Source organism: Pyrus communis, chromosome 16 (assembly GCF_041283825.1).
Source record: "Pyrus communis isolate YQ-2024b chromosome 16, ASM4128382v1, whole genome shotgun sequence".
Lineage (NCBI taxonomy): Eukaryota > Viridiplantae > Streptophyta > Magnoliopsida > Rosales > Rosaceae > Pyrus > Pyrus communis.
In genome coordinates, this window is record NC_142580.1 from 15,660,941 (window position 1) to 15,728,966 (window position 68,026).

The 68,026-nt window shown below is 37.9% G+C and overlaps 11 protein-coding genes and 1 long non-coding RNA gene across 18 annotated transcripts in view; 6 read left to right on the forward strand and 6 right to left on the reverse strand.

Annotated features, from left to right (window-relative positions):
- Positions 1-2,028: 2,028 nt before the first annotated feature.
- LOC137730471 (uncharacterized) lies at positions 2,029-3,498 on the forward strand. Its single transcript, XM_068469461.2, has 3 exons — positions 2,029-2,230; positions 2,358-2,446; positions 2,547-3,498. The coding sequence occupies exons 1-3, from the start codon at positions 2,147-2,149 to the stop codon at positions 3,199-3,201; spliced, it is 828 nt and encodes a 275-aa protein (XP_068325562.2). The 5' UTR covers positions 2,029-2,146; the 3' UTR covers positions 3,202-3,498.
- Positions 3,499-3,911: 413 nt separating this feature from the next.
- LOC137732342 (uncharacterized) lies at positions 3,912-7,227 on the reverse strand. Its single transcript, XM_068471652.2, has 2 exons — positions 6,597-7,227; positions 3,912-4,395 (listed from the first exon to the last, which is right to left on the reverse strand). The coding sequence occupies exons 1-2, from the start codon at positions 6,836-6,838 to the stop codon at positions 4,338-4,340; spliced, it is 300 nt and encodes a 99-aa protein (XP_068327753.2). The 5' UTR covers positions 6,839-7,227; the 3' UTR covers positions 3,912-4,337.
- Positions 7,228-16,524: 9,297 nt separating this feature from the next.
- On the forward strand, positions 16,525-20,346 carry ARPC2B (actin-related protein C2B). Of its 2 annotated transcripts, none has more exons than XM_088687817.1 (10): positions 16,525-16,652; positions 17,433-17,499; positions 17,650-17,857; positions 18,273-18,439; positions 18,544-18,621; positions 18,821-18,953; positions 19,129-19,220; positions 19,342-19,398; positions 19,545-19,623; positions 19,923-20,346. In XM_088687817.1, exons 1-10 carry the CDS (start codon positions 16,564-16,566, stop codon positions 20,120-20,122), a joined length of 1,170 nt encoding a protein of 389 aa, XP_088543943.1. In that variant the 5' UTR covers positions 16,525-16,563; the 3' UTR covers positions 20,123-20,346. The 2 variants fall into 2 exon arrangements, with proteins under 2 accessions (XP_088543943.1, XP_068325538.2); XM_068469437.2 differs by having other exon boundaries at positions 19,932-20,346.
- LOC137730451 (uncharacterized) lies at positions 16,952-23,046 on the reverse strand. Of its 5 annotated transcripts, none has more exons than XM_088687821.1 (6): positions 21,420-23,046; positions 20,728-20,757; positions 20,550-20,620; positions 17,979-18,080; positions 17,583-17,794; positions 16,952-17,199 (listed from the first exon to the last, which is right to left on the reverse strand). In XM_088687821.1, exon 1 carries the CDS (start codon positions 22,911-22,913, stop codon positions 22,047-22,049), a length of 867 nt encoding a protein of 288 aa, XP_088543947.1. In that variant the 5' UTR covers positions 22,914-23,046; the 3' UTR covers positions 16,952-17,199; positions 17,583-17,794; positions 17,979-18,080; positions 20,550-20,620; positions 20,728-20,757; positions 21,420-22,046. The 5 variants fall into 5 exon arrangements, with proteins under 5 accessions (XP_088543947.1, XP_088543945.1, XP_088543948.1 ...); XM_088687819.1 differs by having other exon boundaries at positions 20,728-20,867; XM_088687822.1 differs by lacking the exon at positions 20,550-20,620 and having other exon boundaries at positions 20,728-20,867.
- Positions 23,047-24,164: 1,118 nt separating this feature from the next.
- On the forward strand, positions 24,165-27,241 carry LOC137732240 (Pentatricopeptide repeat (PPR) superfamily protein). Its single transcript, XM_088687057.1, has 2 exons — positions 24,165-26,337; positions 26,770-27,241. Exon 1 carries the CDS (start codon positions 24,325-24,327, stop codon positions 25,684-25,686), a length of 1,362 nt encoding a protein of 453 aa, XP_088543183.1. The 5' UTR covers positions 24,165-24,324; the 3' UTR covers positions 25,687-26,337; positions 26,770-27,241.
- Positions 27,242-28,551: 1,310 nt separating this feature from the next.
- On the forward strand, positions 28,552-29,887 carry LOC137731503 (protein PROTON GRADIENT REGULATION 5, chloroplastic). Its single transcript, XM_068470621.2, has 2 exons — positions 28,552-28,939; positions 29,590-29,887. Exons 1-2 carry the CDS (start codon positions 28,676-28,678, stop codon positions 29,692-29,694), a joined length of 369 nt encoding a protein of 122 aa, XP_068326722.1. The 5' UTR covers positions 28,552-28,675; the 3' UTR covers positions 29,695-29,887.
- A 490-nt stretch (positions 29,888-30,377) lies between these two features.
- Positions 30,378-32,810, reverse strand: LOC137731501 (eukaryotic translation initiation factor). The gene is made up of 5 exons (XM_068470620.2): positions 32,460-32,810; positions 31,746-31,914; positions 31,246-31,371; positions 30,794-30,859; positions 30,378-30,722 (listed from the first exon to the last, which is right to left on the reverse strand). The coding sequence occupies exons 1-5, from the start codon at positions 32,690-32,692 to the stop codon at positions 30,675-30,677; spliced, it is 642 nt and encodes a 213-aa protein (XP_068326721.1). The 5' UTR covers positions 32,693-32,810; the 3' UTR covers positions 30,378-30,674.
- A 14,481-nt stretch (positions 32,811-47,291) lies between these two features.
- Positions 47,292-49,589, forward strand: LOC137732407 (peroxygenase). The gene is made up of 6 exons (XM_068471715.2): positions 47,292-47,512; positions 48,017-48,166; positions 48,457-48,542; positions 48,884-48,978; positions 49,071-49,196; positions 49,289-49,589. Exons 1-6 carry the CDS (start codon positions 47,308-47,310, stop codon positions 49,440-49,442), a joined length of 816 nt encoding a protein of 271 aa, XP_068327816.2. The 5' UTR covers positions 47,292-47,307; the 3' UTR covers positions 49,443-49,589.
- LOC137732406 (acid phosphatase 1-like) lies at positions 49,568-50,868 on the reverse strand. The gene is made up of 3 exons (XM_068471714.2): positions 50,436-50,868; positions 50,138-50,347; positions 49,568-49,851 (listed from the first exon to the last, which is right to left on the reverse strand). The coding sequence occupies exons 1-3, from the start codon at positions 50,819-50,821 to the stop codon at positions 49,674-49,676; spliced, it is 774 nt and encodes a 257-aa protein (XP_068327815.2). The 5' UTR covers positions 50,822-50,868; the 3' UTR covers positions 49,568-49,673.
- Positions 50,869-51,509: 641 nt separating this feature from the next.
- Positions 51,510-54,127, reverse strand: LOC137730793 (large ribosomal subunit protein uL14x/uL14z/uL14y). Its single transcript, XM_068469752.2, has 4 exons — positions 53,988-54,127; positions 53,272-53,556; positions 51,909-51,950; positions 51,510-51,796 (listed from the first exon to the last, which is right to left on the reverse strand). Exons 1-4 carry the CDS (start codon positions 53,998-54,000, stop codon positions 51,714-51,716), a joined length of 423 nt encoding a protein of 140 aa, XP_068325853.1. The 5' UTR covers positions 54,001-54,127; the 3' UTR covers positions 51,510-51,713.
- A 9,166-nt stretch (positions 54,128-63,293) lies between these two features.
- On the forward strand, positions 63,294-67,045 carry LOC148690043 (uncharacterized). The gene is made up of 2 exons (XR_015957821.1): positions 63,294-65,013; positions 65,071-67,045. It is a non-coding gene; the product is annotated as an uncharacterized LOC148690043 (long non-coding RNA).
- Positions 64,314-68,026, reverse strand: part of LOC137731135 (uncharacterized) — a 4,008-nt gene continuing 295 nt past the window's right edge. The window contains exons 1-4 of one of the 2 annotated variants that reach the window (XM_088687799.1): positions 67,964-68,026; positions 67,760-67,805; positions 65,168-67,078; positions 64,314-64,754 (exon numbers count right to left, since the gene is read on the reverse strand). The exon at positions 67,964-68,026 is cut by the window's right edge and continues 223 nt beyond it. In XM_088687799.1, the coding sequence (XP_088543925.1) occupies positions 64,557-64,754; positions 65,168-66,901 (1,932 nt within the window). In that variant the 5' untranslated portion in view covers positions 66,902-67,078; positions 67,760-67,805; positions 67,964-68,026 and the 3' untranslated portion in view covers positions 64,314-64,556. Of the gene's footprint in view, positions 64,755-65,167; positions 67,079-67,759 lie in introns of both variants that reach the window. The other variant, XM_088687798.1, reaches the window with a different exon arrangement.

Below are 68,026 nucleotides of genomic sequence, written 5' to 3' on the forward strand. Positions count from 1 at the left end.
TCCACTCCCATCACAACGACATTTTCTCCCCTGTCGTCTTTGGCGCCACCATGTCAAATTTTAACAAAATCAGAGTCTGTGTCATTTGAGTATTCATGGATCTAATCTGGATCCGGTTCAAAGGGCTTGCAATTGCCAAAATCTCCAGTTACTTCACTTGGGTCTCGTGAATATTTGTGTTCTTCAACGTTAATTGCAACGGCGGAGCATTTTCGTTTGTTGCACTGTCTGGTTTGATGACGAAGATATTCTGGTGACTATTAACGCTCAAAACTGGTGAGGCTAACAAAGACCATAATGATCGTATGTCGGCCCTTGGTGGGCTCAAGATTTAGGATAGTAACAATTGAACAACAACAATAATGATTAAGTGGTTTACTCCTAAAAATTGGGCTATGTCCTCTGAGTCTCTGGAATATATTGAATACAAGGTTACAAATAGGCTCTCAATGAGCTCCTAGTTCCCGAGGTCAAACATTTTACCTCATTTCCATTTAATGAGAAAAATGCATAGATTTGACATGCTAGTTGTCAATTCACTCTTTGCCCAACACGTGGCAACGAAGTGACATTTATGTAGATCCACTTGCATGCTTTCTTAGGAGGACAACACATGCCGAGCGCCTTGCTCAACTTTGGAGTTGGTGGGAACCTGCACCCGAGCGCCCTATTGATCAACTGTTATGTCCCTTCATAAGCTTATGTTCTCTTAAATAGTTGCCGCACGACCTGGAATTGACGTCTGAGTAGGCATTGCCCTCTATTCCTAGGACTTCACGTTGTAAAGCTGTCAGTTCACCAATTTGTCATTCGAGGATTGGAAAGTACTTTGTTGGGAAGTGTTCGGCCTAATCACTGATAGGCAATTTGGATTGCCAAGCCATCTTCTGTAACACTCGGGTTTGTTCTCCCAATCTCATCGAGCCTTGGCCTTTCCTTCGACTTCCTCTTCAATGAAGACAATGAAGCCGCCTTATTCAACACATCATATAAAAATTTGAACGTGGCTAACGTCACCATAACACAGATCCACTAGGGTACACAGTCGGGCATGAATTGACTGGGTGGGTTGTGCGGCACAACTGGGCTCACCAATTACCTTAGTTTCAGGGCTGGGTTGGAGTATGATTTTTTCAATTTTTTGGGCAATGGGCTGGTGCTGCTCTTAAATCTCCCCCTGAATGGGCAAAGTTGAGAGGTCTTGGATCATAGCAATACTACCCCGTTTGATCATGAACATATTCTATAAATATACGCTTCGCGACACGTGAGTCCAAGTTTCTTTTTGGTGCTTGAGGATTAAGACGTGGTGAACTTCGAAGTGTTGGAGGAGAGTTGGATAGGAGTTCGAAGGTTTAAGATATTGGAGGGAATGTGGTTAATAAGGTAGAGACACGGCCTTAAAAGCTTTCCAATAACATCGATATCACACTTAAATCAACTCCACAAATATGAGAAAATAAGGACATAAGTAATTTCCTAAGGGATCCAAATTATGTTAGTGTCTTGTGCCATAACCAAATTTCACTTTTTTGCTTCTCCGTTTTATCACCACCAGCCTTGAAAGCTTGAACGAATTGTTTTGTCACTATTCACACCACCCACTATAAGAGTGAATGAATAATTTGTCATAGATCACATGTCATATGATTCGTTTGATCAGGACTCAATAATTCATATACTATTATGTGGTGGTATATAGACGAGCAGTCTCGAGAAGAAAAACATTTTAAGATGTCAAGTAAATTTAACATCTCTCAACGGTCAACTTCCAATAAAGTAGATTCGAATTTCGTATAAGGCAACGGATTCCATGTCCAAATTACCAAAGAAACATGACTCCTTCCATAAATTCCCATGAATCAAAAAGGCAGACAAATAATAAACCAAAAAGCTTTGTTTGTTGTCTCTGCCTCCCTGCTTTATTAAACCCGTGCACCCACCACATCCCTTTCATCATCATTCGACTCCCCAACGTTACTATTTTCAAAAACCCTTTGGACTTGGAGCCAAACGGATTTAAAAACTTCCCATGTCCACCGTCACCTCCTAACCCCCTTTTCCTTCTATTTGTCTGCCTATATCAAACCACATTCCTCACTGCTGCGAAAACTAATGAGGAGCTGGTAGCTAGGGGACTTCTACTATGGGGTGTTTTCTTGCCTGTTTCGGTTTCTCTAAGAAGAAAAAGCGGCGAAAACCCGCTACTAAAGCCGCCGGTGGTGACCATGTACGTTTCTTTATCTTAACCTCAATCCATGCTTTCAAGTTTCAGTTTTTGTGTTTTGATGTGTTGGTGTCACAATATTAACCCAAAGTCGGGAAGTTTGATTTTTTATTTTATGATGTTGCTGTAGAGACGTGTGAGTTATGTACCACTCGATTCATCTGTCACAATTATTGGTGTTGATGGTGCAAAAGAATGTTCGAAATCTGAACTATGCAGGTCAGTTCTTGCTTTTAATCTCCGACTTTGTATTGAGATTTGATCTTTGGAACGATTATTTTACCGGCATTCGTTTTCGTTGAATATTTTGTTGTTTCAGAGACAAGGCAAAGGAGCAGACAAGGTTGAAAACCCGAAAGAAAGTTAGCTTCAATCCGAATGTGCAGACCTATGAGCCTATTTCGACCGATTACCGTTCCTTGGAGAGCCATGAGGAGGAAGACTTGGAAGAAAAGAATGTCAAACGCCTTTCCACTTCAGCATCTAAAAGGGATTCAACTACTTTGAGATTGGGACTGTTTCCCTCATACTACAGGTACCAAAATGTACGGGACAGCTACGAAGAAGAGGAAGGCGATTCAGATGACAATGATGTCGACGTTGATGATGAGGATGACTACTATGATAACGATGAAGAGAGTGATATCGATGAACAACGAACAAGCCGAGAAGGGTTTCCGGAGGAACTGTGTTCTGCCTCTAGAAATGGAGAATCGGGGTATCCAAATGCTAGGGATTATAAGTATGTACATTCTGTACTGAGTCCAGTAGAGAATCTCATACAGTGGAAAGCAGCGAAAGCGAAAACAGCAGCACCACAAAAGCACCAAAAGGAGAATATTGCATTATTTCAACAACCCCAGATGCCTTATAGCAGCAGGTCGAATGTTAACCGGTCCACGAAACCTCTATTGCAACAAATCCCAGTTCATGCCAGTCTTTCGAGTTGGTTAAATTCGCAAAGTACTAATTAGTCGGAGGAGACCGGATTGAATCTTGATCGTCAATAGTTGCACAGTTTCTGTAACTGGAAATTAGTGCATTGGACAGATTCAATTTCATTCATGGCAAAAAAGAGAAGTTGATACAAAAGGTGTGATTTTTTGGGGGATTTGTTGGATGTGTTTGCGCATTTGTTTCTGAGTGTCTTGATTCTTGTAAAAGAGGATTTTTGATAGATTTGTGCTCGTATTGGGGGGCTTGGTTGTTTGTGTAAGAAATTGACTGTAATTCTGGCAGAGAAATATATGAGAACCCAGATTACTGAACAATGGTTTGCCGCAAAAGATTTGATGGGTATTTTGGTCTTGGCAAATCTTGGATTTGCGGAGTCAGGAATTTTCGAGGGGGTGGGCTACCTAATTTTTTACCTTACATTTGGAGTATCTTAGTAAAGTACGTGAGTTAGCGCTACCACACTAAACAAAACCTAAAATAAGCAGAATAGTACGGATAAACTTTTTCTCACCCCAAAAGATCCGGTTAACCCTGTGTATATCTCTCTCTATGTCATGCGGAGAGAGACATAAGAGAATATACAACCGGTTACAAGACTGAAGCTGAGTGGGCCAAGTTGGTGGGATGAGTTTTAAAATTCACTCTACCAAATAATGCAAGGATGCAGGATGGATGATGTCTTTTCTCCTTTCTGTCAAGTGCTGAAGGAATAGAGAAGAAAAGGAACAAACAGAATCGAAGCACGTTTATTTAACATGATATGGTTATCAAAGTATGCTGTAATTCTAATTACATACAAAGTACAAATTATGCATATCGTAAAACAAAATAATTCTCGACTGTGTTTGATATATTACATAATGTGGAAGCCAAATTGCCGTTATCTGTGTCTGCTTTCATCCCCGGAAGATGGTCCACTCAGTTTGCATCTGGTTATAACGGCAGTCATGGAAACTTAACCCAAAAATGGTACTATACTTGGATGCAAGACATGGGAGACTGGCTGTCTTGCTTTGGTCTCAGGACCTTTGGTCCATCCTTGACGCACTGTGTTATAATTGAGGCAGTAAAATTCATAACAATCAGCTTCGAGAAAATTCCTAATCGAATTACCCAGCAAACGTATCCTGATAAACGGTGTACCGAATGATATCTACATGATGGTACATATGCAAGAATCTGCATCCTCATCGTCAGAATCACTAACATCGCTGCAGATGAACAATGAGACAGGGTCAGAAACTAGTAAGTCGAAAATAAATGTTAACAGTTATTTCATACGGGTGCAAATACCATCATAAATAGTTACTACTCCATTAGTAATTTTGTTTTCCAACTTTAACCGGATTACAAGCACATAGGTACGCCATGAGAGATTTCTTACTTCAATCTATCAAAATGCAGCAAAGCAGAGTGTATATTTTCATTTGAGCAATCAATAAAAGATGTGCTAAAACAACACTTTGTGATAATTTTTTTTTCCAATTCCTTGAGTGCAGACGTGCACGCGCACACACTCATGTACTAAGACACAGGTGAGAAGTTACTTCCTATGTGAATTGCAGAGAGTCATTATGTTTATGCAGACAATTGAGCGCTAGATAAAAGGATATTTCAGTATCGATAGCACGAAAATGAAGGTTACCATGTTCATAACAGACCCCAGAGACATGAAGGTACCCATTCTCAGCAGTTCCATAACAGGGCAAAAAGTTGTGAAGTAACGATTAATTGACTTTATGATCATTTAGGGCAAAAGAAAAAAAGTAAATATATCACGATAAAGTCAAAAGAACTTGAAGTCAAGAGCACATTCAAGCGTTTAGTCACGCACATCTGCATATCCACACAAAAATGGATGTCATCTACTAAAGTATCACATTTCATAGTCAAGATTAGATAATGTACTAATAGTCATACTAGTCAACCCCACTCGTGATAAAGACCACTAAAATGCCTATAATTTATTAAATTTAGTAAGTCTAACTTAACAAAGGCAGAGACCAAATGCCTCCAACATACTTTCCCGTTATTTAACAAGCGCAAAACATTGCTCTAGAATCATGGACCAGAAAACATTGAAAAAAAATGACCCAGATCATCAGGAATTTGTAGCCCATGCAAACTTGGCTTAGGCATTTCATCTGCCTCGCCATGTTTGGCAATATTATTCATATACTATATATATACACACACATAAAAACAAAGAAAAATAATTCATCAAATGCCTTGTTTTGTATTAACTTAAGTTCACAACAAGAAATCTAGGCAGAGAGGATCAGAGCAGGTGCCTTACATTATTAAGGTAAGATTCTCGATGAGATGAAAGCAGATCTATTCATCTAACTGAATTGACACTAAAAGGGTGAATTACAAGGTTTTGATATTATATGGTATTCATGGGAGGTCTAATGGGGTACCTTTGGCATTGAAAACTATTTCTTAAAAGAAAAAGGGAATTTTATTAGCACTCCAAAATAGTAATCTTACAATCATTCCTCCCTTAACATTTCATATTGAGGAGTGCACGATGTCTATTTTGGAGTGCCAATAACAGCTCCCAAACAAAAACTGAACGAAGATTGTGACTTGACAAAGATGGATATAATGGAAACTTTTCCAGAGCTCATATACAGAAAATTAAACAAAACCTCAAATATTCAACTAACCAAACCTACTCTAACGATATAACAATAAACACTCGTTCACCGTAGTAGAATGGAACCTGAATTTTTCGACTCTTAAAGTCTCATGCCTCAAAATCAAATAGGTTACAAGGGTAGGAAGAGTTGATAATCACTTCAACTCACTTTTGTGGCAATAGAAGTCAAGTAATTAACTAATTAGTAGAATCACAAGCTAAATCCACTTCTGTAGTCCATCCAAAATGATGCCAAATATCTTTTTCGAAAAACCATGTAACCTATGCTGTCAGGCAACCAAGCTAAGAAGGACTACAACATTGTAAACAAAACGGGTGGCTGCAGGCTTGGTCGATGGCAGATGCCTATAGGGACAGCGGAGAAACCCAAACCGCAAAGAAGTGCAGCTGGCTGGTAACGGTAATTACAAAAAGTAAACTAGAAAGCCGGGCCCTGTAAATAGATAATGTGGGATAGCAGAATTGGAAAGTGTCATCACAGACGGAAGGGACAAATAAATAAGAGACGAAGACAGTAAATTCTAAAGCTAACCGCGGCATAAATGACGCCTGAATCAAAGTCAATACGTAGAGTATAACAGCAACATGAAATTAAGAGACAAAGATATTGGCCAACAGTCAATCAAAATTCCAACAACCAGATCACAACGACGACAACGATAAGTAAACAAAGCAAAAAAAAAAAAAAATTGCAACAATTTGATCAAAAGAATGCACATGTAAGGAGATAGAATTCAGGAAATGCATTACCTCGGTTCGAATTCCAGGACCTCAACAAGCTTATTCCCATTCCTATCATTCCACTGCACTTTTCGCCGAGTCTTATTCGTTTTCCTCGACATGCCCCCTCTCCGAGGAGGCAACAAAGAATTAGACTCACTGTCTTCATCTCCATTAACATTTTCCTCAACTTTCTGAGAGTCTCCGGCATCCGACGTCGTCTCAGTTTTACACCCATTAGCAGTACTAGCATCCTTAGCATCCGTATCCATCAACAAATTCACAGCCCGACCCAACAAAATCGCACCCCAAAAGAATCCAAATTCAACCAGAAACCCTTCCAATTTCTGAAATTTATCAAAAACCCAGTTGATCCAAATACCTGATTTGGATAAATTCGCAAAACTATCCCCTGAAGTTCAAATCTTGCAGGTCGTAGTGGACGTGAATCGCCATTTCCGCGAAAAGTCAACGCCCATCCTCGACGCACAGCTTCAAACAGCAATGGGATGAAATGGAAAAGACGACGAAATCGAAAGAGAGAAGAAGGAAAGCCTGGCAATTATTAAAAAGTAGGAAAATATTTCACTGGGAAAATCCTGACATTTTCCAGAGAAGGTGACGAAAAATGTACAGTTTCTTTTTCTTATTAGACCCCTTTGCAGGAATAGGAAAACGTGGTCTAATAAATGAATACTCTGAACCGAGAATCATCATGGTCACCGGACCAACGATCCGGATTTTTTAAATATCATCCAACGTTTCACTTGTTTTGATTTTAAAAATCATAATAATTTTTTTATTGTTGGATAAAATTTTAAAGACTTATATCATTTGATACAGTGACCTTAGTAGAAGAGATTCAGAGAAATATCTTTCCCTCTGAACCAACTACTGAAGAATAATACGATAGTTTTCTTTATTATTTATTTTTAAATTAACCAGCTGGTGGCTTTGTTAAAGTAATCTTTTTTTTTTAAAAGTTAGAAAGACTCACAAAAATAAAGGCGTTTCAATCTTTTTCAATCATTATTGTGTGATTCAGGAGCTCTATAAATTCAATTTAAAATATTTCGGTGTCAATTTATTTTACATTTTTATATTTTTTTAAAACGACCCTGACAATATTATTTTTTGTCACCTACGATAAAAATCTTATTTGCTTGATTTGAAAGGGCCGGATGAGATAAGAAAACGCGACGGTAAAAGTAAACAACTCATAATTTGCATGAGTTTAATTTCTTTATGGGCTAACACGTGGCAGGATATGAGGGTATGTGTGTGTGGTAGTTAATGTCGTTGTAACAGTGAGGGTTGGCGGCGTCAACACTCAACACTATGAAATACAGCCAAACGGTACAATTGTACAGCCGACATGTTTTATCTTCTTTTTCTCTATTTTGGAATTTAGTCCCCTTTTTTTTTAAATCAGATAATGACATTTTTTTTTTATTTGAGTAAATTGCTGATTTCTTTTGAACTTTTATTTAGTTTTCATTTTTTAAAATCAGGGATTCCAATTTTTTTTTTGGTTGATTTTCCTTGCAAGTTTTTCATTCATTCCATCCAAATTTCTGTTATATGAAAGTATGTGCACAACATGTGAGAGTAGTTCAGTCGCTTTGTTCTTTAAAATAATTGAAAACCCTAGGCTAAAATGTCGACCTATGCAAATCTGTGTGTGTGACATCACACATCGCCCAAGGGAGTGATCCTTAAATGTATATTCACATCCCTACCTAGCACGAGGCCTTTTGGTAGCTCATTGGTTTCGGGTTCCGTAGGAACTCCGAAGTTAAGCGAGAAGGGGGCTAGAGCAATCCCATGATGGGTGACCCACTGGGAAGTTACTTGTGAGTTCCCAAAAACAAAACCGTGAGGGCGTGGTCGGGGTCCAAAGCGGACAATATCGTGCTACGGTGGTGGAGCGGGGCCCGGGAAGTGGTCCCGCCCGGCCCAGGATGTGACAATTTGGTATCAGAACCTAACCCTGGCTGTGGTGTACCGACGAGGACGTCGGGCCCCTAAGGGGGGTGGATTGTGACATCCCACATCGCCCAGGGGAGTGATCCTTAAATGTATATTCTCATCCCTACCTAGCACGAGGCCTTTTGGGAGCTCATTGGCTTCGGGTTCCGTAGGAACTCCGAAGTTAAGCGAGAAAGGGGCTAGAGCAATCCCATGATGGGTGACCCACTGGGAAGTTGCTCGTGAGTTCCCAAAAACAAAACTGTGAGGGCTTGGTCGGGGCCCAAAGCGGACAATATCATGCTACGATGGTGGAGCGGGGCCCGGGAAATGGTCCCGCCCGGCCCGGGATGTGACAGTGTGATTCTATAACTTTTGTGTCTAAAGGTCTAATGAAGTGATGCTTTAGAGTTAGCGTTAATTTGGATGAAATCTATGGAAAACTCATGGTAAGGGGCAATTGGCCAAAAATTAGTTTTAAGTCCTTGATTTTCCAATTAAAAAGTTTAGGGGGTAAATCGAAAGTTAAGTAAGAGTTCAAGAAGAAATCAGCAGTTTACCTTTTTTTTTTCTTTTTTTTTTTGGATAGTGTTATTGACGCATTCTTGTTCATTTTTGTCAATTAATTTTCTTTAATTTGTTCGATCCAACAACTCAAAATTGAAAAGGGTGCGTGAGAAAGAAAAATAGGCGTATGGATAGCATTATCTTATTTTTTTTAGCTTTACTTTTTGAAATGTGTGATATTCATTTTTTGTATATGAAATATATTTATACTAAGAGATGGAAGGAATGAATTAGATCAAACTCGTCTTTAACAAAATTTATATTTAAGAATTTGACTTATAAATGAAAAAATATCATTAAACAACAAAACCAAGTATTCCTTGAAATGCTAAGAATACGTACAAGCATGATACACATTTTATTTATTTACAATCTTTAGGGGAAATGTGGACAATATTGAACTTTGATCAGGACAATATAAATTAATTGAGCGATATATATTGTGATATCCCACATCGCTCAGGGGAGTGATCCTTAAATGTATATTCCCATTCTTACTTAGCACGAGGCCTTTGGGAACTCACTGGCTTCGGGTTCCGTAGGAACTCCGAAGTTAAGCGAGAATGGGGCTAGAGCAATCCCATGATGGGTGACCCACTGGGAAGTTGCTCGTGAGTTCCCAAAAACAAAACCGTGAGGGAAATGGTAAGCCCAAAGCAGACAATATCGTGCTACGATAGTGGAGGTGGGCCCGGGAAGTGATCCGCCCCGGGCCAGGATGTGACAATTGGTATCAGAGCCTAACCCTGGTCGCAAGTGTGCCGACAAGGACGTCAGGCCCCTAAGGGGGGTGGATTGTAACATCCCACATCGCCCAGGGGAGTGATCCTTAAATGTATATTCTCATCTCTACCTAGCACGAGGCCTTTTGGGAGCTCACTGGCTTCGGGTTCCGTAGGAACTTCGAAGTTAAGCGAGAAGGGGGCTAGAGCAATCCTATGATGGGTGACCCACTGGGAAGTTGCTCGTGAGTTCCCAAAAACAAAACCGTGAGGGAATGGTAAGCCCAAAGCGGACAATATCGTGCTACGGTGGTGGAGCGGGCCCGTGAAGTGATCCGCCCCGGGCCGGGATGTGATATCCCACATCGCCCAGGGGAGTGATCCTTAAATGTATATTCCCATCCCTACCTAGCACGAGACCTTTTGGGAGCTCACTGGCTTCGGGTTCCGTAGGAACTCCGAAGTTAAGCGAGAGAGGGGCTAGAGCAATCCCATGATGGGTGACCCACTGGGAAATTGCTCGTGAGTTCCCAAAAACAAAACCGTGAGGGAATGGTAAGCCCAAAGCGGACAATATTGTGCTACGGTAGTGGAGCGGGCCCGGGAAGTGATCCGCCCCGGGCCGGGATGTGACAAATTGGTATCAGAGCCTAACCCTGATCGCAAGTGTGCCGACAAGGACGTCGGGCCCCTAAGGGGGGTGGATTGTAACATCCCACATCGCCCAGGGGAGTGATCCTTAAATGTATATTCTCATCTCTACCTAGCACGAGGCCTTTTGGGAGCTCACTGGCTTCGGGTTCCGTAGGAACTCCGAAGTTAAGCGAGAAGGGGGCTAAAGCAATCCCATGATGGGTGACCCACTGGGAAGTTGCTCGTGAGTTCCCAAAAACAAAACCGTGAGGGAATGGTAAGCCCAAAGCGGACAATATCGTGCTACGGTGATGGAGCGGGCCCGGGAAGTGATCCGCCCCGGGCCGGGATGTGATATCCCACATCGCCCAGGGGAGTGATCCTTAAATGTATATTCCCATCCCTACCTAGCACGAGACCTTTTGAGAGCTCACTGGCTTCGGGTTCCGTAGGAACTTCGAAGTTAAGCGAGAGGGGGGCTAGAGCAATCCCATGATGGGTGACCCACTGGGAAATTGCTCGTGAGTTCCCAAAAACAAAACCGTGAGGGAATGGTAAGCCCAAAGCGGACAATATTGTGCTACGGTAGTGGAGCGGGCCCGGGAAGTGATCCGCCCCGGGCCGGGATGTGACAAATTGGTATCAGAGCCTAACCCTGATCGCAAGTGTGCCGACAAGGACGTCGGGCCCCTAAGGGGGGTGGATTGTAACATCCCACATCGCCCAGGGGAGTGATCCTTAAATGTATATTCTCATCTCTACCTAGCACGAGGCCTTTTGGGAGCTCACTGGCTTCGGGTTCCGTAGGAACTCCGAAGCGAGAAGAGGACTAGAGCAATCCCATGATGGGTGACCCACTGGGAAATTGCTCGTGAGTTCCCAAAAACAAAACCGTGAGGGAATGGTAAGCCCAAAGCGGACAATATCGTGCTACGGTGGTGGAGCGGGCCTGGGAAGTGATCCGCCCCGGGCCGGGATGTGACAAATTGGTATCAGAGCCAATCCCTGGCCGTGGTGTGCCGACGAGGACGTCAGGCCCCTAAGGGGGTGGATTGTGACATCCCACATCGCCCAAGGGAGTGATCCTTATATGTATATTTCCATCCCTACCTAGCACGAGGCCTTTTGGGAGCTCACTGGCTTCGAGTTCCGTAGGAACTCCGAAGTTAAGCGAGAATGGGGCTAGAGCAATCCCATGATGGGTGACCCACTGGGAAGTTGCTCGTGAGTTCCCAAAAACAAAACCGTGAGGGAATGGTAAGTCCAAAGCGGACAATATCGTGCTACGGTAGTGGAGTCGGGCCCGGGAAGTGGTCTCGCCCGGGCTGGGATGTGATAATTGGTATCAGAGCCAATCCCTGGCCGGAAATGTGCCGACGAGGACGTCGGGCCCCTAAGGGGGGTGGATTGTGATATCCCACATCGCCCAAGGGAGTGATCCTTAAATGTATATTCCCATCCCTACCTAGCACGAGGCCTTTTGGGAGCTCACTGGCTTCGGGTTCCGTAGGAACTCCGAAGTTAAGCGAGAGGGGGGCTAGAGCAATCCCATGATGGGTGACCTACTGGGAAATTGCTCGTGATTTCCCAAAAACAAAACCGTGAGGGAATGGTAAGCCCAAAACGGACAATATTGTGCTACGGTAGTGGAGCGGGCCGGGGAAGTGATCTGTCCCGGGCCGGGATGTGACATATATCATCAAACTTTTTTTCTTTATAATTGGTGCCATTGTATAACAATACCATTCATAATGCCAAAAATGCTTTTTCTTCTTTCAGCTTTCAAAAATCAAAATAAAAAATGAATTAAATAAGTGCAAAGTCGAAAATAGTTTTTAAATAAAAAATTCAGAAGAAACAACCTCACCCACATAAAAAAGTTAGTGGCCTTTTTCATGAATTTGTCACAAATAAAAAATTGTAAAAAGTTTTTTCTTAAGAATTAAAAATCCAACAAAAAATAAATTAAATACCAAATAGTCAATTAGCTCGTGGCAAGAGGCTAGTGGAAAAGAAAATGGCTTGCCTTTCAATGCATGTCAACTTTTGAAATGGTTAGGCACACCAACTTAGCAATATTAATGTTGTCTTATTGTCCTACATAAGTTTGCTAATTCACTCCGAATTTTTTCATAATATGTATTGTTGCGTGGTTTGAAAGGTAACGGTTAAATCTTGTACATAGAGATCTAATGAATATTTACACTGGTTGAATTTGAATAAAACTCATACCATTAAATAAAACGTAATATGATATATATTATTGTGTGATTTGAAAAATAATAGTTAAATCTTGTATATAGAGATCAAATGAATATTTACACCGGCTGAATTTGAATAAAACTCATACCATTAAATAAGAGGTAACATGATAATTGACCTCATAGTACTGGAGCTAATTTCATGTGTCAGACTTTTTATTTTTAAAGGAATCTTGATGGGGACCATTCTACATGTTCTTCCAGAGGGAAGAGGAAGACACAAGAGCATAATTTTGCATTAAAAAAATGGATTAAATACTAGTTTGGTATCAAAGTGATTTTATAAAAAGTGGATATAAAAAAAAACTAAACTTAAAAAGATGTTTGGTAAACACTTAAAAACAGCTTATTTTCACAGTTTTGTGTGAAAAAAAAAAAAACTAAAAATGTGAAGCAATAAAAATGAGTTTATTCTCACAACACAGCAGGAACGGCTTATTCTCATGGCACAACAAACGGTTTTTTTCTTCTTCAACACATAGTAATACCAAACCAGCCCTAAGATTGTCTCTTCTCCTACTTTCTATCCTCTCCTACTTTATAGCCGTCCATTCCTTGCCAAGGTAATTTAAGGCTCCAGATTACGCCACGTCACCAACAACACTCAAGTTTCTTTAAGCCCAATTTTCCTAACTCTTACGCTGCCATTCCCGCCCCCTCCAATCTGCTATAGGCATAGCCTGTGTTTCTAAAACCTTTTATATAGAGTGATGTTATTTTTATCCCAATATCTTATCTTCCCACTCACCTTTTAATGAATTTTTTTAATTACAAATTTGTCCATTTGTAAAAAGATTGATAAGAACATTAGTTATCTTGTTTTGCTTAATTTAAAAAAAAAAAAAAAAAAAAGTTGCGCGTGGGAGGCGATTTGTCTACCTTAAACCCTAACTCATATTTTCATCTTCTTTCATTCAGAGAAAGTAAAAAAAATATATCAATGGACTTAGAAGATGACTTTTTCATTGAAGAGGTGGAAGATGACGCTTCTACAGAAGAGGTAGAAGATTATGTTTCCATTGAAAAGGTAGAAGAATAATTTGTTTGTGAATCATTTGAATTTGTCTATCGTATTTTTGAATTTTTCATCGAATTATTTTGGATTTGGATACCTCTTTCGTTTCCATTTGAATTTGTAGACCTTAGTGGTTTTCATTTACATATTATTTTTTGTTTATATTATTTTAAGGGACAATTTTATAATTTCATATGTATGTATATATTAAAGGTTATTTTGAGAATAATAGTGGGTGGGGAAATAACATTTTAATTTTTGAATTTTTTAAGGTGGGTGAGATTATAACGTGGATGAAAAAATAAGACAACGGAGTGGTCTAGTAGCTCTCTTTATATATTTGTTTTGTTATATACTATGTTTTTGTTGCTATAAGAGGGCTTTTGCTGGAAAACAAAATTTCATAAGCCTAGAATGCATATTCAAAACTAATAAGCCTGGATTGCAGCATCAAACTCTGCAGATTCAAAATTAAACACTTGGACTGTAGCACCAAAAACGGCAGATTCAGAATTTCACGAAAAATATTTGTTTTGCAGAAACCAACAGTATGAGTGCTTTGAATCTTTCTTCCTCCTCATATGCCGTTCCATAAAAGCACCATAAGGTGCAAAATTGTGAACACAACATCCTCACCATCATCAATGGTACTTTTTATTCTTAAATCAAGGGATTCCCTATATTGTTCTTGAAAATCCTCAAATATTGTTGCTAAGACAAAAGTAAGAGTGGTTTTATGGTAGGAAAATTGGAGTGGGAGGGAAAGGCAGCAGAAAAGCCAGAAAAATTGGGTTTTAAAGAAACTTGAGTGTTATTGGTGACGTGGCTAAATTTGGAGTCTTAAACTAACTTGTCATGGAATGAACAGCTGATAAGGTAGGAGGGGATGGAAAAGGATAAAAAGTAGGAGGGGAGACAATCTTGGTCCACAAATATGATATGGTGACTTGGATAGCAGCAGTGGTCGAGATTATATCGAGAATAGCCACATAATTATCAAAAGGGAAATGATGAGATAAATTCCAAGAGGCATGATAGAATCGAAATACATCATACAACCTATCATCGAAGGTATCTGATCCTATAAGTACAACACGACAGTCAATTTGAAGGGACTTTCAAATCAATACATAAATTTGCCCTGCGTAATTTCTCGCTCTATGAGAACGCTCTTGCTTTTGAGAATACAATTGAACTCCCTAACTTCGTCAAGCATACCTCTCAATTTGTGTTAAATAGCTTTATGACTGACAACCGCCAACATCTCTAGTTTATGTTAAACAGCTCTAGAGCCGTTGAGTCAGGTGACCGAGGAGCATCTCATAGTTTGTGTAAACAACTCTACTCCAAGTTCGATTGACTACCTATCCAAGTCTTTGTCAACAATGGTTATTTGAGTCCTTGTTGGAAGATGTCACTTCATTAGCTTTCTCGGTGGAGTGAGGTGTTACCGGGTTACATTGTTCGGCACAATGAAAGCCGAACCCATTTTACGATTAGATACTCATAAGTACACTTCAGAGTTCGGCATTCCGACGGCTGAACCACATTTACAATCAAGACACTTATATCTTTCTAGTATTTATGTCCATACAATCTAGTATCGATTTGGCGCACTTATATTTGCACAAATATAATTGAAGCAATCGAGCCTGGTGCAAATAATTCGTGAACTTCGCAGTGACTAGCAGCCTTGTCTTCAGGCTCTAGGACCCAAAGGTTGAGACGAGTTCCTTTCTCGTAAGCACTCAGATAAGAAGTCAGCAACACGTTTGACACCACCACCACCACATCATTTACTCACCGACCAAGCTCGGTTGTCGAGTTGGCACGCCCTGCATTCAACCAAAAGTAGTGTTCTAAAAATTGACTTAAGCAGCTGTTTACGGCGACCCACCATTGCGATTATATCAAAAGCGTTCAATTAGTCGGCGCCTAGATGGCCAACTGGGAGGGCTAGGCGGCCTCTGGCCGGTTATGTAACTTAAAAAAAAAAAAAAAGTTATGGCTGCAAAAGTTGTGCATCTCCGCTTCTTGCTGCGTTTTCATCGTGTCTTGCATCGTGTCCCCTCCTGCGTGCGTAGAAGAGGAGTCGGCATAAAACATTTAATGCGAGAGACCTCTATAAAATTGAAATTGCAGAGAAGAAAAAGTGAGATGGCGCAAAGGTTGTGTTGACTAGGGTTAGAGTTAGGGATTTTAAATTAGCTGATATGTCTTTTAAAATTAGGGAATAAATTATATTATTTATTTGATGTGAAAACGAGGCTCAATCCTTTTTTGAATGAAAAACAAGGCCCATCAATTATTAAAATATATAGGCTTAGAAAAAATGTTACAAAACCAAGAGAAAGCATCCTAAAATTTTACATATATACTCATATTTTATAATATATGTAGTAAATTAATTTATATATCATTTTATTTTACAATTTATGTATCTTGATACAATTATGTATTTTTTTAAATGTAAACAAACGCTTATTTTTACCCACAACAAAGTTTGTATGAGACAATGAGGATTGCATCGAGGATTTAACATAGAAGATATTACTTTCTTCAGTGACTTGGATTGCATGCAAAGGTACAACTTAAATAAATCCACCAAGAAATGAGCACAGTGACAGAAAAGTGCTTTTGCTTTGTATTTTATTCACTGACAAGTTAGCAGCAAAGAAGAGTGAGTAGGGAAGTTGCTTCAGAAGTTGATAAACTTGATTGCAACATTGAACTTAATTTTTACTCCAATTTCAACTTGTCCAAAAGCAGTTGTTGGCTGTGACATTGTATATATTTACATCCCACCCACCCATTTGAAATTAGGAGGAGATATGAGGGGTAGAAAATTTCCGGGAGTCAGGATGGCATGCTTAGAGAGGGCATCCCCAGCTTTGAAGGGAATTCTGCTCAAACGGTACCGGTAAGTACATTCGAGTTTTCGTGCTTACAATACTTGATTCGAGATACGTATTGTAGCAAATTTGTTACGTTATGTTCTTCACAGATTAGAAAGAGCTGCTTAGCAATAATCATATAGAAATTTAGATGTCTGCATTCCTGAAACGAGTTGAAACAGTAAACTGTTACTGCTGTTAATCAGTTATAATCAGTGTGCATGTAAGGCAGCATTATCTTCATCCATCAGTGTCAAGCAAGCCATCATCCGGCGACGTTTTACAAAGCGTAAAAGCTAAAAGAGCGAAAACTAAGACCGAGAAATACAGGAAGAAAATTTGACATTGTAAACTTCTTCAGTAAAAAAATAGAGCAAATACAAGAGATTTAACAAGATTATTGACAATGGAACAGAAAAATGTCGTAGACAGAAATTATTACAAAAAATGTATAAATGGTAGGAATTTCGTGACAGGGAGCTGTGGTTTCCAGGTAGATAAGCATTATGTGTCCAGCAATGAGTTGTGGGTAGCACAAACCTGTATTTATGGTTCTCCCACTAAAACCAGTACCTGCGACATATTTCACCAAATTGAAGAGAAATGTCACGTTCACCATCTTATCGTCTAAACTCGAAGCTGGTTGAATAGAAGAATTCCTAAACAGCGCTGTTTCTGCGGTGTTTAATTAATAATGGAATGATAAATTGCTAAAAGCTTTTTCCCAGCTCGAAGATGGTTGAAGCTGTCAGTATTTTACAAACGAAAACACATTCTGATAATTAGTATTGTTGCTTTCATAACAGTGACAGCAATTTCATGGAGATTGATCATCACTTATACGAATTCGGTTCTGTTGAATACCATATCCAGGTGAGTCCTCAGTGTGTACAGATTGAATTTAAAACATTGTAGCCAAGATGTGAAGCTAGTAATAATGTGTGGGTGGACAATACCTCATCATATGGTTTTTCAAGCAGGTAATTTGATATCTCTTCTGATGATTTTCGTGTAATAAAACAGTCTTCAGCATCAGATACACATTATATCTACTTGTCAGTGTCAACCCCGCTCCTTTCCCAGGGAGTCATGCGTCCGTATGGGATTTCACAATATACTAAACAGATGGTAAAGGGAATTCGTCCTGACGTTGTGGAGATTGTTGAACCTGCAAAAGAAGGATACCAGCTTACTTTAAGACTTGATTTTTCTGAGATTCCAAATGGAAAAGGTTCGATATTCTTTCACACATCATCCCAATAATATACAAAAATTTAGTCATATCATATATGTCAAACATAGCTTGTTACCAAGATGCTTGCAAATTTCATTTTGTTTAGATGACTGCTCACCTTGATAGCCAAAAGAACAAAAAGAAACAAAATAATGAAACTCTGTAACCAATTACACTAACAATGCTTTCTTGAATTCCAAGCTTCTTTTTCCTCCCATCCCTATAAATAAAGATGACATAACTTGTCAATATGGCAACACACCACGAGCTGCAGTGAACGTCTCAAAACAAGTCTGAATAGTATGGAAAGCAGCTACGTCCTGCATATTTAATCAGTATGATAGTAAAACCATTTTCGTACGGTACTGTCGATGCTAACATTGTAATTATGCATGCATTTTTCTCTCTCTAGATTCTGTGAAGGTAATTGCAGACATTGCTGCTGTGCAAGCAGTAATCTTAAGTTCTCAGCTGAAAGAAATGTTGATGAATGTTAACCCTCAAGATACATCGCAAGGAATGTATAAGCCACTCAAACTCGAATATCACCCAAGAGAGCCTTTCTTTATTATTAGACAGGTAAATCATTAGCAAAATTAAGAAGAGTGCTGATTCAACTGAACTTATTCTAATTAATTTACTCTATAGTTCTAATGTACAATGAAGATATTCATGTTTAACAGCCACAGAAAATCATAGCAGTATTCCCGATACGTTTCAAAGACAAAACAGATGTCATTATTGCAACAGCATTCTTTCAGGTTTGTGACTGACGACTGATACAGTGAAGTAAAGATTTTCTTATTAGTAGTCAATGAAATCATACTATTCCTGCTAATGTAAAGATTCTTATTAGTACAGTCAATGATTTCACCCTTCCTGCTATTCCTTGCAATAACTGGTTTACATTTTATTTTTCTTGATTTTCTATTTTGATCTCCTTCTGGGGAATGGAGACAGGAGCTTATGGATGTCGGAAGTTCTGAAAAATGGAGGAAAGCGCCTCCTTGTTGCTGGTCACCCATTCCACCTCCAGAGTTAAGAGGAGAAACTTTTGAAGATTTGAGTACGAATGGAGGATTTGTCTCTTTTGGTATCGTCTTAGACTCCAATCTAAGTACTCCAAGTATAAACTTTCCTCTTAATCACTATAGATTTTAAAATTTCCAGTAACGAAGCTGCTTACTTAGCTTATGGTTGGTTTTCCACATATGAGATGAACATCAGCTAGACTCAGTCTAACACATTTGGTATTGACTTATATACAGAGATTTCTTCACGTCATGTCGAAGGTAAAAGACTAGACAAGACAGTATGGAGTTTACTGAATTTCTATGCCTATGTTAAATACCATGTAAAGGTAAAAACTCTACTATTTTATCGGGTTTCTACTTTTCCTTGTTGAGAAAATTCTCGCCTTATTCTAGAAGTTTTCAACCAATGCATGGTTACATATTTAGTTAACAAGTTTGTTCAAGCAGAGCACCAGAAGTTTTATTCAGAGAAGGATGAGAAAGCGTCTTGAAGGACTAGTTGAGGTAAAAGTAAACCCTGAAATACCAAATCAACTCAAGAATAATTTTTACCAGTAAACAATCTATTTCCCTTCCCTCATATGCAAAAGTCATTTTGGAGGAATACCCCCAACAAGATGAGAAAACTAATATTCTTTACATGCTTGCAGGTCCTGGGTAAGCGAAGAAACACAGAAGAAAAAGAAAAAGACGAGGAAGAAGAAAAAGAGGGAAACCACAAGGTTCCAGGTGTGCTTTAAGCCTGTATACTTTGACAAACTCACCAACTACTATAAGTATATAAAAAGAACTTAGCTAATTTCATTACCACTCACTAATTTCACAAACTCACAAATTCATAGGACAGATTCCATGCAATCCATGGAATGGAGTATTTTAGAAAGTTCTCAAAATAGAAGCTTTACAATGATAAAGTGACTGGTCATTACATTATTCTTATTAACTTCTGTAAGCAAACTATTTCAGACCAACAACAATTCATATTTTCTTGATTCCTGGTTATAACTCTCTCATTGCTTGCTTTCAAGCAAATGCAGGATGCATGAACATGAGAAAACTGATCAAGATATCAAAACCTAAAGTCCTACAGCGAAGGTATGATGACTTGAGCACGAAAATCAAGAGAATCCGTTGGCGGATTAAAATCCATGGATTTGGGCGTTTTCGTCGTCGATGGTTGAAAATGCCAAAGTTTTCTTCTTCAATGGGATATATCAGATTAGAATAAGTTATTTCCCTACCTTATATGTTAGCTATTTATGACAGCAGTTAGAATAATGAACAATGCCCCCTATACTGCTACTTATGCAGAAACAATACAAAGACTGTAGATACCAAGTGAGTACTGTTTATAAACCTTCATGTGTTTTAAACTGGAACTATATCGTAGCTTAATTTGTATGTCTTAATATGTAATTCTGTGAAAGTCAGATAAACAGACCAGATTGATAACATGTTGTCCAAAACAATCAAATGATTCAGTTTGTTTTAAAATTTAAGAAAATAAGACAGTACTCACAGACATTTGCTGTACAAAGTTATGGCAACATCCATGAAAGGAAAAATAAGCAACGAGCACCAAGACAGCAGTTATGTATAAATTCAAAACTTGAAACATTAATAGTATAGTCATAAATTTGAAAATTAGAATCAACCAGTGAGATGATAGCTAGAGAAGTTTGGTGTAGCTGGTTTACTTGCTGCGGAAATAAGTAATTTGTGTGTTCTGAACATTTAAACAGAAAGATGTGAAAATAAATAGCAAAAAAATAGTAATACCTTATTTTGTGCTGGATTACTGAGATACTATTAAGAGGTTGAGGACTGACTTACCAGGGAATTTACCAGCTTCCACAATGAATCCTGATCATAGGAGGCCCTTAAACTGTCAGTTGTTAATAGCATTTCCAACTTCTAAGGAATCCTTTCAAATTTCAACTTTCATTCTCCTCCCTTAAAATGCATGTGGTTCACTGTACATTTTGAAGGAGGGAAAGAACATTGTATGTGGATAGTAAATTATTGATAAACTATGGAAACAGCTGATTTCTGTACCAAGGCACATATGTAGCCAAGATGCAACAGTACAGATTCTAAAAGTTTAAACATTAGGCAACCAGTCCACCAAATGCATTGCCAATACTTATTTCGTACTAAAACATGTCTTGGTAAGCTACCTTATAAAGAGAAGCAAACAAAATTGAAGCCACAAGGTGAACAGTATCAACAAAGACAGATTACAGTGCTTGTTATGTTTCTGAAAAGCTGCTGTTTTAAATCCATTTGACGCCATTGTCATTGAGCTCTCCAATTGTTAACTTTCAGAAGATAACCATTAGAGTCTTACTTTTTTCTGTTTTTAGCCTTCACCTATCCTTTTCTTCTAGATCCTAATTCCTAAAGCTTGAAGATCAACCAAAACATGGTATGTTGAACAGATAAATAGATGATGCAACCAGAATCGAGGAAATCTCATTTTTTATGGATGTGGAAAAATACAACATAGACTGATACTATTCCCTTACCATTGAACAAATGTGAGATCTTCACTTTTATCTGGTCCTCAGTTGACAAAATATTTCTGTTTGGTTCTCTGTTACTTAAAAATTGCAGCCTGAGTGTGAATATCCAAACACTGCAAAAGCTTGATATGTTGTTTTGAAAAACCAATTCAAATTTGATAAATGGAACAAGAGGTAGCTGTCATCAATGAATTCACTTAGATCATGCTCTTAAATTGAAGCAGTTTTATTTCCAATCATCAAAGAGAAAAACCAATTTGTACACTGCAATTGGCACTTGCAGAAAGGAAGATCTTGAAGGTGGTTCCAAATGATGAAGATAAAAGGGATATCGAAAGTAAGTGAACCATAGAGTTGTAGCTACACAACTAGCGCTAATTTGTGAAAATGCACACAAACACAGGTCGTAAACTCTTTATGAGGATTACTGATACATCGAAAAAAACCAAGTTATCCATATAATAATTAATCTAAACTGGAGACAATCTAAAAACCAAATGACGGCATGCCATTAAAAAAAAGAGGAAAGCACTACAAACTGAAGTGAAAGAATGAACAAAAGAATAAAATCTCCATTATATCTGAAACTTTGTACCAAAATTGACAGTTAACGAAAACAGAACAAGCATTTCATTCAAGCTCAATCTCACCGCCAGGAGGCATCAACACATGCTCCGAATCTAGCTGTGCTAGAAACGGACCACTGCCCTCGCCACCCTGCAAGTTCCAGTTACTTGCCAGCAAAGCAAACAACACAAAACTCAATACCAAGACCGCAATCGCATGCCCGATGAACAAGAGCATCATCACAGCAACACCCCTTAAGCCGTCCTCCTCAAGGTCACATTTCCACTCAGCATTGTCCTGGTTAGGCCACACTGACATTTTCTTACACCCGTTTAACCCAAATGCATCAGTGTACAAGGACAACCCCAGTTGCAAAATCCAAGTGCCCTTAAAAACCAATCCAGAGGACAAGAAAAACTCGGCGAAAAACGAACATGGCCTAATCGACAAATACAGGCAAGAAAATGCACAAATTAGAGTCAATGCAGCTAGCATATCATACACAGCGCCACCAAGACCCGAAATTCCCTTGCCGATCACAGAGTACTCAACGAAAAAGGAAACCGCTGCGAAAACGAAGACGAACCCTTCATTGAAATTCAAAGGGTCGATGTTTTCACGGAAGATGATCAGAAGGACGAGTGCCCAGAACATGAAAATGGCGGCTGATTGCTGGAAGAAGGCGAAGCGGTAGGTGGGGTGGCCGGAAAAGGCCAGAAATATGAAGATTTCGGAGAAGGAGGCGATGGGGAGGGCGATGGTGAGAGAGTACAAATCGAAGTTTTTCCATTTGGGTTCTGAGAAGTACCAAGCTTTGGATCGGTAGAGAGATGGGTTCTTGAGGTAGAGGGCGGAGGAGCAGATGAGGCGGCGGAGGCCTATGGGGAAGAGGAGGGCGAAGGCGGAGAAATGGGTTGCTAGTGATGCCATGTGAATTTATGAATTTTCTGATGTTTGCTTCTTCTGGTATGTGTTTGTTTCTGCTTTTCCTGCCTTTTTTCGTTTCGTTTCGTTCCGTTCGTTGACGTTATGATTCTTGTGAACTTGTGAGGAAAGCTGTGAAATTCAGAGACACATCATTTACCCCTTATCCTTTACTCTCACAGAAGGATTTTTTGTTTTTTTTTTTTTATTCAATTGGATTCTTTATTAAACCATCAAAGTTCCAACTATCTACAATTTAAACGTAAGTATCAAAAATTAAAGTTGCGTCTTAATAAATCACGCTGCCAAATAACACTTTTCACTTTAGCTTTCTTAGTTTCCTTTATTTCGATGAAAGTTGGTTTATATTAAAGGAGAGTGCTACCAACTTTCTCACTTAATTTCTCATTTTAATATTCTCACTTCTACTCATGTCAAGTATACTCTACTAGCACCCAAAACTAAAAATTTAATTACCTTTTGGTTATACATTAGAAAGTGGGATTCTTTACCACCTTACAGTTTAACGTCAATTCATGTGCCAACATTAGAAAATATTGTGTCAAAAGTATGAGGTGACATAGAGTCTATAGAGAGTCCCACTTTTGAGAAAGACCTCTCAGCATTTTCTCTAATTTTTTTGTTGTTGAATTGGAAGTGCTTATTATTTAATATCTCACCAAAATCGATGTCCAATTAATGTTCCTCCTCATACAGTTTCAATACTAAATAAAACGACAATGTATTACTGACTTCAAAGTTGAAACTACTTACCGAAAGAGCTTGAAATTCCTTCCTTAACTAAAAATGCTTTAGTAGAAAAAGAAGCGCTTTTAATTATAAAAGTACTCTCTTGGGTTTTTGATAAATTTTTCTTGTGCTTTTGATAAAAGCGTTTATACATAGAGTGTTTTTTACATAAATTTACATAAACATCTCCAATCGAGTATAATCTAATTGCTACTTCAAGTTGGAGAGAGTTTTACTCAAGTGACATAGCAAATGAAGTTTGTTACTCCATTGCTCCCTCTCGCGAAATTACATTAAAGGTGCGCATCAAACTACAAAGTCGAACCGTCTTGGCACTGAACCAAATCGTATTGAAATGGTTCAGCCAATAATATTTTTGGTTCTATATTAAAACCGCTTCAAATCAAACCAAATTAAACCGAACCAATTCGAAGCTCATTTACAGCCCACTTACTCATCATTATGACAATATCAACATAAAAGCCCATGTTCGGCCCACATACTCATCGTCAACCCCGAGTCAGTCTGCAATTTCTCACTCCGGCTCACTCTTTTCCCTGACGAACAAACAGCTCAAAATTTCCTAAAACCCTGATTTTTTTTTCTTTTTTTTTTCCATTCAAATCCCTCTACAAAGTTCGGACCTTTGGAGCCGAAAACTACAGAAATGCTCTCTTCAGCAACCTCTCGACGCCTGAGACCTTTCCTTCTGCTCCGTCTCCGCCAAGCTCAAATCCTCTTGCATTCCTCAGTTCCTCACCCTGTTTCCTCCAAACCCTTTTCAAATCACACCCCCACCGACCCGGAACCCCAATCAAAACCCACTATATACGACCACACCGCCGTCCGCGAGACGCTTTCTTCCTACTGCAACGACTGGAAGAAAGCCCTGGACTTCTTCACCTGGCTGGAAACTGACTGCCACTTCCAGCACACCACCGAGACATACAATCGGATGCTCGACATTCTCGGTAAGTTCTTCGAATTCGAGCTTTCATGGAACTTGATTAACAAAATGAAGCACAACCCAGAAACTGTTCCGAATTATACTACATTTCGTGTATTGTTTAAGAGATATGTGTCTGCCCACCTTGTGAATGAAGCTATAGATGTTTATAATAGATTGGAAGAGTTTGGTTTGAAGGATGAGACTTCTTATTGTAATCTTATTGATGCGCTTTGCGAGTATAAGCATGTGATTGAGGCCCAAGAATTGTGTTTTTGGAAGAACAAAGATTTGGGTTTTGATAAGAGTACTAAGATACATAATTTACTTCTTCGCGGGTGGTTTCAAATGGGGTGGTGGCGTAAGTGTAGGGACTTTTGGGAGGAGATGGATCGGAGAGGTGTGCATAAAGATTTGCATTCGTATTCAGTATATATGGATATATTGTGCAAGAGTGGAAAGCCGTGGAAGGCTGTGAAGTTGTATAAGGAGATGAAGAGCAAAGGGATCAAACTGGATGTGGTGGCGTATAATACGGTTATTCGTGCCATTGGTCTTTCTGACGGTGTTGATTTTTCAAAGCGGCTGTTGAGGGAGATGAAGGAACTGGGGTGTGAACCCAATGTTGGGACGTATAATACAGTTGTAAAGCTTTTGTGCGAGAATGGGAGATATAAGGAGGCGTTCTCGATGCTTTATCAAATGCCTAAGTTGGGTTGTGTTCCGGACGTGATCACTTATCATTGCATTTTTAAGCATCTAGAGAAGCCAAATGAGATTCTTAGACTGTTTGACAGGATGATTGAAAGTGGGGTTCAACCAAGGATGGACACTTTTGTGATGCTTATGAGGAAGTTTGGGAGATGGGGATTCCTCAGACCAATGTTTCTTGTGTGGGATAGGATGGATAAACTTGGGTGTAGTCCTGATGGGTCTGCTTACAATGCTTTAATTGATGCTCTGGTGGACAAAGGTATGTTAGACATGGCTAGGCATTATGAGGAAGAGATGCTAGCAAGGGGACTTTCAGCTAAGCCAAGGAAGGAGTTGGGAACGAAACTCGTGACCAGTGATGATGGGTAGTTGCAAAATGATTTCTACACCAGCAATTCCAATATGATTTCTACAGCATCTAAATTACTGACATGAGTATCTCGAATACACAATTTTCCACCTGCATCTTTCTATTGAAATGCAAATGGAAGCTAAGGAATACCACCTGAAAAGCGCACTCTGTACTGAAGTATGTAGTATATATGGCTCACAGATGATACTATGAAGATGTGCAGTCGAGAACATTAGCCATTGAGGAAAGGGTTTGGGGTGGTAACTGCATATCACTTGATGACCTTTTGTGCTGGGCTTGATATGGAATGGACACCTATTTCCTGCTCGTATGAAAATTAAATGTTGAAGACCTTTTTGATTTAGGACATTGCATGCATCCAATGCATCTGTGACTGCTGCCTGTTAGTTTAAAATGTTGATTGTATTGGTTGTCCAGAGTCCAGACAATGCTTCTGTTGACTTAAAAAAGTGTTATTTTACAATGATCATATACGCAAGTTAGGAAGAGTTGGAATCCTTGAAGAAGAGTCTTGTATCAATGCTATTACGGTATTACCCTTCCACTTCATGGTTCATTGCAGCTTGAAATGCAGGCAATCAAAGATTTTTGTAATGGAGATGTAATTTCGGGGAGTGGTGTGGTTGATCTTGGGAAATGCCATACAGGTAAGTGTATTTAGCCCCTGACTTCCAAATTGTTTGAGATTCATTGGTGGTATTGGCACAAAAGCGTTGCTGAAAGTTTTTGGGATTGTTGGTACTATTGATGATGCCTTGATATTACATCATTCTGTCTTATATTTTCTTTCTATGTTTCTTTTTATAAAACATGAGGTTTTCTTGATTGTTTGCCACATGATTCCATGTAAGCAATGCTAATATTGGCAAATATAATTTTTGAAGAAAACATCTTTGCTACATCGTTGTGTCTTCCTATATATGATTCAAAAGTTCAATCACACTGGTTTATGCCATAGTGGAAGACTTCAAAACAGTTAGTCATGGTAGTAAACAAAAACCCATCAACTGGCATATATTCCCTTGATGTTATTTAGCAGTTGCAGGTTACCATTGACTCTTGTCGTCATGTTCTTTTAGGTAGACAGGTTCAGTCATCATATGCATTCTTAAACTTTGCTGCTGCACGTAGTGTTGGGTGCAATTCTGGTGGAACAGTTTGACGAGTATGTAAAAGAACATATGTTGCTACGCTTTCTCAAAGGATATTCATTCCTCTTCTTTATTCACACATCTCATACTCTACAGCTGCTATCACCCTGAGGTGTACTATGCTGCAGTTTGTTCAAGCCTGCACTTATAATTTGAATCTTGATCCTTTTAACTCGTGCGGGAAAAGGACTTGGAAACTGATGTTTGCTGGGTTTCTTCACTTCTTGTGTGTTCTGTTTTATTGTTTTTAACACTACAATTTTCAAATGATCAGTATTAGCAGCTTCAGCTACCAAAATGTATAGTTCTCACCTAAGGAACTAGTGATAACTTTAAACCATTGCGTGTCCGTTCCAAAGAGATGGGCAAAATATCATGTCTTTGTGGTGTTATCCCCTGAGATTATCTTTGGTTGCAAACTGAATTCTAGTGACTGTAGATACATATGATCGGTACATGTTCTTCAACATGCAGGACGAGCTGGAAGAACTCATCTTGTGAAATGCCATCGGTTATATCTTCCATGGTTTACCGAGTTCCAGAAATTCAGTGTTCATCTCATGCCTGAAGTGGTCTTTATTCCAACTGTTTAATTTTCTTGATTCTCCTTCCTGCAAGTCTAATTTCTTCTTCAGTCCTTTTCTTCTCTTTTCAGCCTTTCAGGCATACAATTAGAGTTCCTAAAAGAAATAATAAAAACTCATGTCATGACCAACTGTTCTGGAAATTCTTCTTTGCTTGTCCATTTTCTTGTTTCGAAGAATCGAAATTAGGGAGCTAGGCTTCCGAAACATCATTTTAATCGAAGAAAAACATGCGTGGAAGAAATACTTTTCGCAGTTTTTGAATCATGCTGTTTTTGTTTATGGCTTCCAAATTCTAATTTTCCTCATTGTTAAAGCTTTTGCCACTTTTTACCTATAGCGACACTTCTGATGTGCTTCAAGCACCATCCGCAGGAAGCAAATTTGAAACCTTTCTCCAGAATCTTCTTCTTCTTATGACTTCAACCATCCAAGGTTGAAAATTCATGCTCTTCACATGCACGTGCTAGGAACTAGTTTTATTGTTGACATACAATTTTGCAATAAACACCATCTCATTCTTTACATGTAAGGAGAGTCAATCAGTCACGGGCAAAAACAACTCATTGAATCACAAAACCAACAAAAATCTTGTGCCGTATGTCAATTTGCGTGTTGGAATACAACTTCTTACGTGTCAGTAGCCAAGTTTTTTCCTTTCAATATCAACAGACTAATTCTTTTTAACAACACAGTAATCTAACCTACTCTACATTATGAAGAAGGAAATCCGAACTTGAGTGTTGGAGCCGGACGCATTGTCCACGCCAACCCGTCACCTACCTGTACAAATTTCAACAGTCTAGTTCAAACCGATGAAGTTCGTGGTTATTATGCACCATTCTGTTTAATTCAAAGTCTGCTTTCTAAAATGTCCCTGTTTGAAAAGTTTCAAAAAAGGGTTTCTCAAACCAACCGCTAGGATCATCCCACGCATGACAGAGTGGCTTCCAAGAAGGTGACAAGTGGACCAAACCCAATTCAGATTCAGATCCTCCAAACAAATAGGGACCGTCAGTGCCATAAAAGACGGCAAATAATACACATATTTGTGGAAAGTTAAAAAAAAAAAAAATGAACAAAAATCTAAGGCCATAAATATATGTGGCTCCTAACTGCTATCCAATACAAGAAACCAAAGGCTCTCGAGATTACACAACAACTATCACAAGTTGAGTCACAAAAACATTAAAGTCCGCAACTTTCTCAGAAACTAGAGCCACGGTTTCTGTTTCTTTTGTGTTGTTTCAATGGCAACCTCAGTTTCTGCAAGTTTGAGTTCGTCGTTCCATGGAAGTTGGGGAAGTTCGGTTGTCGGAGAAGATTATGGGACGCTGGTGAAGGCGGTCCCGAGCCAAGTGAGAGTTGGGAAGGCAGTGAGAGCGCAGCCGATGATGAAGAACGTCAATGAAGGCAAGGGTGTCTTTGCACCTCTTGTTGTTGTCACACGTAACATTGTTGGCAAGAAGAGGTTCAATCAGATTAGAGGCAAAGCTATTGCTTTGCACTCGCAGGTAATTAATATGTAAATCTTCCCCTTGTGTCTATCTAAGATTAAACTTTGGTTAAGTAATGTGTCATTCTTGATCAACCATTAGTGTTGTCGATGGTCAATTATGGGTGTAGTTAGTTATATCAGCGTGCGTCTCTATATGAACTCAAGTGTGAAAACCCTTTCTCATAATTTACTTTAAAAATAATTAGAATACTGTTCAAAGCAAGAGAAAAAAAGTCACGTATACCACTTTGAAAATGCTTTAAATTGGTAACCATCAAATTTTCAGTTTTTCTTTTTTGTTAATATCAAATTTTCAGTTTCGTTTTCAATTGTTTAAGATGAAAACATAATCGGTAGGTAAAAAGACAAATAGTTGAAAAAATGAGGCTTTTTGTTTGAAGGTAATTTCAATTATGTTCTTTTTGTTCACCTTCTCTTTTTACCTCACAAAACCAAGTGGTGAGAGAGACAGAGCATGGTAACGAGTTAAGATTGTGATAGTTTCACGTTCGGTTCCCTCAAATTATGGAATTATGGAATTGTATACCTTTATAAGCATATAAAGTTTTCCCTCTCCAAGATCTTAGCCTTCATTTGAACCAAAAGAAAAAGGGTGGTATTATATAGATGTTCTTGAATTATTAAGAAACTCTATATTCCCTGCAGGTGATTACCGAATTCTGCAAATCGATCGGAGCAGACGCGAAACAAAGGCAAGGACTGATCCGGCTGGCGAAGAAGAACGGAGAACGGCTGGGGTTCCTGGCATGATCGAATCAGTAGAGCATGGACACCTCCATTTTGTTGTCACAAGTAGAAATTTGATGTTATAGTGTAATTTTCATACTTCATTCCAAAACGACTTCCACATGCATATACTCCCCACCAGCTGGGATTCCTTCAACATCACCACAATGTATAATTTGATGTCTGCTCTCCATAATATATGCACCTTTCATGATCATTCTTCAGTCAAGTTCCACTGTTTCATTACTAAATCTGAGCTGGGCCAGTTGGCTAGGATCGTGTGTCCGCCCCCCTAAACCAAATTTCGGATCTCCTTCTCAAGACATTGATACCGATATAGAAAGTTCTTCACCCGTATCCTCGAAATTTCCCCAATATCGGCCTTCAATAGAGCATAAATGCCGGATTTCCTACAACATCGACTTGAAAAATAAAGAAAGCGGAAGGAAGGGCAACTACAAACCTCAACATTAAAACTGGCAGCCACCGATACCACCAGTATCGGAAATTGGCAGTCAAGATATCCACCCCAATATTATCTGCCTGGCCTATTTGATAGAACCTGGAACAATAACAGTAACATCTTCCCAAACTGAAACTGCTATAAATCTGCAAGTTAACCTTGTAATTGAACCTCGATTAACCATTCGTGAAATCAAACGCTATGGCTAATCAGACACACAATATCCATCTACAAGAGCGAGAAATAAGAAATCTAGCAATCATGCAGATTTGAATCATTTGATTGTCAACTCAAGTAAAGCATGGGTGTATTACAAACAAAACTAAATTTTAGGTGTACTCTCAGAAATTTTGAATGTTACAAACAAATCTAAGTTTCTGTGTACTTGAGAAAATTTTCTAAATCATAACATAAAGAACAAGATCACACTATGCTAATAAATATATGTAGACAAACATCTCCTCTAGCTTTTCTCAACAGAAAATTTGTGATGGTGTTCACAACTTTGGTAATGAAGAGTGAAGACCTGGCACCAAATCAATTACACATAGTATCGAGGCTTTGCTGATCTTTCCCTTTTAGAATCATCCTGCAATGACAGAAGAAGTGAGAAATAGAATTAAGATAACTCCAACACAAATAATACCGACTGAAACTTACATGGAAGCTGTAGGTGATCTTATCGGTAACATCGATTATCTCCTTCCACTTTCTCCCAATGCTCATCTGCATGACAAGATAAAAAAATTCAGCCACTTGCCCACATCTTAAAGTTGCAACAGATCACATGCAAAAATTCAAGGAAATAGAATCAATAATTAATGGATCCACCTATTGCTGATGGGGCAGAGGTCAATCGAGTATATAATATAAAATCAATCTCGTATTAAGAATCATATTTCAGTTGATTAATAAAGATCAGCAATTTTTCATGGATGCTTTCGCTTCTTAGGATATGCAGAGATCTATATCATAGTTCACAGATAAGCTGGGGCTTTAACCATATCATTGTTAACATCAGAGCAGATTAAAATTCACCCAAACAGGAATATAGATCAAGCAAACCCACAATGCTTAAAACATCCTATTTAAAGTGTAAGTTTGAATGACACCTGTGCAGCCTCGTTTGCGGCATTCCTAGTCCATAGTGCAAGTTTGTCCTGCCTCTGGCGCACACTTGCTACCACTCCGCATATCTCATCAGCCTCATCAAATTGCTCTCCAATCAGTGCCATCAACTATCCAATAAAATAGAAACCCCTTAGTATCAATTTTCAAGTAAACCTTAACGTAACATGAATCAACCTAAGTGACTAGCCCAATGCACACAATAATCTTCTGCCACAGTGAGCAAGAACCAACCATTCTCACTGCTGAGGAGATCAAGATTATATATAGAGCAATATTCAGTGTCCATATAGTTTAGCATGCTATGTGGCAATATCAATCAAAACCGTTAATTAGGTGAAATCAAGTCTAATTGTATGTCTTGATTCAACGTCTGGAAAGAAGTATCCTAAACTATGATTCCTCTATATGGTGTGTATTGTGTAAGTGCGCGTGTGTGCGTGAATCAGTATAATGTTTAACTATAATGAAATCGAAATCTCACAGTCTCTAGCCACATGGTATCAAGGTTAGCCTTCCTGCTGCTGGTGACAGTCCACTTCCCTCCATTAGCACACTCAGGATCCTCCCACTTTGGTTCAACCCCAGCCCGGAACAAGTGGAAGTCTGCATTAACCGTCAACTTGCTGGGCTTGAATACGTGATCATACAGACTGCAAACAGATTTTGCATCTCAACGTCAAATTTCCGGATTGGAATCAGATTAAAGTTCAGAACTTGATTCAAGTGAAGTTGCATACAATCAGAGTTTGTAGGTCCACAATGAAACTATAATTCGGATGGAGAAGAACCGAAAATATTAAAAAATTAACTAAATGCAGCTGGGTAGCTTAATTGTCTGGACTTAAAGAAATTCTCCACTAAATTTTCTCATCAACCAAGCATAATCTAATTACAAAGTTAGAAACGTTAAAGCTCAATTTTTTGAAACAAAAAGACCAAATACTCTGGTACATTACTTGGATTTAAAGAAAAATTCCACTAAATTTTCTCATCAACCAAACACGATCTAATTACAAATCACATACCAATAAAGAAACTAGCAAAAGTCAGCAAACACCCGAAAACAAAAACCGAATGGAAAAAAATACAGAGAAATAAAATTAATTCAATATTCAAACCCAATAATTGAAAATCCCAAATTAACGAAGGGGAAGAAATGGGGCATTAGGTTTAGGTCATGTAATCTAATTCTTACCACCAAAACTCCTGGACGGTTTCGAAGGTGTAGGCTTTGCGGAGCGAGGAGCCCCACGCAGCACCTTGCTTGGGCTTGGATTGGTTATCGAACCAAAAGGTCCACTTTCTCTCCAGCTTGTGGGGACCGCTGCTTGCCTGTATCTTGGTATCAGAGGCCGCCGCCTCAGCCGCAATATTCTCCTGTGTGTCCACCTCTGTTCGCGGCACCGCTGCTGCTACCTCTGTCGCCATTGTTGTCACTTGTGAAAACCTTTTGAGCCGTCTGTACGTCTGGGTTTTGTTGATTGGAAGGAGGAGGAGAAAGGAGAGAGCACACGGTTTTGGTATCGGGTCCTTATATTTGGAGGATCAGCGAGGCCATTGTTATGTTATGTGCCCCTGGTCTGACCCGATGGGTAGGCTCGCATGAGCCCAACTAGGTGGGCCGACAACAATCCAATGTTGTTTGAAGAAATTTTTAACACACGTCATTGTATTATTATGCAAAATGTCGCTGTAGTAACGTACCCATAAATTACTCTCTAAATCATCAAATTCAAACTCAACATCTTACAATTTAGTACAAAGAAAGAATATCCCTATCCCAAACAAAAGCCTAAAAGAGTGGAACGCGGCAACAGTTGAGATTTAGTTAAATTCTCACAAAATGAGTGGGTGAATAAAGCTTGGAAGATGATGTATGTACAATCTTTCTCCCAAATTTTAAATAAAAAAATTATCATATTTTCTTAAATTTAGTACTTCAATATGCCTGATATGCCTGATATGTCTAATTGTTTGACTAGTGTGGTGTTGACGTTTAATGGTGATGACATTCGTCCATGTTACTGAATGAGAAAATTGGGGTTTTTTTTTATCCGAAGATATTTCATTAAGGATTAAAACATGATTTTAGAAAGTACGTTCAGCTGGGTGTACGTTAAACTGGGTGTATTTTTTCAGTGATCAAATCCTTGATTTGAAAATAGTAAAGCACAACAAACAAACATAAGTACATTCTCTACATAACCACCACAAACAACACAATACAGAAGAACTAGCGGTTTAAATCTTCCGCAATAGATCAGTAGTGACAAATCCCAAACCGAGGAATACACAAAACCATCACGAAAATGAGGCCACACAACCTTTGGGCGGCACAAATAAACACAAACTTCAACTAAGCCGACAAGGAAATCACCAACAACTCATCTTCACAAAGAAAAACATGGCAACTTGTTCTGATCATCAAAACCATCACCGTAGAAGAACATGCAAACATAAATTTTTATTTACATCTTTGGGTGAAATGAATAATTTATATTCCACCACTAAGAGCTTTTTGACCATAAAAAAATTAAAATGCCCATTCGAAAATATATACTATTTAGTTATTGGGATAGCATAATGGTGAGCAGTGGTGAAGCTACTGAGGTGCAAGGAGGTGTGAGCACACCTTTCGTCGAAAATTGACCCTAAGAGAGAGAATTTGCCCTTCTGCTAGACTATTGTTGTGCTCTTGCGACCATTGTTTCGAGCACACCTTTCATTAGAAATTAACCCTAAGAGTGAGAATTTGCCCCTATGCTGGACTGTTGTTGCGCTTATGCGACCATTGTTCTAGGCTAAGCTATGCAGGTCTAGACAGGGTTGGACGAGCACTAGAGGGTATGTAGAGAAGCCAGAATGTGAAAATCTTTTTGTCGCAAAGCTGGTGTGCGTAAGAAAGAAGATAATATCCTTTTTTTTGGGAATTGTTATTAACACTTCAAAAATCTCATTTTACACTCCAAACTTTCTATAATTAGAAAGAAAAATACACTTGTGAGAAGTGTAGAATGAGATTTTTGGAATGTTAATAACAGTTCTTTTATTTTTATTTTTTATCTTTAACTAATCTTGTATCCCTTTTTTTACATTTAAAATGGTCCCACCATCTTTTCTTTCCTCACCTTTATATTACTTGGTGCAAGGAAGAGCGACCATACCTTAGGTCATTGAAAATCGACTCCAAGAGCGAGAATTCGCTTCTTTGCTAGATTGTTGTTTCACTTATGCGGCCATTGTTCTAGATGGAGCTATGCAAGTCTGGACAGGGTTGGGCAGATGCTAAGGGAGTGTTTATGGAGAATGCCAAAATTTGAAAATGTTTTTGTTGCAAAGTTGGTGTGCGTGGGAAAGACGATAGTAACTTTTTTTTATCTTTTTTTTTTTTTAATCTCTTCTTTTTATCTTGGGGGTTTTAACGAAAATGGCTTGGCACTATTCATTCTTAATCAAAAGGACATTTTGTGTATGAAAAGTCTATAAAGGGTCAATCTCTTTTCTTTATTTACTCTTATGCCATTAAAAGCGGTCCACAATGATGTTGACATTTCTGTTTGGAAATACATTATTTTACATGATGCTGTTCAACTTATGCTAATTTGCTGCCAACTTTTCATGCTTCCATCATGTTGTCGATGTCATGCAGCTCTTCTTCTGTCAAATTGTTCTAGTACTATTCATCGCCTTCTACTAGCTTTGCGTCTCTTTCTCTATTTTCTTTCACCTTTTAATACATATCCTTTTGTTTCTCCTTTGAAATTTTGAGGCTTTCAGTATAGCTGATGGCAGACTTTTGACTTGATGTAAATATGCATTTCTTCTTTCTACTAATATCATATCATACCTAAAATCTTCAAACTCATCTAAGGCAAACATTTGAATCCCTCGAAATTTTAGAATATTGTTGTATGAAGGAGTCCACCTGTGTGGAATGATAGGGTATGGTCTAAAGAACTCTTCATTAATCATGGTTATATGCCTAACTTTCTCCTTATGCATATGTACATACCAATTTGGAGGAATACTAATAAAACTTATGCAAATTTCTTTCCACTTTTCTAGATAATCTTCTGCTACTTTCATAAGTTTTTCAAGAAATGATTATGGTTGGGAAATATGATTAATGAATATTTTATCAAAATAGCCAAACTCTAATAGTAAAGCAGGGGTAACTTTTACCACATTATGTTTTTTCTGATGCTCATAACTAAAATGACATGGTTTAAAATCTCTCATGTTATTCCTGGCCACATCTATGCTAACTTCTGGTTTACAAATACAATTATCTGTACTATCAAAAAGACATGGTGGATACTTCTTTGTAATAATATTCATCCCTGGTTTTGGATCAAAGATTGACTGATACAAAGCACATTGTAATTGTAATTGTAATTCTTTCATGGACTGTGATGCTCTGCTCAGGATTTCATTTTGCATGTTTGGTGGCATTATTCTTGATTTTGCTTTTGAAATTTCTTCTAATAAAATATCATCTAATATTAAGTCTAAAGGTAAATTCCTAAGAAAACTTTCATATTTTTCTTATTTTTCTTTGTCACTCAAATGCTAATGCTGCTCATTATTTTGATGCTGCTCCATTTCAATGTCTTCTTCTAAGAGCTCAATCTTAATCTCTTCCATGGACTTATTAGCCTCTTGTCTTATGGGTTCAATAACCTCTTTTTCTTTATTCTTATGTTGCTCAGTTGTTTCCAAACCTATTTTTAATTCTCTTTTCAGGGTGTTACTTGCCTTTTGCTGCATTATAAGATATTGGAGTTTTTGGTTCATTTTGGTAAACTTACTAAGTAATGACTTATGATCTCTAGAAATGACTTGAAGGTTGTGCTCAAGGGAATGAATATGATGCTGGCTTTGATGGAAATTGAAATTAAAATTATCAAACTCTTGTTCTAAGGTTCTAATTAGCTTTTCATGACCTAACCTTCTGCTTAACTGTTTAATTTGGATGTTCTAAAAATTATCTAAGAGAACCTGTTGCTTATCAGAGAGTTTTGGTACCCTTGTCCTATATCTCAGAGTTAGATTTATGATTCCTTCAACAATATTGCCATTAAAATTGAAAGTGGGTACTGGGGGTGATGTTGGTCTGCTTATGCTATTTTGAAATCTAATGTATGGTGGAGGTCCATGGTGCATGATTATGCTATTGAAATGTGCTCTTCTGCCTTGTGATTTTGTGCTATTTGAGGATGATGGTCCACGATATTTCATTTCTGTTCAAAGAATTAATCTTGATAAGATCTCAACAATATGTACGATAAAAAGGAAAAGATCCACTCACCTGGAGTCCACGCTATGATTCTCTAGCGCACACATCGAGGCGTCTTTAATGATTGGTCCCTGTGACCAATTATCAAATCACATCTCAGAACTCTTATCCGAAGAATATGTAATTCACATAAAACACAACCTCAACGACATTCTAAAATAGTTTGAGACCCATTAACCACAAGTCAACAGTCGATCAAAGATCGACGATAGGGTTTACAACTCTGTATAACTTGACCCGGAAGATCCGCATATCAGATTTCCAATCCGCAACTCCCAACGATCCACAATATGTTTCTAGAATAACATATTAAAATTTCATTACGATCCAACGGTCAGATCTCCACCAATTACCTAAAACAAGTGGCCATAAACATTTATTTTACTAACTTACAAATCCAATTCAGGAAGATCCGTAAGTCGGATTCCCGATCCATAAATTCCTATGATCTTTGAATATTACGTATGATAATGTATCCAATTTTGGTGACGATCCAATGGTTGGATCATCGATTCACATTTTTATAGAGTAACGTATCGTAACGAATTTAGGTTCCAACGATCAACCTACGTCATTCAAATGACAAAACTGAATTCAAGACATTCAACATAGCCTAAAAATAGCATTGGTGGCCCACTGGCCACGCGCCGCCGCGGGTGGTGGTCGGCAGCCCAACTCGCAGGAAAATCCAACTATTTCCAAAAATTCTCAAACTTCACAAAAATTAAGATCTCAATGAGTGGAGCAACTTTCATACCTGCCACGAAGTCCAAAAGTGGACGGAAGATGGTCAATTTTTCCCACAAAGCCGGCGGGTGCCTAAAACTTCCCGATGTCGATTCGTCATCTACGGTGGTCCAACGGGGTCAAGGTTGGTTGGGTTTTGGTCCTGGGATGATGGGCTACAAAGCCCAAGTGGTGGCATCAGCCATCGCTTTGCCGATTTGCCGGAAAATCGAAAAAGGTGGCCGGAGCACTATTGATTTTCGTCAACTTTCGTGGCCTCAAACCGCCACATACCATGGTTAATCAATGTGGTTCTTGGGTGGGTTTTGTAGAGGGGAATGAGAGCTTCAAGATGGTGGTGGTAACATCGAAAAACTCCACCCGAGTTGGCCGGAATCGGCCTTGGAAAATGGACTCGCGGTGGGTGCGGGTGGACGGGAACCACTTCCACTTCCTTTTCCTTTTTTTTTTTCTTTCATTCTTTCTTTCCTCCATTTCTGATTGGGCTTCCCCCACAAAGTGAGGATTTAATTTAAATAAACACTAAACCTTGAATAACCAATTTCGAACGTCCGTAACTATACCGTTATAATCCGGACTCGCAAACGGCTTTCGCCTATACGTTCGTACCAATGAGTACTACGAGAATATGCTAAAAGAATAAGTCCCACATCTCTCAAGTCGATGGTCAACGGAAGTCAAAGTCCTTACCCCTAGGGCAATTTCATAAATTCATGCTTTTAAAATAAAATAAAAACGTAAAATTTGGAACGGGTTGTCACATTAAATATGTATTATAGTATTTATTTGCAACCAATTTACTACATTTATGACATTTTTCTGGCCAACCTAAATTAATGTATTTATATTCTTCTTCATGTTGTTCTTCTATGAATACACACATATACTATTCTAAATCACTATTTGTGCTACTTGAATTTTCCAAGTCTGAATCTATCATATTTATACTTTCTATACTATAAATACTCTCATTATCACTCAAATCATCTAAACTATATATTGACTGTATGTCTTCATCTTCTTCTAACTTAAACAACTCCATTAAATGTACTTTTTCTCTCGGGTATTTACCTAATTTTGGACATTTAGGTCTAATGTGTCCAACTTCTCCACATGAATAACATTTACAGCTACTTTTATCCTTTGGTGCTTTATATTTTCTAATCCAACGTCTACCACTCCTTTTCCTAAATTGTTTTGGAATATATTTTGTCTTTCTATATGTTCTTGAAGGTCTTATGCTGAAATTCTTACGCTGTTTGTATGGTTTGTATGATTTATATTTCTTTTTGTATGTTTTCTTATGCTTATTCTTCTTATGACAACCATACTTTTGTGGTAAATCTGTATTTTTACAACTCATGTAAAATTGTTTTCTAATTTGTCTCTTAGCTTTTATTTGACTACACTATTGTCTAAGTATATCATATACATGTTGAATTCTAGGTCCTATTGCAATATCATTTTTCTTTGGGTGCTTTTACCATTCATTCCAAATCTTTTCACCTATTGGTCCTTTTATTTTTGTCAAATAAATGTCTAATAAATTAATATCACTAATTTTACCTGTTTTTCCTAAATATTTAAAGAAATCTGTGGTATATTCAGCTATGTATTGTAAATCACAAATTTGTAATTGTTCTAAATTTCTAATTGCTCTTTTTTATTCTTGTTCACTTCTGCAATCTAACCTATTATGATCTAAAAATTCTTGTTTAATCAAAGTAACAAAACCATCAATATTAAAATTTGTTTTAGCTGCTTGATGTTGTTCTGGATGATGGACTTTCTATGACTGGAAATAATAAAAAACTAAATCATCTAAAGTATGCTCAAAATAATCTAATGCTCAAAATAATCTAACATATTTTGTGAATTACTAAAATCTAACATTAATGCTGCATGTACTCAACATTTTTCTCATCTCTCAATCGTTCTTTCCCAATATTATGGATCTACACTATCTAAATTTAATATATTAACTGCTATATTAATTTGTTCTAAACCTCTCGAGTATGGAATCCTATTTTTTTTTTAGGTTTTATCATGCTTTCTTGTATATGGTCTACTCGTGCTCCTTCATTATAGTGTTCATTTGTTGGTCTAAAAAATTGTTGGTCAGTTCTACTTACGTGTCCTGGATTTGGATTTTCTACTCCTGATGTACTACTTTTTTCCGTTGGATTACATTCTACTTTGCATTTTGCTCTCAATTCTAATAAATTATTATATTTTTTTTATCCTAAAATATGTTCTACTCCTATTTCTAAAATTAAAATTTTCATCTCTTCATCTGAAATTTCATATAGTCCTAAATCATATGTATTATATTTTTCTAAGTATTATTCTTCATCTAAATGATCAAAATCTTATATAAGTTTATCTACAATATGATCGAAATTTTGCTCAACTAAATTAATATCTAAATTATCAAAAGACATATGAATACTCTCATTTTCGATCTCACTTTCATCATCTTCTATTTTTTCTAGTTGCTTGTAATTATTAAATCTAATTGTTGTTTGACCTGTACTAGTTTCATATATTTGTACTTTATCTGGTTGTGTATTTTTTGCTACTTGTAAATTAGGTAATGCCCACTGAGTTCCTTCTAAAAAGCTGGGTTTTACTTCTATCATATTTACATGTTTACTACCAAATGTTTGAAATAAATTTTGAAATTCTAAATTAAACTTATGATTATATCTATTAGACACTTTACCAATATACATTAAGCTAATACACAAATTTTTATATTCACCTTTCATATTATAATTTTTTGTTATTATGCTCACTTTAATATATTTACTAAATTCATTAATTGTCATAACATAATTTGGAATACAACCTATGACTGCTAAGTTTGAACTTATGTCTACTTCAACTGTTGCTATTGCTGCTTGATGGTGGTTATCCCATCCATCATCATATATATATACACTAAAGCTTTTGTGCCTACTTGTGCTCTAGTTAATCCTGCTATTACAATTAATATTGTTCCTATGTGAATCTGACTAAATTATGATTTTCTCAAATGAGTAATTGCTTCCTTACTAATTAAATTAAGTGCAACTTCTTTATCAATACAGCTAACTTCATATTGACTGATGCTACTTAAAATTCTGCTTCTATTTTCAAATAAACCTAATTGGTACAAATTATATTTATTTTTCTATGTTCTTTCAAAACCTATTCTAATAAATTCTTGTGCTTCTTCTTCATTTAGATAAATATTTTCGACTCTAACTACTTCTCTTCCTTTTTTCCTAAAGAGTTCCATTTTCTGTTATCTAAAAAATTTAGCTTAGGTCTTCTATTATTATTTGTCCTTAAAGTTAAATTTTCTAATTTATCTATCAAAGATAGTGGAAGTGATGAAGATGCATTATGTAAAACTTGGTTTATTTATGCTATTTATTCTTCAACTTGATCTAATTTTTCAACCAAACTTAAAACTAATTGAATAATTAAATAATTTTACCTAATGGGAATATTACTACTGGCTACTTGTGTTGAAAAATCTGTTAAACCTACTGGTTCTGTGTGACAACCCGTTCCAAATTTTACGTTTTTATTTTATTTTAAAAGCGTGAATTTACGAAATTTCCCTAGAGGTAATGACTTTGACTTCCGTTGACCATCGACTTGAAAGATGTGAGACTTATTCTTTAAGCATATCCTCGTAGTACTCTTTGGTACGAACGTATAGGCGAAATCCGTTTGCGAGTCCGGATTATAACGGTATACTTATGGACGTTTGAAATTGGTTATTTAAATATTTGAATTCCCACCTTATGGGATTAGTGGACCAATTAAATTAAAGGGACAAGGAACCAATTAGAAAACAAAAGTGAAGCTTGCAGCCAACGAAAAAGAAAGAAGAAAAAAAAAGAAGAAAAAAAAAAAAAAAAAAAAAAAAAGGGAAGAAAGCTTCCCGTGCACCCATACCCGCACCACCGCGAGTCCATCTTCCAAGGCCGATTCTGGCCAACTCCGGTGGAGTTTTTGGATGCCACCACCACCATCTTGAAGCTCTCATTCCCCTCTACAAAACCCACCCAAGAACCACCTTGATTAACCATGGTATGGGGCGGTTTGAGGCCACGAAAGTTGACGAAAATCAATGGTGCTCCGGCCACCCTTTTCGATTTTCCGGCAAATTGGCAAAGCAATGGCCAATGCCACCACTTGGGCTTTGTAGCCCATCATCCCAGGAGAAAAACCCAACCAACCTTGACCCCGTTGGACCACTGTAGACGACGAATCGACGTCAGGAAGTTTTAGACTTCGTGGGAAAAATTGACCATCTTCCGTCCACTTTTGGACTTCGTGGCAGGTATGAAAGTTGCTCCACTCACTGAGATCTTCATTTCTGTGAAGTTTGAGAATTTTTGGAAATAGTTGGATTTTCCGGCGAGTCGGGGCGGCCGACCGCCACCCGCGGCGGCGCGTGCGGCGGCGCGTGGCCAGTGAGCCGCCAATGCTATTTTTAGGCTATGCCGAATGTTTTGAATTCAATTTTGTCGTTTGAATGACGTAGGTTGATAGTTGGAACCTAAATTCGTTACGATACGTTACTTGATAAAAATGTGAATCGATGATCCGACCGTTGGATCGTCACCAAAATTGGATACATTATAATACATAATATTTAAGGATCATAGGAATTTACGGATCGGGAATCCGACTTATGGATCTTCCTGAATTGGATTTGTAAGTTAGTAAAATAAATGTTCACGGCCACTTGTTTGAGGCAATTGGCGGAGATCTGACTGTTGGATCGTAATGAAACTTTAATATGTTATTCTACAAACATATTGTGGATCGTTGGGAGTTGCGGATGGGAAATCTGATATGCGGATCTTCCGGGTCAAGTTATACAGGGTTGTAAACCCTACCGTCGATCTTTGATCGACGGTTGACTTGTGGTCAATGGGTCCCAAACTATTTTAGAATGTCGTTGAGGTTGTGTTTTATGTGAATTACGTATTCTTCAGATAAGAGTTCTGAGATGTGATTTGATAATTGGTCACAGGGACCAATCATTCAGGACGCCTCGATGTGTGCGCTAGAGAATCATAGCGTGGACTCCAGGTAAGTGGATCTTTTCCTTTTTATCGTACATATTGTTGAGAGTTCTATCGACACTTTTAAATTGATTAGGTATATTACTTTCATATATAATTATTGTGAATGCTACGAATGGCTTGATCCCTGTTTAGGGTACGTAGGCAGTCTAACGAGACGTTAGATGCAGCGATAAAATATTTGAGACAAAAGCCTTGCTTGGAAAATTGAGTAAGGCGAAGGAAATTGGTAAAGGCAAGTTTTAGTTTTATGAATTAGTTAGCTAAATTAGTGTTAATTGGGTCGTCATGGATAATTATCCCTGAAAATAAGTAGTTTGGGAGTAGGGCGTTATTGATTGTACACTTCTCACTGTATTGTTTATAATTGAACATGCTACGACACGGTTGAGTATTAGATTGCATCATGGTATATCAATATGTATATTACTTGCATATAATTATTGGGAATGCTTTCAAGTGCAAAGGTGAACTCAGGACACCCAGGTAAGTTCAGGTGAGTTTATGGTACTAGTTGAATCGATTGCGTTATAGCATGACTACAGTTATGTGTTAGGCAACTTCGATACTGTCGTACTGGTTGCCATGAGTTGCACATGTTATATTGAGATGCATTGAGAGCTCATAAACCTGCACCCCGGTGTTAGTGCTCCCGCCCGTGACCAGGGCACAGTCCTTCACGTGATGTTCACCTCCCGCACCTTACGCTCACCTTGGATTCAAGGTAGGTGCACAGTCCTGTCGTACATACCACTTTAGGTGGTTCCGACTCGTAGGTGACCCGCGATTATTCGCCCAGTCTTCACGTGATCGTAGCACTTGAGCGTATTTATTTACACCCAGTCCTGTCGTACAGACCACTTTAGGTGGTTCCGACTCGTGTGCAGGTATACTTATTAAGCTATTGGCTAGCCAGGATTGATGAGATATGGATAAGTCGTGCAGGTCACTATAGGTGACTCCGACTTATATGCTAGCCATGATTGATGAGATATGGATAAGTCGTACATGTCACTATAGGTGACTCCGACTTATATGCTAGCCAGGATTGATGAGATATGGATAAGTCGTACAGGTCACTATAGGTGACTCCGACTTATATGCTAGCCATGATTGATGAGATATGGATAAGTCGTACATGTCACTATAGGTGACTCCGACTTATATGCTAGCCAGGATTGATCCGACTTATATGCTAGCCAGGATTGATGAGATATGGATAAGTCGTACAGGTCACTATAGGTGACTCCGACTTATATGCTAGCCATGATTGATGAGATATGAATAAGTCGTACATGTCATTTTAGATGACTCTGACTGATATATCACTTTGTATTGATTTAGTTCATTTGGCCTACTTATTAATGTATGGTGGAGTTAATGGCAAACCGTAGTTTTGGTCATTTCTGAGTATGGTTTGGATATATGTATATATGTTGTACTGTCTTATGGAAAACGATACGGGTTTTACATTTAAGGGCATTATTTTTAGAAAGGTAATAACTTTGGGAAGCTTGGTTTTATTGCTTACTCACACCTTCTGTTTGGTGACCTCCAGGTTTTAGCTGCTGAGTTTGTATCGACAAGAATCTGTGGCGAATCTTAGTATTGATGGATATTTTTGAGGGTATGATTCTTACCCATACTACTGTATCTTACTTATGCTCTGACATCGCCTGTGAAATGGGTTCGCTCCCACTCGTAGCGCACTCTGGTACTTAGACACTTTTAGATTCAAATTTATTCACTTTTTATACACTATCACATTTTATGGCTTCGTCACCTTCCAGGTGTCGGCCAGCACAGCTCGATTCAAGGTCCAAGTGGACTTTCTGGGTCGGGGTGTGTCATTCTGTGTCTAGCTTACTAATTTCTTTCAAAACTTGGAAATATTTTCTACTAGTTCTAGAATCGGTCATTAAATTAATAATTTATCTATTTTATTATACAACTTATCTACTTGTTCACTCAACTCTTTTTGCACTAATTGAATTTTTTGGACTTCTAAATTTAAGTGCTCAACTACTTCTAATGATCTAAGTTCTACTTGCTTAAGCTTACTATCTATGAGGTCAACAAGCTCTTTTATCTCTCTTTTGCTAGGAAACTAATATTATTATCTTCTAACTGAGATGTAATATAGTCTAAATTTTGTCTAATTATTTTTATGGATTTTTTTTAAAATACTCTAACAACTGATTTAACAAATAATTATGCTTATTATTTTCTAATTTTATATTTTCTGCTTGACTAATAATAAGATCTACAATACTATTGGTTTGTGGATTTTCTTCACTATGCAAAATATGATTATGTTTTCTCAATGGAAAATAACAAACTAAACTATTTTGGTCTAAGGTTATTTTTCTTTTTTGAAGTTCACTAATTTCTAAATTAAGGTAATCTATCATAAACTATAGTCTACCTTTTTCTAAAATTACTGCTAACTGGTTTCTTAGAAACTCTCTTTCTTCTTTTACGGTCTCTAAAATTTGATCTGTTGCTCTTTTTTCTTCTAAAACTTTATGTTGCACTTCTGTGTTATTATATTTACGAATAAATGAAGGATGTTCAAGATAACCAAGATAAAACTTTTGCTTCTTCAGGGTCTTGCTAATTCTTTTGGATATGTATGATAATCTTCTCTTTATGCTAGTTATAGTTGGATGTTTAGAACAATAAATACCTAGTGGTTGTGGTTGACAAGGTCTATAAGGACAATAATATCTGCTATTTATACAAAATAAACAAGTGTGATATCAGTTGTATTAATGACTTCCGTCCTCAAGCTACTTTACCATTATAATTGTACTATTAAAATGCTAAACTTGTCTCTGATACCAGATTCTGAAAGCAGGCCTGGTTAAATAGTCGGATGACCATTATAACAACTAGACATAAAACCTTGTACATGGAACTTGACATGTTTCGACATCACGGCCACTCACAGTACAAGTATAAGGCATTAAAGGTTGAACTCAGAGGTACTCTGGTTAATGTCCAATTATTTGTATGGCAAGCATTCAACTATAACATAGTGCTCGAATAAAATATGATTGTCAGTTTATCAGGTTAATAATACAACTGCAATATTGTTTCCCTGTTTTAGACTAGAAGTCTAAATAAACAAACATAATAAAGAAAGAAAAGAAAGCTTACTTAAGACTTGAAGATTGCTTGAATATGTAAATTTGAACTTTTATTGATGTATAGAATGTTTACAAATATAATTGTTTACAAGAAAGTGTTCACAAGGATGCTATGAAGGCTACATATGCTTGAAGATGATGTGTGCATATGGTGAGAGTATGGTGTTCTTTTATGTTGACAGTTGAGAGTTGAGAGGTAGTTGTTACAATGAAAGGAATTTCTCCTTATATGCACTGAATGAGGATACTAACATACAAAATTCTAATTGAATGGTGTGCATGATTTCTGAATCTGTAGACACTGTTTCTGATTCTGACGGGATCTTGTCTTGTCTTTCTTTTGCTTTGATAAAGGCCATGTGAACCCATGTGAATCCTCTTGCATGGTTTCTTCTTCTGAAGCCCTCCTTTGTCACCATTCTTATGCCCAGTTTGAGTATTATCAAAAAATTTTGTCCTTATGATTAAAATGAAAGTTTTTTGGGTGTTTTGGTTAATTTTCCTTTTTATCTTTAACTAATCCCGGTGTGCCTTTTTCCTCTTTAAAATGGTCCCACCATCTTTTCTTTCCTCACTTTTATATTACTTTTTTTTTTTTCTCTTAACCAATCTTCTGACTTCTGTTTTTTTCATTTTTGAGTGATGTTGTAATAGTTTTTTTTTATCTTTTTAAGACCAGGCCATTTCAATTCGTTTATCAAGCTTTGTACCAAATAATATAATTATACCCAATTGTATAACTTTGGCTAAATTTATCGTCTTTAGATTGGACGCGTGTTTTGAGACTACTTTTGAAATGTTAAAACTCTTAAGACATGAGGTTAAAAATATTTAATAACAATAGATTTTCTTTTAGTTATCATAGTTTCTATTTTTTATTTTTTGAAGTGTTTTTAATGTCTTCTAATGTGCTTTATGGTGGATATATAGGTTTTATACTGTTTAGTTCTACTAAGAGCAAAGTGCATCGAGATTTTATGCTGAGCAATGTGAATCTTGCATTAGAAGTGATACTTATGATTGTGATTTCGTGTTCAATTTGTGTACCTTCTGTTCACTTGAGCCACTCTTGTTTCAATCTCTTCATTGACTACACTGCCTACTTTTTAACTTTTTTTCTGAATTGTCCAACGTATTTAAAATGACAATAAAACCTAAACGTTTTGCCCATTTCTTTTATAATTTCTGGCTTTGTCACTAATGGTGAAGGTGTATAAGAATGGGTAATGAGGGAGACCAAAATTTTAAATCAAGTTAACAAATCAAATGATGTGTCATCAATATAAAATAAGCATGTTAATTAACGCTTAAGTAATTATTTAATCATCAACAATCACGTTATTTGGTTTGCAAATTTAGTTTGAATTTTTTTATCTCTCAAGCATTATTAGTATAAAAATATGTTAGATTCAAACTTTGAAATGTTAACCGAAAACCTTCTCTCACACATGATTTGTGAGAGAAAGACAGGCATGGCTGATGCAGTTAAGCATAAGATAATCGCAAAAAGAGAAAGAGATACGTTCATGGTGTCCAAGTGTAAGAAGGGAATGAAACAAGATTTGCATGCGCTTCTCACATTGAGCCACAACTTACCCTCCAAAATCAGGTGGTGTTTGCATTTCTTGCCACGCATAGCGTATTACTTGCTGCTGACTTTGCCTTTCCCATATATAGTAATTTTCTCTCTCTACGTACCACCGCTCTTTATAACCAAAATATTCATCACCTAGCTAGTCTTCTATATTTCTGCACCTCCTCCATATGCTAGAGAGAGAGAGAGAGAGAGAGAGAGAGAGAGAGAGAGAGAGAGAGCAAGAAGGTCAGAGAAGATCGCAGAAAACTGTATCGATTATGGCTGCAAGTGCTGTGACGGACAATGAAGCACTGGCCACACAAGCTCCATATGCACCTGTCACTATTGAGAGGAGAGTCAGGAGTGACTTGGAAACCAAACTTCCTAAACCATGTATGTGAGACCAATTTCATTTTCTTTCTTTCTTGCTATATATATAAATATATCTCTCTCTTTCACTTTTGTATATATTTATAAGCTTATTACTCTTTATTCTTCTTCCAATATCAATATGCACACGGAGATTCCATAACAGGAATCAATGATCTCGATGAGAGAACTAGTTGATTGGGAAATGATAATTGCACACCGTTTTTTTATTTATTTTTTGGCTTTTATGCACCTCTTTTTATTTTTAGTAATTGAATTGAATAAATTAATGAAACGAAAACAAAGAATAAAATTTAACAGAGGTGTGGATGCTGAAGTAAAGGTGTGTTTTATTTATTTATTTTTTTCTACTTTGATAAATTTTTAATTTCTTATTATTCGAAACTTTCCATGACAAAAATGATGGTAATTGTGACATGTTCTGGTAGGTTAGGAAATAAAATGCTAATACAGCACCCCAGCACACTAATTCATATTTAATCATCTTTAACACATACCCAACTACAGATATGCCCAGAGCATTGGTTGCTCCAGACACAGACCATCCAACGGGAACAGTCGGCCATCAGCACCGTGACATGAGTGTTCTTCAGCAGCATGTCGCTTTCTTCGACCAGGACTACAATGGCATTGTCTATCCTTGGGAAACTTTTGCTGGTAAATCTTCATGTTATGTGTCTGCTGCCTTCAACTTACCTTTCCTTACGAGTAATGCTAGAGATACTAAATCTGTAGACAAAATTTGCAAACTAAATGATGTGTCACCAATAGCAAATGAGCGCATTTATTAACACTTAAGTGATAATCTAATCATCGACTTCCATGTCATTTAGTTTACAACATTTTGTCTACTGGCTTCAATCTTGCCTTAATTGTACATTAAGCACCCTTGTAGTGGATTTAATTGGTTCTAATGTATTCTTTATTCCTTTCCCTTAAATAATCAGGATTGCGAGCCATCGGTTTCAATCTCATCGCCTCCGTTGTTATGACTGTTCTTATCAATGGGGCTTTGAGTTATCCCACTCTGCCTGTAAGTTGCATATTGATTTCCAAACTTCTTTATAAGAAAGGAGATGTTAATTATTTAATTACTAGTAGGCATTCTATGAGTAATTAACTTGTGCCGCTAATCTCACTACTATATCCTAAAGTATAAACTCGCTGCTCTGATACCGTCACACACCAGATGATGTTGTTAACTGCCATATCATGTGCTTAGTTACTGCAATCCGTTTACCTGCATTATGCAATGATCAGTGTGTCTCAAAGCGCGGCGAAAGTGAGTAAATGTGGTAGAGAAGAAAAGCTACTGACTGAAAAGCGTGACTAATCAAAGATGCTTTGTATCTCTTGAATTTCTAATTTACACAGGGGTGGATTCCTTCTCCTTTCTTTCCCATACACATATACAACATTCACAAGGCAAAGCATGGTAGTGATTCCGGGACTTATGACACAGAAGGAAGGTATGTAATTATAAATTAAATGCGACAAAGTAACGATCTTCGATAATGGCTCGTAAAGAAATCACTAGAATTCATGTTCAATCATTGTGCAGGTTTAGCCCAGCCAACTTGGAGAACATGTTTAGCAAGTATGCCCATACCGTGCCTGACAGGTTCACGCTGGGGGAGCTTTGGCAAATGACCGAGGGGAACAGACTTGGATATGACTTCTTTGGATGGTATGCCCTTTCGGGTCCCTAAGACACTACACTTTGGTACAAATTAGTTTTTGTTCTTCACTTGGCTAACTTACAGAGTGTGGTTCGGGCAGGGTCGCGAATAAGTTGGAATGGGGGCTATTGTATGTGCTTGCTAGGGATGAAGAGGGTATGCTGTCAAAAGAAGCCGTTAGACGCTGCTTCGATGGAAGCTTGTTCGAGTATTGCGCTAGGATGAATACCGTCGGTAGAGCGAAGATGGGGTAGAACAATATGGAAGCTATGTACCAAAATGCAGTATATGTACGCGTGTAACGATTTAGCTTTTGTTTGAGACGTTGGAACTGTAATAAATTGAGGGATGGTCCTTCACTGTTTCGTACATGATGAAATGATCATAATTTCACCTTTTCATTTATAATTCTTCATTTAAAGCCTATTTAGTTGCATGAAATTCCGATAAAATTGAAGGGATATAAAGTAAAATGTGGTAAATCTTCAGAAAGTGTAGTACATTGGGTTTGGGAGTTTGAATGTCCTTTTGGCGGTAGGAAGTCCATTGATGCTGCTGTATTGGTCTCCCGCAATGCCCCAAATGGTGTAACCATCGGCAATCAATTGCTTTCTCACTCTACTCTTGTAATTCTGCACTCCTCCCAGTTCATCGTCAGTACCACTGAAACCAAATACAAGTTAAAACAAATTAGATGCACGATGTACATGAAGAGAGTGAGAAAGATGTGGATTCTCATGCCACGTTAAATTGTCCGCCCAAGACGATAGACACATAAAATGGTGACCCTGAATTTGGGTTCCTGGCCCCGAGTCCATCAAAATGGACCCGAATGCAGGATGTCACTTTTGTTTGTGTCTTGAGCAGACTAATAACGTGGCACGAAGTCTCTGTCCATAATGTGAGAGAGAGATAGAGGGAGAGAGAGAGAGAGAGAGAGAGAGATAACCTCAGTATAAGGCTTGTCCAACCATAATAGCCAACATTGACAAGGTTATCAATTGTGGGTGATCTTAGAAGCTCCCTCCTTGAAGAAACCAAAATGATCTGAAACCCTCTGCCTTTCATCTCATTGAAGAGTTTGAGTGAGTTCTCTAAAGCAGGTGCCTTTCCACAGCTCATCCATTCCTCCAGAGAAGTCAGGTTCAACTTCTCACCCCTACAAACAAATTGCTTTACAAAATTACCACACTCCAAATTTCGTATGCCATCTCATACTTTCGAATCAAACATATATAATGTCCTACCCGAAATTTCGTTTCTTGTAGTAAGGCACGGTCGAAAGGAGCGTATCATCAATGTCGAAAATCCATGCATCTCTACCATCTTTCTTCAGATTGCAGCTAGTGCTTAGGTACACAAGCGCCTCCTCGACCGCCCTCTCAGAGTCCACCTTGTACTGAGTTGAAGTAATGTATTTTCCAACGTATCCAATGCACTCTTGAGGCACGGTTTCGAACTCTCTGATGTTGTGGAGCTCGACATTCATCCTCCAACTCTCGCAGTAGTTTCTCAAGCTGATGTCCCGTCCATTCTTGGTTCTGTGATCCAATATGTTCCACCGCGACTCGGCGGCTGCAATCGCAACAGAAAGAATCAAAAAACAAAAGAAGAAGCTTTGATTTCTATCCATTTTCAATGGCTTGAGGTACAAGGAGAGGGAGATGGAAAGTGGGTTTAAGTAGGAATTGTATGGGGAAATTGGAGCAAGAAAATGTGACATGGTAACATGGGTTTTGGAACAAGTATTTGTGGTTTGTTTGGCATGTTGTACAAATCACATGGTGGTCAGGCTGGCAAATGCTTTATGTTTGATATAATTTTTATTATATATTCCATGCTTTCGTTGTTTGTTTTGAAATTTTATACACAATTATTTTGATTATTCTGTCAGCGCATACATTACGATTCGTTAGAAATCTTTGCTTCAGATTAAAAAAAGAAACCTTCGTTATATTAACAACAATTTGCACTAGATTAAAGCCAAAATGCACTAATCATTCACGTCGTCTCGATAGGAAATTCTTCCTTGCACATTGTTTTCACAAGCTAGCGGTTAGAATTTTAACCAATTGGGAGTTGACGAAATGGACAATAGTTGCAAAAAAGATCACCAATCTTGAATTTTTAGTTCAAGTACCATTGCTCCAATTGAGTTCAAATTAAAAGATCATTGCTACAATTTTCTCTTGAAAATAAGTTAAATTTCAATCTTTCTATTTTGTGTTTTGATGTGCAAGTGAGCATCCCTCCAACCTCATAAACGACAAATCGATTTTGCACCCTTTTATAGATCAATAGGAAGGTAATATTTCAGGAGATTAACAAAATGCAATTTCTAAACTCTGAAAAATAAGCATAATAGTTATATCTAGAACAAAACAACATCCATTTAAGTTTGCACAACACATCAACAAGATGAAACAAAATTTAGTCATATTTCAGGAACGACCTCCCTTCTAATAACAAAAACAACCATAACTCAATCATACATCTGTCCTATTCAAGAGCACGGCGAGTAACATTTAGACGATAGCATTAGCAGCACTTGCAATCCTAGGCCAGAGATCAGCGCACTCCTTCCCGATTGGACCAGTAATAGCAGACCCTAAACAAACACGCAGAGCAACCGATAAGAAAGGGTGACTAAATTAACCTATCAAAGTGTTACCAAACTTTACAGCTGAGGAAACAGTAAATGGTTATGATTTGGGATGTACCTTTCATTTCTCCCTTCGGATTCACAATAACACCAGCATTATCTGCAGATAAAGCAAACAGTCTCAGTAAAATACAGTGATTAACAATGAAATGCATAAAAGACGATGTTTTGTGACACAGTATGTATTAAAAATCTCAGAACAAATGAAATCAATAAAATGTGTATTAGCAATAACAAATATGTAGGGACCAGATGTAACAGATGTGAGCATGTAAAGCAAGGTACGCCTGTAACGATGGGCACTGTCAATTTTCCAGACGTGTAACAGCATCAACTATTAAATAAAGAGGATACTTGACTTCTGTCTGGTTATCTTACAGCTATGTTTAAAACACTTGGAACTAATCAAATAATTCCACACACAATATGTAAGAATAATTATACTACATTATAACCGGTCAAATTCTACAAACATTAATCAATTTCAATGCCAAAACAAGTATGTAGTGACCAAATGGAGCAGATGTGAGCATAAGTGCAAGCACGCCTGTAACGATGGGCACTATTGATTTCCCAGACGTGTAACAGCATCAACCACTGGATAAAGAGGACACTTGACTTCTGTCTGGTCATCCTAAAGATGCATTGGAACTAAATACAAGGCTAGAAATGTAACAGCATCAACCGCCAAATAAAGGGAATGCTCGACTTCTGTGTGGTTATCTTACAGTTATGTGTTAAACACTATCGGAAATAAACGAACAATGCCCAACACAATACAATACGTATGACAGTCTTACTACACTATAACCAGACAAATTCTACAAACATTAATCCATATCAATTCCAAAACAAAAATGTAGTCCCCAAATGGAGCAGATGTGAGCATAAATGCAAGCACACCTGTAACGATGGGCACTATTGATTTTCCAGACGTGTAACGGCATCAACTACTAAAAAAGAGGACACTTGACTTATGTCTGGTAGTCCTAAAGGTGCATTTGAACAAAATAAAAGACATGTATCGAATGGCGAAAGATAAGATTCCATACAGAATAGAATCTAATCGAAAATTATTCGACAGATAAGTTTCATTAGTGTAGCTGGTATTAGGATGTACCAAATCATTGTGCACACATAACTCCACTGATGGAGTTATGTGCCCATCATGACACTGCTTAACCAGCATTCTGTTTCTCATTCCATACAGTCATCAAAATTACAATTAGTCAACTCAATATCAAGATCAACAGTTATGCAAGATGATCCGCTCAGAAAACAGAATACACATCCCAAGATACTTATCATATCATCTAAACAAGAGAACAAACCAACAAGACAATTAGACTGCAACACCTATTGGATAATAACACAATCAGAAACATTATGACACATTAATGAACAAAGGTAATAATATTGACCTTCAAAGTACATGAAGACACCATCCTTTCGGCGCCATGGCTTGCGCTGCCTCACGATGACAGCAGGTAGGACCTTCTTCCTGAGGTCAGGCTTTCCCTTCTTGACAGTGGCCATAACCATGTCACCAACGCAAGCAGATGGCAACCTATTCAAACGACCCTTGATTCCCTTCACGGATATGATGTAAAGATTCTTAGCTCCGGTGTTATCGGCACAGTTCACAGTGGCTGCCACTGGAAGACCCAGTGACATCCTAAACTTGTTTCCAGCGGACCCTCCACGCCCTGGGCCAGAAAACCAACATCAGAACCATATCATACTATAAAATCAAACACCCACAATTTTTAACCTCAGATTCATATGTTTTGCCATATGAAAGGAAATCAAAGACCCAAAATTCAAAATTTGATTTCAAATAATCATACCCCACAATCTAAATCTTATTAGACAAAATGCACAGATGGAGTTAATAACATTTTCATGGCTAAAATCTGATTTGTTAAATCAACATGGAAAATGTTCAATCGAACCAATAAACATTTCATTTTCCTAGAGAAATCAAAGGAATCAGCAACTAAGAAGCTAAAATTGATCAATGACAAACAAAAAGATATAAAAATTGTTGATTGGCATGCATCAACAAGAAAATCCTAGGAATCAAGCAGAATATTAAGCACAGCGAGTATCAACGAAGGTGGGGCGGCCAAGAACTGACCTCGCTTCGACATCTTGGCTGCCGCGGAAAGGAGACTGAGGGAATGGTAGGGTTTAGCAAATGTGTATATATAGAGGGAGAGCGGCGTAGGGTTTTCTGCGGGTAAAACTTTGTCAAGTTACAATTCGCTCCATCCTCTTTTCTTAAAATACCAAATAGATCGTGGGCCTCTTCAACATTGTGGCCTCGCTGGGTAGTGGGCTTTTCAGAAGGCCCTCTTTCTTCATCGTTGTCGAAGATATCCACAGAAGCTCAACGTTTCATTTTTCAACTTTTACTTGGGTTTTGGTACATTCATTATATTGGGCCAATTTAGGCATAGGAACGGTTCGGTTCGGTACAAGGTGGTACCAAAACCAAACTCGTAACAAAAATTTGGTACCGTTCCAAATGCAGATCGAATTCGGTTCTTGGCCTTTAAGGAACAATTTGTTCCGAACAAGGCCTGTTTTTGTAAAAAAACAAAGGCCCAAATCAGTTTTGGCCCAAATTATTACAAATTAAAAAAAATAGGACCAAATCAGTTTTGGTTGGTCCAAATGCACAAAGCACAGCACGAGTCCTTGTTTGCACAAACAAAAGGTCCTGTATGATTGGTCCAAATGCACAATGCACAGCACGAGTGTCCTATTTCTCAATCCAACGGACATCAAAATTCAAACATCCAATTTCATGACTCTTGCTAGTGTCAAGTTCAAATTTTTGTAACAACATCAACCATATACAAATTCAATCCAACAACAAAGTTCAAGCAAATGCCTTATGGAATTAGTACAAACCCAAATGAAAAATCAAAGTTTATGTCAAAGCCTTATGGAATTAGTACAAACCCAAATGAAAAATCAAAGTTTATGTCAAAGCCTTATGGCAATAATACAACCCAAATGTAATAGTAAAGTTCGACTTAATGCCTTAATAAGTTCAATTCATTTAAAATAAAAGCAATTACACCTTAGGGCCTTCACGTTTGACACTCTAGTGGTTGGAGGTTTGGGAGAAGGGGCCTTTGGTTGAGCACTTTTTGAAGCTCAATGAGGTTGGGTAGGAGCTTGGGAAGCGGATGTTTGAGAAGGCCGGGTAGGAGGATGTGAAAATGACGCTTGTTGTTCCGAATTATTAATAGAGAGAGAAGAGATGCTAGATGTCAACACCTCTACATAATACAAAAATATACACAACTTGTAAATACAAAAGAATAAAATTTAGAAAAATTATAACAAAATAAGAACTAAGAAGAAATAAGAATCTTACCTGCTTCGATACCTTTGTAGAACTCTAGGTGCTCCAACCAAGGTGCATCATCCTTTAAGGTGATAATACCATCACCCCTCATCCAATTATGCATGCAAATTAATGTCTCCCCTGATTTAGGAGTTAAGGAACTCCCAAAACCCTAAAACATTAATAAATCTCTTCCAGCTTTTGGGGATGTGATCTCAGCTTTGTCACGAATTACAGCTTTGAACCGGTTCGGACATGTGGATGAAGAGAATGCCATGGCCATATCCTTGTTTGAGAAGGTGGTGGACCTTAGTGATGCTATTGAAGATGAAGAGAAATTGCTTTTGATTAGCATTTGCAATATGCACTACAAGGTGGAATTGACAAGCTTGCGGGTGTTATTGGCCTTACTTTTGGTCCTAATGGAAGGAATATTGTATTGGATAAGTGTGGTAGTCCTAAAGTTGTGAATGAGGGAGTCAAATTTGGCAGGGCTATTGAGTTACCGCACGACATTGGAACTGTTGGTGAAGCACGAATTAGAGAGGTATTCAGCAAGACCAATGACTTTGAGGGTGACAAAACAACAAATACATTAAAGAGAGGAAGTGAATGCATTAGGGGTACCTATTTGGATTTAGCATGCTCTCTCGAAGGTCACATCGAAAGAAATTTTGGTGCTTTGGCTATTGATTTACATGCTGATTTTTCTCTGTTTTTCACTAGAAAATTAGATTTTTGGCCTGTTTGGGATCCGGGAGATACATCGGCTAAAGCTGTCAAGCTGGTACTCTATTTTCAGTACAAGGACGGCAAGCGAATGGGTGTTTTTGTGAATTTATTTTGGGAATCATCAAATGGAAGGGATTTGCTTGGTTGTTGCCAGACGTGGAGTGAATTTGAATGCCGAATTGCAACTTGACACGCCCCGATCCTGATATTCCCTGAATACTAGGATAAACACGTGCTGGTCGACACCCAAGGGTGACAAAAGCATTGTTTTCTAAAGTCGTTGCATGATCTCATTATTCTTTGCTTGGTTACTACTTAGAAGACGTTTCATCACTTAGTTCCAAATGCTAGAACTCATGCCCATTTCATTCAAAGCATGTTATTGATTTGCATAACACATATTCAAGATGAAGTTGTGTAGTGACCACCATCAAAGCCAAATAGCCGTGTGCCCTTAATTCATTTTGTGTTTAAGTTTAACCCCATTGAGCCGTGTTAGCCCATGTTCTTTGTTAACCCATATTATCCTCACCTAGCCTAGATTAGGACCATCCATACCCTTGTTCTTGAAGCATAGTAAGCATGACTAAAAATGAATTCCTTTTGATTAATGTGTTGCAGAAAATAAGTGTGGGGGAAGGATTATTGATGTGAGTTTATGTGCCATAGGCACGGCTAGAAAAAAAAAAAAAAGTGAAAAAGAGTTGAAAAGAAGTGAAAAGAGTTCCGAAGTATTGAGTGCAAATGCTGAAAATAAGGGATAGATAAAACTTATAAATATAAAAGAATAATGAATATGAATTTAAGGAGTGTGTTCAGAGCACACATCTAATTTAAAATGCTAAAGGAAAATAATATAAAATTAAATAAATAAAAGAATGGGTCATACACCGAGAAGACTTGAAGATGCAGATGCGGAAGTGCCTTGACGCCGGGATTGTATACCTCGATTCTAAGTCCTGAAGGGGGCGCAAAACAAACATGAGTGGACCAAGTTGATATATATATATAAAATAAAACAGTTATCAAGACACTAACCCCCAGGTTTTATGAAAACACATATATTATGATAAACATAGGTTTTTCAAAACCTAACATGCCGTGCAATGTCCGATAACCCCCAGGCCCCATGCCGGCTCCCCGTCTCTGAGCAGACAGTCAGAGGAAAATACACTCCAGGCCCCATGTCGGCTCCCCGTCCCTATGTTAATAGCCAGAGGAAACACACTCTAGGCCCTATGACAACACCAAACCGTCGCCCGGGATGGACCAGAATGTATCCCTACGTCCCGTAGCGGAATAAGGACCACTAGGTAAGTACAAAACCATTGAACATACATATATTGAAAAGCAACATCATAGTATAAAGTCATCCATCATCTATACTATAAAGAGGTGTTCTAAACATGTTCTAAATATCATATCGTCATCCATCAGATATTCTATAAGAACACGGGTTATAGGAAAAATAGTAATAATTCAAACTAGCCTCAGTAAACATGTTATCTCACAAAACGTTTCATAAAACATAGTCATCAAATCATGCTTTTCATGTATGCATTTATACTATCAAAACATGCATTTTTAGAAGGGGTCCACTCACAGTACTCCGTCACCGAAGTGCCACGCAACTAGCGAAAACGGAAAAGCCACAAATAATTGCCCCTAAGCACATAAAGGGTACATTTAGTCAAACTCTACTCAAACGATTAAATTTGGGAAAACGGACATCAGAAACAGGTTCAAGACGTCGAAATTAGCCTAAGAGGGGTCCCTCACGAAAACCCAAAAAGTCAACAATTAAAGTTAATGCTGACCGTTGACCTACTCAACAATCAAACTGGTTCAAAGTCAACGGCTCACGGGTCCAGGTTGGAGCGGGTCAATCGGGTCTGGGCTTGGATCCGGGTTGGGCCTGAGTTTTGGGCTTGGGAGTTTTGGGTTTGAAAATAAAAATAAACAAAAATTAAATTAAAGGAAACAGGGTTAGGTCTTAAAGGGTTTGGGTTTAGTGATCCGACCCAAAGGCCTGGATTTGGATTTTAGACTTGGGCTTGGGTAATTGGGTTGGACCTTGGGTTGACCCATTTTCAGGCCAAGGTTTTGGCCGATTTATGGGCAAACTTCAAACGCCCATAACTTCTTCGATACTTAATGAAATTGGGTGATTCAAAAAGGAAAGTTGTAGTACTCAGCGAGACAAAGAGATTGATACCTTGCATGCCGGCCAACTCAATGTGGTTTGGCCGGAAATTGTCTCGAAAGTGGTGGTGCTTGCCGGAAAATTTGAAAAATTTACTTCGAGCTATTTTCTACGATTCACACATATAAACCACTTGAAACAACCTTCGATCTAACCCTAAAACACAACCCAAGGGTTTCTAGAAGCTTACCAATGTTGGAAAAACAAGAAACACATCGGAGAAGATGATGAACAGTGACGTCGTCATTGTTGGGGTTCCATGAAGGTTTGCTTGAGTTTTCCCGTGGTTCCTACGTCCAGTGGTGTTAGTTTGGGGTTGTTGCTTATGTGAGTGACAAATTTGAGAAAGAGGGAGAGATCACAGAGGGAGAGAAAGGTCCGGGAGTCACACGGGAGAAAGAAAGAGAGAAGAAGAAGAGGGAGAGAAAGATGAGGTTACGGGAAGAGAAAAGATGAGAGAGAGAGTTATAAAAATCAGAAAAAGAAAGAAAAAAGGAAAGGAACTGGGGGACAAATCAGGGGTGGGCCCCCTTGGGCACACCATTTAAGACCCAAAAACAATTTTTAAAAGGAAAATATCCCCAAACTTAGTGAAAATACAAAAATACCCTTTTGTTCCGTAAATCCTGGGACCGGTTGTTACAATCTGTTGATGCACAAAATCGGCGAGGACTTTGGTACAACATAAAGTGTCAAGTTTGTGACCTTCGCTAGGTTGCTCTGGTCATTAGTGTGGATAAGTATGTAAATGAATAGAGACAGGGAAGCAAACAACACAAGATGTATGTGGTTCACCCAGATTGGCTACGTCCACGGAGTAGAGGAGTTCTCATTAGTTGTGAAGGGTTTACACAAATACATAGGTTCAAGCTCTCTTTTAGTGAGTTCTAGTGAATAGTTTAGTACAAATGACATTAAGGATCCCACATTATTGTGGGAGAATGATCTCCTTTTATAGAAGAGAGTTTCTAGCTTTGTTCTGACATTGAGACGTGTCGTGTTGTGATTGGCCTCTGATATCGACACGTGTCGCACTGTGATTGGCTTCTGATACCGACATGTGTCGTGTTGTGATTGGCCTCTTGGTTGGAGGAAAAGTCTTGTGGGTCCTTGACGGTATGTTGTTGACCGGTACTTAGTAGTTTCGGAATTCGTCAAGTATGGTACAAACACAATCTATCCCCCTTAAAAGAATTTTGTCTCGAAATTTAAAATCACTTACTACACTGAAGTACTCGAAAATAGGAAGAAGAATATATGTATAAAGAGAAATCAAGTCAGAGTGGGTGCATCAAAAAGAATATGCCACACCGTCGCGAGCAAGTTGCAAAATCCTCTATCATGCCTCCAAGCTCTTACTTTTTTTCCCCATCAGTGTAGAAGTAGAAACATACTTTAATAAGATATAAAGTCGAAAACATATATGGACGTAAGGTAAAAAATAAGTACGCAAAATACTATAGCATCAAAATATAACTTGTGCATAACTTAAAACTGAAAAAGAAGATACTTTCCCCAAAACATTTGTAACACCAAAAACAAATAACTAAAGGATGGAAGTTAAAATACCTATACTGAAAATTCAAAATTGGAAAATGAGAGTGGTATTCCGTAACAACTGCTGAAGACGAATCTTCCTGCCCACTTGCTTAACGAACCCAATGAATAACTTATCAATACCACAGTAGGCCGCCCGCGATATCGATCACACATTTGTTGTCTCGATGAGCAAGCATAAATTTTCTGATGGTGCACCAATTCCCACATAAATTTGATCCTCTGAAAACAAGCTCGCATAACTCCTCTAACAACCAGTGTTGCATGTAGAAACTCTCGTACCACGTCGCAAAAAGTGCCATACTTAAACCGGACAAAATAGAAACTGCCGTCATAAAAACTCTATTCAGCACCAAGCATCCCATCCTCCTCAATTCTTTTAAATGTGACCAACTACTCTAAAGTTTCACCAGTAAAGAACCCATTTGAAAACAGTATCTTGGGATTCAAGAGAAGTGGCTACCATGTTAATAGTAAACTCAAAAGCTCAAGCCAAGCAAGCAGAAAACAAGAAATCACCTTTCCCAACAAGCAGTATCTCTTGGGAATTGTTGCAATGCTCAATCCACCTCTCCATTTTTGCTTAGTTGCAGATTTCTAGTTAAACACGGCCAAAGTTAGTGGAAAGAAGAAGGACTTGCAAGTGATCAACCTAAACACCCCATGAGAGCACACACCATTCAAGAGAAGTGTAAAGATCTTCCGATTCTTGCCTCGACATCGCTGTGGTGCCATTCGAGAGTGTACCAAACAGATCTGCTAGAAGCGTTTCGACATCCATATACTCACAACAATAAGGTTCAGAAGTGAAGTAGTGGAAGATGCGTTGAGACGAGCACATATCGTTGGAAAATAACCGATGTGATGCCTATGAATTATAGTAAGATGGTGATACAATCCGCTGACCTTTGGTACTGAGACCTTCATCCAACTCTTACTAAGAGACCGCTCAAACCTCACACCCACGTGCTCGCGAACCGAATGATCTTGGTGCGAGGTAGTGGAAAGTTGTAATGGTCAACTCTGTTTCAGGAAAGAAGTCATTGCTAGTGAAGGGTGCTGTAGAGAATTTGCTTTAGAAAAGCACTAAGGTTCAGTTGCTTGATGGCACTGTTGTACCACTGGATGATAGCTCAAGGAACTATGTTGTGCAAGCTCTTCGTGAGATGTCAACTAGTGCTTTGAAACCACTGAATGATGCACTTGTTTTGAAACTCGTTGATATTATGATCATATTTGGAATTGAGAACATATCACATATCCATCAGAAAGGAATGAGTTGCTGCTTTCAAACTACCTCTCACTTGCTTTTTTTTGTATGTTCATCGTATTTGCTATTGTTTTGCCATCCAAAATTTCATCTTCCATCTTTTGTTTTACCCTTATATCGGCATGTCACTACTAATAATAATAAATTTTTTTTCTTCAGATTATCAGTCATGCAAGTTTGCTGCATGAGCTACTGGGCTGAACACTAAACTGAGTTTCAACTCTGACTTCGAGATCATTTCTGTGCAGACTTAGGTATTCAAGACATTGAAGTTGGGTAAGCCATCATACTCTACACACAAAAAAAATAAGCCATCATACTCTACACACAAAAAAAATTAACTTTCAAGTGATTGCAAATTTGGTTGACACTGGGAAACTATGAAGATTTAATGGTGGTTGGAATCATTGATCTAACCAAAGTGGGTTTCTGTATCATGTATTTCATGAATAGAACTGACATATCATATATAATTGACTGAATTATATACTCTTAATGTCAAACTTTCTTAACATCATGTGATCAGTATGAATAGATTTGATATGGGAAGGTGTGCCTCTAAACTAAATCCCATTCCGAAGTGATGTTATGTGACAGAATTTATACTGCACTATGTCTTTAAAGGAAATGTTCATTAGTTTATACTCATAGCTGTTGTACTTACAGGTTACTTTATATATATATATATAGGAACTATGCATGGTAGTTGTTAAATATTATGACATTTGAAAATCCTTCATTCTGTGATTGAGATATGATTACTATGTATTCGTTTTATTTAATTACAATTTACGAGATGGAAAATTTAAAATTAATTTATGCCACAATTATTAGGCACTATGTTTCACTGAAATTTAAAAATTACGGAAATACTAAGCAATCGATAATTCACTAATCAAACATGTATTTTTTTATCATAGTATTATCCCTGTAATATATGGCATATAAAAGGAAACAGGGTTTCTTTTAGATGGGACCCTGCACTATGGTATGTGAGAGACCAGCCGAGGAATTGAGATGACTCATAAGCTTTCTTTTGCATGACGATAATTAATAGAAGCTATAATGTTCTCTTCACATTTCTCTCATTCCCTTGCTCAATAACTTCTCACCATTTTTGATTCCTTCTGAGAGTTGAATGAGATCTGGGCAGTCACTTAAATTCAGGGGGTAGCTCTATAAATCCTCTCGGGGTTTTTTTTTTTTTTTAAATTTATTTATTTTTATATATTTTTCTATGTTCTGTAGATTTCACCAAACAGCAGAGAATAAAGTGGGCATTATCCGTGGAGATTTCTGTTTTTCCCATCTTATTCCCTAAAACTGAATTTTCAGTTATTTAAAGATCTGAATTTTGCAATTCTGTGTAAATCTTGCAGGTCAAGATGGGACACCTATCTAGGCAATGTCTGGACGTCTAGGCTTGGGTGGCGACGTGGAATTATGGAAGAGGTGAAGTAGCTTAGCTCCATCTCATTAGCTCTTATCTGTTATGTTTAAGCTCATTGGTGCTGGCTCTGAGGTTTTTCGAAACTCTCCTTTTTCGAAACTCTGAAGCTTAGAGTCCCATTCAACCACAAGGAACTAGAATAACTGAAAGAAAAAAAATTTGTTGTCTTTGGAGTCCGAAAAGAAGTACGTGCAATCCTCTAATTTTATTAATGTAAAAGAAGTGATGCAAATCCAGTACAAGTATAAATAACAAGTATTAGGGAAAAAAATAGTTGTATGATTCCAAGCCTTGAAGAAGGCTACAAATATATGAGAATGACGAATCTTCAGAGTGTTAGTGTTTGTTCATTTCTCCCTTATAGTTTTTTTATGCCTTTTAACGTTTGAACAATGATGCAAGTCAATCAAGCAGATAAGATTCAGAAAGAAAACTCCACATAAGTTGCCAGCAATGCTTAATGGGAGAAGTATAGGAAACCAAAGCCTACAAATCCGAAGCCTTTTAGGTTTAGAACTTATGTATGTGATATCTGTTGTGACTAATTTCTTTAATGAGCAGTAATAGCGTTGATGCTTTATACGGTATGTTTTGGGTTATTTTTTAAGGAAAGAGGGATGCTTAAGGAAGCAACTTTGGAGAAAAGAGCTCATGCGCCACTGAAGAAGATCACATTAGTCAGGACTCCAGGGGCAAATTCAACAAGCAAACATCAGAACCTGATACAGGTATTTACGCATGAATCTGAACAATTACTTTGTGTATCACTGTCATATAGGCAAATTTGTTATGTGTGATGATGTATTTACGCATGACTGAAGTGGATGATGTAATTTTATACAATTTATAATTTTGGGTTCACTAATTTTCTGCTTTTTTATGATTTATTTGATGTAACATTTTTATAATTTTGTTTAATTTTGGCAGTGTTTGGTAGAAAGATGTTAAATGTGATTCTAACGAAATGAGGAACGGTGCTTTCTACATTGAAAGCAATTCTAAATGATTCTGTGTCTACTTCACTCATTCCTTCCTTATCTTTGATTTCTATCTTCTCTTCCACAACTTGTGTCACGATTCACAAAAACTATACACCCAACTCCTACAATTTCAGCAGCCCTGTGATCATGAACATATGTAGCCGTACTTGCACATCACCAGAAGAAATTTGATGTTCATTTTGGACAAAGATGGTCGAATAATTTTATGTGAAAACCTCAGATGTTAACAAAGATGGTCTAAAATTGTGCAATGAAAAAGAAAAAAGCATACCTTTCCAACAGTGGTTTCAATGCACTTGTGCGACACCATCATCACTCTTTTTCGTCTCCTTTTCTCATTAAATCGAAAAGGAAAGCCATAAGCCATAAGCAACAAGGACAATTGATCATGCCTGTTATTGACTTCTCACTAGTACTGCCGAACATGAATTTTCTCAGTAATTAAGTGTTACAATACCTCAAAGAGGAAAAATGTCTCAACGAAATTTCCAACCATAAAACCACACTTTAAACGCATATGCTAGATTAACTACCATCCACGATATTAAACTCGTAGTAGATCAACAATCCAGACATATCACAGCAATCCACAACTCTTGACCTGCTTCTATTGGCATGTTTTTCACCTTTTAACTTTTGATTATGATGCACTCCTAGTGGGTGAAAATCTGCTTTACAAGAGAATCTAATACGTCAAACGTAAGCTCTTCAGCTAAAACATGTCCTGATGAAAACAAGCACCAGAAGGAAGGCAGGATGAGAGAAACTTACTTTGTGAGCACCGGAATGATGCATTCCATGTAAGAAGATGGTATGTAAGAAGATGGTCTTCAACGAACTAATGGCGACCACAGCAAGCATGTTAAGAAGGGAGGTATACATAAAATGAAAATTTTGTTCAATTGGCTTGAAGTTTTGCCATCACTTAATCTAATATCACAATCTTGTACATTCAATAGAAAGGAGCAGGTTACAAGGGTTTATAGCCTAGGAACCTAGTATCAGAAAACTGTGATATCACTATATCATGGTAACCGAAAACCATATAACTCAACAGAAATCATCTCAATTCCAAGGTATAAAAACATATGTACTGTAAATTACCAACTGCTGTATAAAGTAAAAGTTACAAAAACTACATAATTTTCAAACCCTGGACTTTGGTACTTAAAATGCCTGTACATTTGGGGCGGAGGGCTGGACTCTGTGTATGGATAATCGCTACTGCAATTGCAAAAGACTGCAGAACTGACAGAGATGGTTGAAAATGAACAAAATACAAATCATCGTGGACATTCAACATCCTCCATGCAGGAGGACCATGCTCTGAACCCTGAAGAATTGAAATGAAAGACAAGCATCTTAGTGCAAATTCAGATTATTACTCAGTTGCTCAAAAGTTAAATACCAAGTTTCAGTTCCCGTCATGTAAGTCGTAAAAGCATTTCATTCTTCTCTTTCAACTCAGAATACAATACCGCAGGATCTATTTTACGTCCAAAACAATATCTCTTTCAGGAATTACATAACCTTTTCAAATTATTAGGTCTATCATGACTCATGAGAAGTTTTCGACAACTAGAACCGGAAAAGTAACTTATCATATCAAACACCGGCTTCACAAAAATTATGAACATGTGTGGATGAAGTCAATTTTAATACGTGCTCAATAAATGATCTATGTCACGTTGTAATAAACAAAAAGGGGGGAAGAGGGGGAGGTGAGGAGGTAGGAGATTGGCGTACCGTTCTATTTAATTCAAATGACTTGCACTCCCCCTGAGTGTCGGATTGAGGCAAAATGTCTTCTCTGCTTGATTTGGTTTTGAGTACCGTGAGTGGGCACCCTAGATCCCAACCTCCACAGTCACATTGTCCACCAGATCTCCATCTTTCAGTAAGACTTGAAGGACCACCATTTCTGGTCCTTGGCCCACCGTGAATTCCTGCTGGGATTAGAACATCCGTACTGGTAGAGCAGTCACCATTATTTCGACAACATTCGACAGGTACTGAAGCCACCACTGAGTTACTGATTTTCTTATTCCCAACTTTCTTTAGAAATTTCAATCCCCAACCTCCAGCTTCCTCCTTTCGATCATCAGGGAGATGGTCTTTCACAACAATGGAAGCCAATTCGAAATTTGGAGGGAGATGATCTTCTACCAAATTGGGCACACGTAGAGCATCTTGATTGTTGCCTGTATCAAGGCATGGCTCCCGAGAAGGATTTTCAACTATGAAACATGGTCCACTCAATTTGGAGATGGTTCTTTGTTTGGATGAGTGAGTTGTCCTGAACGCTTCGACCACTTTTTTTGATAACCCCTTGCTCTTCCTGAGGTTATGGCTAGAAGTGTGCATCTCAATACCACCACCAAACAAATTAAATTCAGTCTCCATGATCTTTGAATTGCTTGGGCAGAGGGAGACCAAATTATTGACCTTCATCTTACCGACAAGGTGTGACTCACTATCACGAATCTCATGGCCTTTTTGCCCACCCTTTCCTGAATGAAACAAATATATACAGTCCAGAGTCTTATCCTCTTCAGACTCGACCTTCCACATGTTGGCTACATAGACCTCCCTTTGTTCATCTGTGGAGAAAACAAAATGAGGATTCCCTCCCTTCCACGTGCATTGAAGCATTCCCCGAGAAACAGTGGCAAGGGTGGAAGCAGAAGATTGATCAGACAATGCTGAGTTTGTGCTGCAGATAGAAATAAGTCTTTTGTGGCCAGCATTAGATTCACTTTTATGGCTTCCCTGAATTGGTGTTTCCTTTTCTAGCATCGGTGAAGAAGAGAAACTAAATCCGCCAGGTGAGTCTGTGAAATCATAGCATATCGAGCCTCTGTCATTATTGCAGTCTATTCTTCTCAAGTCTGTATTGCTACCCAAGGGCCAAAATTGGTGAAACAAAGGGCTCCTTAATGTATTCGTCATACTCTTGCTCCCCATAACTCTACCCACAATCCACTGTCCGGCAGGGCTTATTACTACACTCCCACCTCCAGCTGCCAATGGACATTCAATCACGAATCTAGCAGAACTACACGTATCTCCACTTCTACTTTCAGCCACATTCAAGCGCTCGGGCAAAGCACTGATCTTTGAAGAGCTCAATTTCACAGCTGTATTACAACGAGCTACTTTGGATGCACTAATATGAATCAATTCCATGCATTTTTGACGAAATTTTTCATCTAAGCTCAGTATGTGCTTTGGAATACTACTGTCCAAGCCAATACCACTTTGAGACAAGGAACCTTTTATGCAACATTTACTAATTTGCAAACGCTTAACATTTGAAATTAGTGCATGCTGTGGATTTGACCATGTGACCAACCTTTTCAATTTTGAGCCAGAAGAACTTAAAGTACCTTCTCCTGATAATTTCCGCTCCTCACTCAATCTACGCAACGAATCATCTTGCCCCTGGTGGTCTTTCTGAGCATCAACAAACTTATCATCCATCTGCTGACCCCAACCAAATAGCACACATCAATGACAGATAATTTTTTTATCTATGTTCTGCCTCGAACTGAATTACATAGATTGGGTGGTAGACCGCCTTATATAACTTCCCTCCGTCCAAGTCTTATCTTAGAAGTAACCTGAACATAAACACATACTCCAAGCGGTAAGTGTAAGCTATCAATTTGCAGAAGTAAGTAGATATCAATTGGGAATTTGGTAGTTTTTCTTAAGCGAATATATCCAAATATCAATGAAACTATCTATCAACTCAGAAACTTTGGAAATAAATCCAGAAATTGAAGAAAGTTGCCAAATACCATGCTTCTGAGACTGTTTGCACAATCTGAAGTTTGAAGCATAAGGCTCCAGCACAATCTTAAAAAATAAGTTTGGAGATTTTTATTTATTTATTTATTATTTGTTATCCAATCAACACCAAATTCAAAATACCTTCAAAAGCTCTAAAGATTCACCAACATAACAGTTTACCTTCTAATTCAATAAAAACAAAAATACTTAACTCCTAATTTGTAGCTGTTCATCTTACAATTTCTCTTTTTCTCTGCCCAGAACAGTACAATTTCTCTAACAACTGAGGAGGAAGATGACAGAAGGACTAAAGATTCAATCTTTACACATCTTACCTCCATACAAACAAAACCCAGAAAGGAAATTCAAAATAATATTTATAAAACTCACAATTAAAGCCTCAAAGTTGCCTATTATTAAAATAAAAAAGCCACAAAGTGGCCATAAAACATGGAACACTGAGTCCTGACACACTGAAAAACAGCTCAACCCATCTATAAAATATACAATAAAAAAAATACTAGAGGACCAATTGTTTTCTCTTACCTGATGAGAAATCAAATGCTCACAGATTAGCAAACACCCACAAGCACTGATAAAAAAAAAAGCAGCTTATTTGCCACACATTGAACACCGTTTTGCTCTTCAAACTTTGAGCTTATTCTCCCAACCGCAAACTTTAAGCACCAAGAAGACTGAAAGAAAGGTCAATAAAGGAAGGGAAAGAAAAAAGGTGAAAGAATAACCAACCAAGCACATGGAAAAGCAGAGACAAGCAACATGGCCGCCGCCACCACCACCAACACCACCTCC

Excerpts from the sequence above, each read along its gene's own strand:
- LOC137732407 (XM_068471715.2), top strand. The coding sequence starts at position 47,308 with ATGCTAGAGAGAGAGAGAGAGAGAGAGAGAGAGAGAGAGAGAGAGAGA. Across the intron at positions 48,167-48,456 it reads TCCTTGGGAAACTTTTGCTG|GATTGCGAGCCATCGGTTTC; the intron begins GTAAATCTTCAT and ends TTAAATAATCAG. Across the intron at positions 49,197-49,288 it reads GGATATGACTTCTTTGGATG|GGTCGCGAATAAGTTGGAAT; the intron begins GTATGCCCTTTC and ends TGGTTCGGGCAG.
- LOC137732342 (XM_068471652.2), bottom strand. The coding sequence starts at position 6,838 with ATGGATACGGATGCTAAGGATGCTAGTACTGCTAATGGGTGTAAAACT. Across the intron at positions 4,396-6,596 it reads GTCCTGGAATTCGAACCGAG|CGATGTTAGTGATTCTGACG; the intron begins GTAATGCATTTC and ends GTTCATCTGCAG.
- LOC137730793 (XM_068469752.2), bottom strand. Across the intron at positions 51,951-53,271 it reads TGTCTTCATGTACTTTGAAG|ATAATGCTGGTGTTATTGTG; the intron begins GTCAATATTATT and ends CTTTATCTGCAG. Across the intron at positions 51,797-51,908 it reads TCCGAAGGGAGAAATGAAAG|GGTCTGCTATTACTGGTCCA; the intron begins GTACATCCCAAA and ends GTGTTTGTTTAG.
- LOC137732406 (XM_068471714.2), bottom strand. The coding sequence starts at position 50,821 with ATGGATAGAAATCAAAGCTTCTTCTTTTGTTTTTTGATTCTTTCTGTT. Across the intron at positions 50,348-50,435 it reads TACAAGAAACGAAATTTCGG|GGGTGAGAAGTTGAACCTGA; the intron begins GTAGGACATTAT and ends ATTTGTTTGTAG. Across the intron at positions 49,852-50,137 it reads TGGACAAGCCTTATACTGAG|TGGTACTGACGATGAACTGG; the intron begins GTTATCTCTCTC and ends ATTTGGTTTCAG.
- ARPC2B (XM_088687817.1), top strand. The coding sequence starts at position 16,564 with ATGAGGGGTAGAAAATTTCCGGGAGTCAGGATGGCATGCTTAGAGAGG. Across the intron at positions 17,500-17,649 it reads CTGTTGAATACCATATCCAG|TCTTCAGCATCAGATACACA; the intron begins GTGAGTCCTCAG and ends GTAATAAAACAG. Across the intron at positions 17,858-18,272 it reads TGAGATTCCAAATGGAAAAG|ATTCTGTGAAGGTAATTGCA; the intron begins GTTCGATATTCT and ends TTCTCTCTCTAG.
- LOC137732240 (XM_088687057.1), top strand. The coding sequence starts at position 24,325 with ATGCTCTCTTCAGCAACCTCTCGACGCCTGAGACCTTTCCTTCTGCTC.
- LOC137730471 (XM_068469461.2), top strand. The coding sequence starts at position 2,147 with ATGGGGTGTTTTCTTGCCTGTTTCGGTTTCTCTAAGAAGAAAAAGCGG. Across the intron at positions 2,231-2,357 it reads AAGCCGCCGGTGGTGACCAT|AGACGTGTGAGTTATGTACC; the intron begins GTACGTTTCTTT and ends ATGTTGCTGTAG. Across the intron at positions 2,447-2,546 it reads TCGAAATCTGAACTATGCAG|AGACAAGGCAAAGGAGCAGA; the intron begins GTCAGTTCTTGC and ends TTGTTGTTTCAG.
- LOC137731501 (XM_068470620.2), bottom strand. The coding sequence starts at position 32,692 with ATGGCGACAGAGGTAGCAGCAGCGGTGCCGCGAACAGAGGTGGACACA. Across the intron at positions 31,915-32,459 it reads ACCGTCCAGGAGTTTTGGTG|TCTGTATGATCACGTATTCA; the intron begins GTAAGAATTAGA and ends ATCTGTTTGCAG. Across the intron at positions 30,860-31,245 it reads CCGCAAACGAGGCTGCACAG|ATGAGCATTGGGAGAAAGTG; the intron begins GTGTCATTCAAA and ends CTTGTCATGCAG.
- LOC137731503 (XM_068470621.2), top strand. The coding sequence starts at position 28,676 with ATGGCAACCTCAGTTTCTGCAAGTTTGAGTTCGTCGTTCCATGGAAGT. Across the intron at positions 28,940-29,589 it reads CTATTGCTTTGCACTCGCAG|GTGATTACCGAATTCTGCAA; the intron begins GTAATTAATATG and ends TATTCCCTGCAG.
- LOC137730451 (XM_088687821.1), bottom strand. The coding sequence starts at position 22,913 with ATGGCATCACTAGCAACCCATTTCTCCGCCTTCGCCCTCCTCTTCCCC.